At 40.2% G+C, this 72,089-nt stretch overlaps 2 protein-coding genes across 2 annotated transcripts; both read left to right on the top strand.

The window, feature by feature from the left end:
* Positions 1 to 23,584: 23,584 nt before the first annotated feature.
* On the top strand, positions 23,585 to 24,007 carry LOC138870216 (uncharacterized). The gene has a single exon (XM_070148008.1). It carries the CDS (start codon positions 23,585 to 23,587, stop codon positions 24,005 to 24,007), a length of 423 nt encoding a protein of 140 aa, XP_070004109.1.
* Positions 24,008 to 69,873: 45,866 nt separating this feature from the next.
* On the top strand, positions 69,874 to 70,374 carry LOC138870206 (uncharacterized). Its single transcript, XM_070147999.1, has one exon. The coding sequence runs from the start codon at positions 69,874 to 69,876 to the stop codon at positions 70,372 to 70,374; it is 501 nt and encodes a 166-aa protein (XP_070004100.1).
* Positions 70,375 to 72,089: the final 1,715 nt, after the last annotated feature.

Here is a 72,089-nt window from a genome sequence, read left to right as displayed (position 1 = left end):
CTGGGACCTCTGTCGATCAGGATTCTAGTGATAAAATAGTCCTCGCATTGCACAGTGATGTGCAGTGCCTTGTTGTTCGCCAAACCTTCAGGTGGGAGCTCGTCCTCGTGAAAGGTAATGATATGTCTCTCCAACACTTGTCCTACCATGTTGGCCATCTCCCCGCCAGTGATGTTGCTTGGTACGTATGCTTCACTTAGCACCTTTAGCAGAGCGTTCTTGTGTACCTCAGAATTTTTTAGCAAAGCAAGACTGGAGATTTACGCTAGTGTTTTGTTCAACTGGTTGATGAACCAGTATTCCTTAGCCTATATCTTTCTCCAAAGGTTGTCTGGACCTGTCTCAATGATGGGTGACTGGTTGGAGGCCTTCTTGCTTGACTCAACTAGATGTTCAGGGGTATAAACTCTACCAGTTCTTATCATCCCCTATGCTGGAGTAGTCTCTTCGAACCTGACCTTGTCTTTCCTCCTTGCCTCGGCTATATTGTCCCAAGGTACAACCTTTGTATGGAATGGTGTCATGGTCGACATCGCCACTGGGATCGGCGTGGCTACCCTTACTCCGAACAGATCATGTGCCTTGGGTGGTAAACTGCAACTTCAAACGGTGTGGGTGCATTTGATGGAGACATGAATTCGACCTCAATTGATGTTGGTGTCTTTGCAGACGATGTCGCTTCAAATTTAAGTGGCATAGACATATTTACTCCAGTGTCCCCAGATGGTTGAATCTGGACTATGATTGGATTAAGAGTAACTATTAGCTGCTTTGGGTCATCACCTTCTGCAATAAACCCGATTCATCCTTCGGGATCCCTGTCATCCTCTATTTAAATCATGTGGATACCTCCACCCTTATGGTCTGGCAGAGGGTTATTGCGAACATTTGGAGCGTGTTCCTTTTCCACGATAATCTTGTTATCAATTAAAGTCGGGATCTTGTTTTTCAAAGAACGACATTTATCGATGGTGTGCCCTTTCATGCCGGAGTGATATGCGCAAGATTTGTTTGGGTTAACCCACTGAGAAGGGTTCTCATGGGTTGCAGCAGGGATAGGGGTGACATAACCAGTAGCTTTGAGCCTCTTATACAACTGGTCAATAGGTTCAACAATGGTTGTATATTGTTTTGGAGGTCTGCGATCAAAATTTGGTCGTGGTCTAGTGAAGTTTTGGAATGCAGGAGGTGATTGATAGTGGGATGGTTGAGTATTATAGGTTTGGTAGACATGAGCGGGTTGGGAATATCTGGGTGAAGTAGGCTGATATATGGGAGGTGGAGGTGATTGATAAGTGGGTAGTGGAGCTTGATAGGAGGGTGATCGTGCTTGGTAGTTCGGAGTAGGTTGATATGTGAGTGGAGGTGTTGGGTAAGTTTGGTATTTGATAGGAGATTTGGTCCTTTGTGCAACCATCACGGCTCCTACGTCCCTTTTCATGGATACACCACCGGACTATAAAGCCTTATTTGTAGCTTGCAAAGCCTCAAAGTTTGTAACCATACGTCTTTTGATACCTTCTTCAATTCTTTCACCCAGTTTGATAATGTCGGAAAATTTGTGGCTTTCAATCATCATTAGTCGTTCATAGTATTGCGGGTCTTGGGCCCGGACAAAGAATTTGTTCATCTGTTCCTCCTCTAGGGCAGGCCTAACCTTAGCAGCTTCGGACCTCCAGCGAGTAGCATACTTGCGAAATGTTTCTGTAGGCTTTTTCTTTAGATTCTAAATATAGAACACATCCGGCGCATTCTCTATGTTAAACCTGAACTTGTCCATAAAGTCGGACGCCATGCCTACCCAGCTTGACCACTTCTTTGGATCTTGGCTGATGTTCAAAGACAATGCATCTCCTTTCAAACTCCTCATGAACAGTTTCATGTGGATTCTCTTGTCTTTCCCTACTCCAACCAGCTTGTCACAATACATCCTCAAATGGACCCTTGGATCACCTGTACCGTCAAACATTTTGAACTTCGGAGGTTTGTATCCCTCGGGTAGTTCTGCATCGGGTTGTATGCAAAGATCATCATAGTTCAACCCCTCAATTCCCTCGCTTCCTTCCACGCCTTGAATCCGTCTAGTCAATTTCTTAAGTTTCTTAGCCAGGATCCTGATGAGCAAATCTTTATCATCAGACTCGGGTGTGCTTGAGTTAAGTTGGGTGGAGTGTGGCATGGTCTCCACGTAGATGGGGGTGTTATGGTGGGTGTAAAAGTGGTCATTTGTGGAGTTTTGGAGTTGTGGTATGAGTAGTGGAGTGTTATTTGATGTATAGCAGGTGTTGCATTGGTTATTTGGTTGAATAGTGTGAGGATCAGGATGATTCTGTTGCTTTGGGATGTTTTGAGGTGGTGTAGGGTTTTGAGTATTGGGAAAGGTGATATCTGGGGTGTTGAGGGAAAATGACAGGCTTGCCAGATTACGAACATGATCGAGCTCTTCTTGGAATTTCAACAGCTTTTGTTCAAGTTGGGATACATTCTCCTTAGGAACCTAAGTACCATAGCCATTGGCGGCCTCTACCCATTCAGTTGAATTCTCCTTTCTGACGTTGTTCAAATCTTCCATTTTGCCTTTGTTCTTGTTTTTGACAGGACTAAGAGGAGGAGTGGGTGGAGGGGCCCTGGATCTCGTGGAATAGGATGATGTTGCCAGAGTGCACAAACTAACCTTTGGGGACGGGAATAATAAAAAAAAATAAAAACAAAAGGTAATCAAGTTAGTGAGGATTATAGGAAGTATTGCAATATTTAAACACATAGTGCGGGAATGTAAACTGTGTCCTAATTTGGGGACCTCTTTGTGCCCGATGTAGGCCTAGCGACAAATTGATTTGGAGAACTTAGGATGCTAAATGCCTCATTTTATTGATAAAATAGATGAATCCCAAATTGACACTAAATAAACAGGAAATAAAAATCACTAATGGCCATTGGCCTTATTTTATAAAGCGAAAAGATAAACTCCGATCTATTTGGTCCCAGAAGGACCTTCCCCAGATTTGGTATCCTTGGCTCCCTCGAACAACTTTCCCAACTCGCGAAGTCCCATCAATAGGTAGGCCTTGGATAGATGTCCGCCTTCGGTTCCTTCAGCATTTTGGCAGTTTTCGACCCTCTTGAGAAACTTTCTCTCCAACTCCACTATGCCTCGCTCCAAGTATCTCAGTCACTTGTTGGCACTGACAACCATGTCCGTTTATTCCTCAATTAGCTTCTGGTTGGACTCTTGTATCTCACGGTGCTCGCTTTCATACTCCCGAATCCTTTTGCGTAGTTGGTTGTATTTGATCTGTGTCTCGGCCCTTTCATCTATAATCGTGTGACCTCGAGCAAACCCTGGCTGGCCCAGACTATCATGATTGTCTTCCAACCAACTAGAGTAGAAAGGAGCGCAACCAGCATAATACCTGTCTGGCTCGATGGTATCTCTCCCCATTATGATCTTGCAATGCCACATCTGCTCAGTTTGGCACTTGTAAGGACTATCATCATTCTAGAAGTCTTCCCGGAAATGACTCATCTTGTCGACCCTTGGTATAACTTTCTTCCTACCAGATTGTCTCATAACTCGGAGACAAACGTAAGGATATTTTCCCCTCAGAACAATCAGTATCAGAAAAGGTGCATCTCTAGATCGGGCGATGAATTCCTCTGTTGGAAAATAGTCAAACATCCATTGAACTTGTTCTTTGGTTAGATTATCAAATAGCTCTACCCATCCTATGGCATCTTATGGTTGAGTGAGCATATTGGGCATGTAATTCATTCTCTTCGGATGATGGAAAACGATGTGATCATCCTACTCCCTTCGCTGAATCTCTTATCGGTATTCACCCCTTTGGAGATGCTCCATGAGCCAGAGTTGAAGTAGCAAATTGCAACCTTCGAAGTGTTTCTCTCCTTGTTGACACTTATCTAAGGCTCGGTATACATCCACAATGAACATGGGCACAATGCTGAATGGTTGCCCACTAATTCCTTCCATTAGCATCTTAGTTACCATAGTCAGCCTGGTATGGATTCTTCCTTTCTTCATTGGAAACACGATCAGCCCCAGGAAACAAAACATGAAGATGAAGACCCTTCGATGGATATGGCCCAAGGATGTGATGGAAAACTTGTCAGGGTAGGTACGGCAGGATTTGCTGTGATTGTACCTTTCATACAAATAGTCGAAAGGGATGTAGGATTCCTTTAGACATGTCAATTCTGGATTCTTCTTCAAACCCATCATTTTGAGGAAACCCCTGCCTTTACAGTTCTCAGGCATCAGTAGACCCAGAGTTTCCCATACTAGACTGGCCAATCCTCCTATCTTCTCTAGCAAGGGTGTAATTTCAATGTCCCCAAAGCGGAATAGAGCCCTTTCACAATCCCAAAACAGTGTGGCAGCTTCTATGATCTTGTTGTTAGGTTGGATCTCCAGAAGGGATGGTAGATTTCCCAGATATTTTGGATGAGAGTTTGATCACTAGAGTGAAGATCTTTCCACCAACTTAGCAGTCTTGGGTGGATGTTGGTGACCATATAGAATCTAGGGACTTCGTGCCTCATATTTCTACAAGACAAATAAGTTTAGGCCCTTAACCCCACCAGGCTCGACTATTAAATACCAACAATTAGCATGAAGCATTTAGTTCTCCAAATAAATGCACAGAACGTGATGATGTCTGTTTGGGTTTAGGAAACCAAGTGGACTTTGGACAAGGCTATCTTAAAGGATCATTATGTGGACAACATAACTGACCTGGCTAGGTTTGACCATGATGCATGCACAATTTGAATAGAGTAAAGTTTCTATGGGGTTTTAGACTAGTACTCTTGAGCGGACAACTCAATGGGGAAGGCACGGAACCGTTAACTGCACCGATGATCGACTGGTTTTACCACAAATATGTCTTTCTAAATTTAGGGGTAATAAAATAGGAAGAGCGCAACAACTCATTATAAGCATTGCTATGGTATTTGTTTGGCACGAGTAGAGTATGATGTTGAGCATGATTATGCAATAATTAAAACATGTTGGCACGTATTTGCACATTAAGAAAGCGATAAATTCAACAGTTTCATAATTTAAAGCTGTAATAAAGGAAAGAAACAAAAAGACATGCCAATATTTTTTACAGTTGAAAAAGATATTAAATTCTTAAATGAATTAAACAAGCAATTACACATAAAGAGGTGCAAATTCACAAGACAATCTGAAGTGGTAAAAGCCTAAGATTCTCCAGCAGAGTCGCCCTGCTGTCACGCCCCCTTTTTCCCTCTTTGCATTGTAAAATTGGGGTTATTACATTTTGGTATAGGACAACTCATTCCTTTTGGGAACTGAGTTTTGCATTTGAAGAGTCGCCACCTAATGATTTAAGGTGCATTAGGACACCCATAAGGTTCTCTTCTATGTTTGTTTGATAAATAGAGATAGAGTAAGGGCTTGAAATTATCCTAAGGGGAAGGTGTTAGGCACCCCTCAGGATCCACTAGTGTGGTTCCTGACCAGACAGTTTTTTTGTGAATTTGAGCAATTTATTAAATAGATGAGTATAGGCTCAAATAGTAGGGGATTTCAGTTTAAACACATAAGAGTTTGAAAGAACAATTATTAAAAGACGAATTTTGAAAAGAAGTTGCAAATGAAAAGGAAAGGGGTCCTAGGTTTATTTATAATATGGATCACATCAATGCGATACCCGGTATGATACTCCTCAGAAGAGGGGATACACGTGGTATTAGCACACCGGTCATCATATCCATATCTACCCTTCCCGCCCCGTTAAGGTATTAAAGTGCGGATTGGTATCGACCACTATTGTATGTTATTACCCGTCCCATTCCTATCAGTTTCGGAAGAAACTTAGGACTACTATTCCTAAAGGGGAGGTATATTAGGTTGACTTTTACGTTTCAAAAGGTGAAAAAAGCTAAGGCAACATAAAAAACATATAGGACTGCACATTAGAAGGAAACATGTAAACAACTAAGAGGCTCATGTATACCTCCTCAAGCAAAACACATAAATAGCATGACTTAAACAAAATCAGGGTATGAATTTAAAGTACTAAGGCAAAGGGAGTTTTAATTTTTGAGGCAGACAAGTTTATTACATAACTCAGATAAGAAGTCCGAATGAGGCCTGCCTGCTGTTTGTAGCAGTTACTAATTAACAAAGGCGGATTCAATTTTTCTTGTTGACACCTAAGGCTTGCCTAAGTGTGTTTGGTGAGATCCTATAAACATTGATGCCTATTACTGATTAGGAGTGTAGCAAAATAGTGACAGTTTTAAAACGAGCGATTTGAGATCCTATAGGCATGCTTTCTAAACCGTATTATTAAAAGGAGAGTAGGTTGTTTAAAACTAGTTCAGAAAAGTACGAGTTAAACTAATTTTAAATTAGACTAGTTTCAGATCCTATAGGCATGATATCTATTATTTCTAATTTATAATTCCTATAGACATGATATCTAGTTGAACGAGAAATTAAACAGGCAAGAATTGCTTGAAATTCCTATATGCATGATTTTTATGAAAAAAATACTGATTTTAACCTTATGGACATGGTGTCTGAATATAGCCGTTTAGATCCTAAAACATGGTGTCTAAGTGTGGTAATAAGACATGCAGAATTTAAAGCATGTCCTATAGGCATGTTATCTAAATGTGGAGTTAAACATGCAGAATTTAAAACAAGTCCTATAGACATGTTATCTAAATGCAGAGTAAAATATGCAGAATTTAAAACAGGTCCTATAGGCTTGTTTTCTGCCTTCTAATATCTAAGCATGCATAATTACCCATCCTCTTTTCACTAGCCAACCACGATGTTTATTACAAATTATTACAGACCAAATAATGGATTACATCAGAAAAGTGTAAAAGAAGAAGTTACAACCAGAGGAAGCCTGATTCTTGACTTCCTCTCTGAGTTATGGAATAAACCACCTCAAGCACCACTTGTTTCAAAGCCTTTCTCAGACCTGGGTGTGTCAAAGTTCCCTAAGGGTCTCGAGGGTCCCCGGGCAGCGCTTACACCCAGGTTTGCATAACCAGATAGAGATGAGTGCACTGTGGAAGGGCCAGCCCTTATGTGTCCAAGTTCAGAGGGAGCTTATGGGTCCCAAGGCAAGGCTCACACAAGAGGGGCAAAACCTAAGTTCTAAGAGTATAGTAGAAGTACAGAAATAGAGATTTCTTTAAAACTGGGTTGAGAATAGTAAGGGGTAAGAGTGATTTGAAAACAGTAGTAGTTAAGCAGAATTAACAGTTGCACAAAGGGGACAGAGGTTTGGGAATACATTGCATGGAGCATATGACCCTAGGAGGAGTCAAGTTTGGACATACATAGCAATAGATGATGGTGGCATGCCCATAAACCAGCCAGGGAATATAAACACATAAGGGGATATGGGGTTCGGGATTCATAAGTCAGTAAATCACATAATCAAGTGACTGATAAAGTACATACATAAGGGAACACATTAATTTAGAAGGGGGAGGGAGCAGATTACAACATGCTTAGTAATGAAACTTGATTGCATAAGTATAAGTAGAAACAGGCATGACTGAAGGAAACAGCTAAAGAAACAAGTTGTTTTTAATGCTCGAAGATTAATTAGGATATACCAGTAAGAAGCAAATGCAGAAAGCAAAAGTAAGCAAATTTCCACAGCCTAGCCTTGGCTTTAAGCCGGCTAGACAAAGCAGTAAGCACAAGTAGTAACATTGAAAAGAGAGAGAGTTTTGAATGAAGTGTGTGTTCTGAACTCAGATGGTTCGTGTGTTTGAAAGAAAAAGGATGCATGGTATTTATAGCTTCTGAAAACGAGTGAAAAGTAAGGTAATAAGTAAAGTGTTAATACAAATATGGAAACAATCAACAGTCAGAATCAATTATACAGGTGATTCCCTTTAAGTAAGGAATCATTGTTTAGCGGGTAGTAACAGGTTAAAATAAGGAAAGAAATCAGTTTGGGAGTAGATTGATTATTGTCATAAAAAGGGTAGTAAAAGTATGTAGTGATCAATCAAGTCTGAGTACGAAAATATCCTTATTTTTAGAAAGGATTCAGCAAGGTAAATATTGCAGTAAAGGGAAAAGAATCAATCAATTTTAAACAGGCGAGTGAAATTAGGGTTCATAAAAGAAAAAGCTTTGGAATCAGTCACAAGATCAAGATCAATCAAGGAAGAAACATGCTTCTGCACTTCAGTATATAAACAGAGTGAACAGAGACATCAGACATGCGAGGCCAAGCCCATTGGCAAAAGAAGCATCACACAATAGTAGCAGAAATACGCATAAGGTTCAATGGATAGTCAGGGCTCATACATATAGCCAAAGTGAAGAAGAGAGTCAAACAAGTAAAGGCCTCACACTAATAGGTGAGGAAACCTTTTGAAAAGGTAGGGATTTAAGTTGAGTTTAGAAGATAGTAAAACTCGAAATCAAATAGGTCACATAACGAAGAGGGAGTCAGAAACAAAGAGCTTTAATCGAATCAAGTGCATGCTCAAACAAACAGTTTCAGACCAAGAAGACTTAGGGTTTTCAACAATAATCGAGTTTAAAAGATGATAAACAAATAAGTCAAAAAAGAACTTAACCAAACAAGTATTCATCTAACAAACATCTTCAGAACTAGAATTACCCAAAAGAAATTAGGGTTTTCAACATGCTAACTCAGATAGAAGAACAACATAAAAAAAAATGAAGAGTCGTTTTGAAAGCAAACTTAAAGGACCTTCGAGAAACACTTAAGAAAGTCATAGTAAGTATAGATCTAAAGCAGATCTGAGAGAAATTTGAAAGATCTTAAAGATTAGGGTTTCGAAAAAACCAAAAAAGGTGAGAAAGGCCCTGAAAAGTTACTGATCTAACTAGGAGAGTCAAGGATCTGACTCGAACGACCATGGCTGGCCGGAGAAAGGTCATGGATGACCGGAGAAAAGCCACAAACTGAAATCGAAAAAGGACTGGACCAGATTCCCTCGAGGTCTGGCCATGAAACCACTGGAAAAAACACCCAGGAGCCATAGGAGGCCACTACACGTCTCCAATGGCCATGGGAGGCCATGGATTAGGCAAGGTTTAGGGTGGATTAAGGTGTAGTTTGATGGCGGCTACTAGGGTTTGTAAGCATTTTAGAGAGATTTGAGAGAGTAGAGGGATTTAAAGGCGGTGGTAGGTGAATAATGAAGTACGGTAATGGGTCGTTTGGAAATAAAAAAGGAAAGGGAAGCTGGTGGTCGTTGATCTAAATGATCAACGACTGGGATTAAAGATGTTAGGTGGGGATCCGGGTTGGGTTGTGTAAATTGGGTTAGGGGGTCGGGATTGAGTGGGAATTGGCCCGAGAGAATTGGGTTCAGATTGGGGCCAAATTAGGCTATAATTGAAATGAAATTAGGCCATCATTTGAATAGCCATTTTTCCCCTTTTAAAATAAATTAATTTCTGGAAATAAATTAAAAGTACTAAGATGATTTATGACATATAATTATCAATTTAAAAGTATTGGACTTAATTTTCATGAATACAAACGCAATTAAATCCTAAAAGAGGCTAATATTGCAATTATACAATTTAGCTTTAAAAAATACTAAATAAATTTGTAAAAGTATGAAAAAACTCCCATAACTATATTTTAGCATAAATATAAATGTCCAACAAGTGAATCACCAAAATGATAATTTTTGGAAATAATTATTGGGTTTTTATGGATAAAATAGAGAAATAAATTGGTTTAAAAACCTTTAAAAATTAATAAAAATAACCAAAAACTTGGACACGCTTATATATGCATACATATGCTATTTTGAAGGTATTTCGCATATTGAAAAATATATAGGAAAAATTAGGTATCAACAGTGCCCCAGCAGCAGGTCGTCATGGTAGGGGTTATATGAGTCGTCCTATTCATTCAGCTCTTCTAGCAGCTAGTAGTGCTCCAGCTCCTCCTAGACCTCAGGAGCCTTATTATGCACCACCGGTATCTAGCGCGCCTCCTACGTGGGGTGCTTTCTGAGGTCAGTCCAGCAGACCTGGCCCGAGCTAGTCACAGCCACCACGTCCTCCCAAAGCTTGTTTTGAGTGTAGTGACACACGTCATATGGTGATGAATTGTCCTAGACTTGGGAGGGGTGCACCTCCATGGAATTCTCATCCACAGCGTGCCCTACAGAGTTCTCAGGCTATGGTTATAGCTCCAGTTGCTACCCCACCTGCTCAGCCAGCCAGAGGTGGAGATCGGGGAGGTAGAGGTCGCCCTAGAGGGGTAGGCCAGGCCAGATACTATGCCCTTCCTGCCCGTACCGAGGTTTTTGCCTCCGATTTTGTCATCACAAGTATTATACTAGTTTGTCACAGAGATGCATCGGTTCTATTCGATCCATGCTCCACTTACTCTTATGTGTCTTCTTATTTTGCTCCGCATTTGTATGTACCTCGGGATTCTTTGAGTTCCCCTGTTTATGTTTCTACTCCTGTGGGAGATTCTCTTGTTGTTAACAGCGTTTATCGGACATGTTTTGTTGCTCTTAATGGTTTTGAGACCAGAGCCGATTTATTGTTACATAGCATGGTTGACTTTGATATTATCTTGGGCATGGTCTGGTTGTCGCCCCATTATGCTATTCTTGATTGTCACGCCAAAACCGTGACGATAGCTATGCAAGGTATACCGCGTTTGAGTGGAGGGGTACTTTAGATCACACTCCTAGTAGAGTTATTTCTTTTCTTAAAGCTCAGCGTATGGTTGAGAAGGGGTGTAATGCGTATTTAGCTTATGTGAGAGATGTCAGTATTGATACCCTTCAGTTGATTCAGTTCCAGTAGTATGGGATTTTCCTAATGTGTTTCCAGCTGATCTTCCAGCCATGCCACCTAATAGAGATATTGATTTTGGCATTGATTTGTTGTCGGGCACTCAGCCCATTTCTATTCCTCCGTATCATATGGCTTCTCCTGAGTTGAAGGATCAGTTACAGGAATTGCTTGATAAGGGTTTTATTCGGCCTAGTGTATCACCTTGGGGTGCTCCTATCTTGTTTGTGAAGAAAAAGGATGTTTCTATGCGTATGTGTATTGATTATCGCCAGTTAAACAAGGTTACAGTGAAGAACCGTTATCCTTTTCCTCGTATTGATGATCTATTTGACTAGCTTCAGGGCGCACAAGTGTTTTCTAAGATTGATTTGCACTCAGGTTACCATCAGTTGAAGATTCCGGAGCCAGATATCCTGAAAACTTCTTTCAAGACTCGATATTGTCATTACGAGTTCCTTATTATGTCATTTGGGCTGACCAATATCCCAGCAGCCTTTATGCATTTGATGCACAGTGTGTTCCAGCTGTATCTTGACTCATTCGTCATTGTCTTTATTGATGATATTTGGGTGTATTACGAGAGTCAGAAAGATCATGAGCAGCGCTTGAGGACTGTGCTTCAGACCTTAAGAGAGAAGAAGTTATATGCAAAGTTCTCAAAATGTGAGTTTTGGTTGAATTCAGTGGCATTCTAAGGCCACGTGGTATCGAGTGAGGGTATTCAGGTGGATCCGAAGAAGATAGAGGTCGTGCAGAGTTGGCCCGGACCATCCTCAGCTATCGAGATCTGTAGTTTCCTTGGCTTGGCGGGTTACTACCGTCATTTTGTGGAGGGGTTTTCATCGATTGCAACCCCTATGACCAGGTTGACCTAGAAGGGTGCTCTGTTCCAGTGGACAGAGGAGTCTGAGGCGAGCTTTCAGAAGCTCAAGACAGCTTTGACCACAACCCCAATTTTGATACTGCCTACAGGTTCGGGGTCTTATACGTTATATTGTGATGCCTCGAGGGTTGGCCTCGGAGTGGTGTTGATGCAGGACGTTAGGGTGATTTCCTACGCGTCCAGACTGTTGAAGATACATGAGAAGAACTACTTTTTTCACTACCTTGAGTTATCTGACATTATTCACGCCCTGAAGATTTGGCGCCATTATTTATACGGGGTTCCCTATGAGATTTATTGTCATGCCCCAAAATCGAGGAGCACGACCGGCGCTCAATCGAGTGAACCCAACTGAGCAAGCCTTATCAACCACTATCTACCCAACTCAATAAGAATAAGGAAGTCATGCTTACCTTTATTTAAACTAGGAGAGGTAGTACATTCAACATCTTAGTTCATTTCATATCACAACATTAAAACGTGGTTGACTTCCAAGGTTCCATACAAGTTATATTGTAGAATAAAGCAAGGGTACAAGGTTACAACATAGTCCATTGACCTATCCAATACCCATACATAACCCACACAAATGTCTACGGAGCCTCTAAGAATACAAAAGACGTGATAACAATACCGGCAACAAGGCCCCGGCTATACCTCAAAAGTGAAAGTCCAAAATAAGAAGATGTACAATATAATCCCTTAAAGGAGAAAGGGTCTCACCAAGACTTTGAGAAGAAGGTACTCCGCTATGCCCGATCGGCACTATCCGCAATGGAGCCACCTACATTCATAAAAAAAATGTAGCGCCCCCGGCAAAAGGGACGTTAGTGCCATCGAATAGCACTAGTATGTATAACTAAACACCATTTTACTAGAAAGAACTATCAAGTAAGTCACGTGAGTAAATCAAATATGCAATTCATGCAATCCTTCATATAATTTCCAAAACTCAGTTTGAGGCATCTCTTTCATATGTTCATCATTGTTCTCAATGCCACCGCTATCTTAAGCGGAGTCCGATCACGACCCGACCGGCTAGGTCACCTCATTGGAGGCATATATCTCGATCAATATTTCATTTCCCTTATTCGGAATTCAATATCAGCACATTACCACCATATGTGCGGCATGGTGTCCGATCTCGACCCGATCGGCTAGGTCGCCTTATCTAGGCATTATCCCTTTCTCATTAGTCATCACGTCAGAATCTTTATTTCACATATATCATATCAATCCCAGGGCACTCAGGGCCACCATTATCACCTCGTTTTCCATTTTCAATATTCATCTTTCAAGTTGTGATCATTAACATATAAAAAAAATATAAAATAAATTCAAGTTGCAATCACAGGTAAGTGAGCACATAGCTAGCATGAATAATTCTCCGTTTCGATCTTGGCTTGCAGCCTAAGCATTTCAACGCATAATTGTATTCTTCATACTTCTCTAATTATCAAGAATGGTACATTACTCACATTGAAGCACAACCTTCACGTATATGTCTAGATAATTGCAAATCAATTAATGCGTAATAACAATCAATATACTAACCAATTCAGCTCTTACCACACTTTCGTAAATGCCAACGGAGCTCAATTTCTAATAAAAGGGGGTTTTAGACATACATACCTTTCTTGATCTTTCATTTAATTACTACGATATTCCGGAAATTCTAGCAACTTCAATCTATTTTGAGACATAACAAAATTGAACACAAATTAGGAAGATATTCATAATTCTAGCTCATTTGAGAATTTTATCAATTACTAGTTGTGCATCTTGATTTCAAATCTCTTTTACAAGATTCCCTTCATTTCCCAACCCAATCTTTACTTGTTTATATTCAACAATCTTCCCACAAACCTAATTTGTACATGCATGAATAATGAATACTATCACATCCAAGAATCATCTTACTAATTACCAATTTCTAATTAGATTTCAAAATTGAAGAATTGGGAAAAAGAAATTCCTACATCTTTGAAGCCTTAGCAACCCTTTGATGCGATTTCAAGGTGTGATTCAAGGAAGAGTAGTGAAATCTTTAGTTTTCCCCTTTCCTCTCTCTAGAATCGCTCTCCCTTCTCTCTAGAATACCAGAAATTTCCCCAAAAGTAAACCTCAATCGAGTTAAATGAAATGGGGTTCGGGTCTTAAAAACCCATTTTTTGTACTATTGCGCCACGAGGCATGGGGCGTCTGTGCAAAATGTGTCTGGAAATGAAATTTCGGACCATACTGGAATTACTACTGGCGCGGCGCGCTGGACGCCGCGTGGGGCGCCGCGGTAGTGCAGATTTCTACGCTGCTTTGGTAATTTGGTCATACCTTTGTGTAGGAATGTCCGAATGACGAACGATTTGAAGTGTTAGAAACTAGACTCAAAGACCTTTTATTTGATAGGTTGTGCATTACATAATTCCTTATATAACTGGAGATATAATTGTCCAAAGTGAGGTCTTGTGCGCACTCATTTGCAACTTTCGTCTATTATGAAATTTTCCAACTTGGCTTAGACTTAGGCCTCTCCTTAGACCCCAATTCACTTCTAATATGACTTATACACTTATTAATATATCCAATTGATATCCATAATATCCTTAATCCTCATTTGTATTCAAGATAAAATATTTAGCCTACCTTGGCACCACGAAATCTTAATTTTCTAAGCAAAATTTTCTGGGGCTTTACATTTATACTGACCATCGGATCTTACAGCACCTGTTCAAACAAAAGGATCTAAATTTGTACCAGAGGAGGTGTTTATAGGACTATGATATTACTATTCTGTATCACCTGGGCTAGGCCAATGTGGTGGCCTATGCTTTTAGTCACCGGGCGGAGAGTTTGGGGAGTTTGGCTTATTTACCAGCATCGGAGAGGCCTATGGCGATGGATATTCAGGCCTTAGCCAGCCAGTTTGTGAGATTGGATATTTCAGAGCCAGTCAGGTTCTAGCTTGCGTGGTTTCTCGGTCTTCCTTATTTGATTGTATTAGGAAGCGGCAATACGATGACCCTCATTTGCTTGTCCTCGAGGACAAAGTTCAGCACGGTGATGCCAGAGATGTGACTATTGGTGATGATGAGGTATTAAGGATGCAGGGTCGTATTTGTGTACCCTATGTTGATGGGCTTCGAGAGTTGATTCTAGAGGAGGCCTGTAGTTCGCGGTATTCCATCTATCCAGCAGCCGCGAAGATGTATCAGGATATCAAACAGCACTATTGGTGGAGGCGGATGAAGAAATATATAGTTGATTCATAGCTCGGTGTCTCAACTCTTAGTAGGTGAAGTATCAGCACTAGAGACCGGGTGGGTTGCTTCAGCAAATAGAGATTCCGGAGTGGAAGTGGGAGCGGATCACCATGGACTTTGTAGTTGGGCTCCCACGGACTTTGAGAAAGTTCGATGCTATTTGGGTTATTGTGGATCAGCTGACCAAATCTGCTCATTTCATTCATATGTGTACTACTTATTCTTCGGAGTGGTTGGCAGATATTTATATCTGGGAGATTGTTCGTCTGCATGATATTCCAGTGTCCATCATTTCAGACAGAGATACTCAGTTCACATCACGGTTCTGGAGGGCTGTTCAGCATGAGTTGGGTACTCGGGTAGAGTTGAGTACAACATTTCACTGTCAGATGGATGGACAGTCCGAACATACTATTCAAATTCTTGAGGATATGCTCTGTGCGTGTGTGATCGAGTTTGGAGGGTCTTGGGATCAGTTCTTGCCGTTGGCGGAGTTTTCATACAACAACAGCTATCACTCCAGTATTCAAATGGCACCGTATGAGGCTTTATATGGGAGACGGTGTAGATCCCCGATGGGCTAGCTTGACCGGGTGAGGCTAGATTATTGGGCACGGACTTAGTTCAGGATGCTTTGGAGAAGGTTAAGGTGATTCAGGATAGGCTCCATAGAGCCCATTCTAGACAGAAGGGTTACCCGAACCGAAAGGTTCGTGATGTTTCCTATATGGTTGGAGAGTGGGTTCTGCTTTGGGTTTCGCCTATGAAGGGCATTATGAGATTTGGGAAGAAAAGAAAGTTGAGTTCGCGATTTATTGGCCCTTTTGAGATATTGAGGCATGTTGGGGAGGTTGATTATGAGCTTTCCCTACCTCCCAGCTTGACCGGAGTTCATCCGGTATTCCATGTTTCGATGCTCCGGAGGTATCACGGTGATCTGTCACACGTGTTGGATTTCAGTTCAATCCAGTTGGATAAGGATCTATCTTATGTTGAGGAGCCAGTGGCAATATTGGACAGGCACGTTAGAAAGCTGAGGTCAAAGAACATTGCATCAGTAAAGGTTCAGTAGCGGGGCCAGCCGGTCGAGGAGGCAACCTGGGAGACCGAGCAAGATATGCACAGCCGTTACTCTCATATTTTCACTACATTAGGTATGTCTTTATGCTCGTTCGAGGACGAACGAATGTTTAAGTATAGGAGGATGTGACGACCTGGCCGGTCGTCTTAAGAATTCACACCCCGATCCTCTATTAACTTCTTTCCCCAAGTTTATTTCTACTAATTTGATTTGTTGGGATGTTCGGTTTTAAGTTTCGGAGAGTGTTGGGACACTTAGTCTATAAATGAGAGCTTAAGTGTTGGAAAGTTGGTTGTAGTCGGAACAGTGTGAAGACGGCCTTGGAATATAAATATGATGATTCCGTTAGCTCCGTTGGGTGATTTCAGGTTAGGAGCGTGTTCGGATTGTGTTTCGGAGGTCCGTAGCTAATTTAAGCTTGAAATGCCGAAAGTTGAATTTGTGAAGTTTCCGGTCCTATAGTGAGAATTTGATCCGAGGGTCGGAATGGAATTTCGAAAGTTGGACTAGCTCCGTAGTGTTGAATGTGACGTGTGTACAAAATTTTCGGTCATTCGGACGAGGTTTGATAGACTTTTTGATCAAAAGCGTTTTTTTAGAGTTTTTGGAATTCTTAGGCTTGAATCCAATGAAAAATAGGTGTTTTGATGTGGTTTTGAGCGTTCCCAAGGTTGGTACAAGTTTGAATGATGTTTTAGGGTTGGTTGACAGGTTTGGTTGAGGTTCCAGGGGACTCGGGTGAGTTTCGAATGCTCAACGGATCATTTTAAGTTGTAAAAAAGTTGCAGATTTTGTTCAGCTATTGCAGAGGAATTTTACTCTTCGCGTTCGCGAGGGGGCCCTCGCATTCGCGAAGAGTCAGTTGAGGAAGGTCAAAATTAAGCCTTCACGTTCACGAGAAAGGCACCGCGTTCGCGAAGAAGGCACCGCATTCACGAAGGGCTAAGTATTTGTACATCGTGTTCGCGTGGGTGGTGTCGCGTTCGCATAGAAGAAAATGAGCGGCTGAGTTTAAGTAGATTTAATGAAACGCGTTCGTGATATGTGGAACATGATCGCGAAGACCTGTCTGTACAAAGCATCAAGTTCGTGAGGTATTGACCGCGATCGTGTAAGAGGAAAAATGGTCAAATTCATTTTGTGCTTCGCGAACGCGAGGGTTTGACCGCGTTCGCGAGAAGGAAACACCTCGGCAGATTTTTAAAACCCAAAATCAAGGGTTTGAGCCATAATTCATATTTTGAAGTTGGGAGCTTGGAAGATTGTGATTTTTGAAGAGATTTTCACCTGGGCGATTTGAGTAAGTGATTCCTACTCGGTTTAGACTAATTTCCATGAATCTACTCTTAAATCCATCCTTTAATTTCGAAATTTTGGTAGAAATTGGGGGAAAAGTTCTTAGACCAAGAAATTGAGTTTTGATTGGGAATTTGACATCGGATTGGGATAATTTTAATATGGTTAGACTGGTGAGAGTTTGAGAATTCTGAAAATATAAATTTCACCCGATTCCGAGATGTGGGCCCGAGGGGCATTTTGGTCATTTTACATAATTTTGTGTAGTAGCTTAGACTTTAATTGTAGAATAAGTTACTTGAAGTGTTATTCACATTATGAAATTGAATTGAATAGATTTGGGCCATTTGGAGTCGAGTACTCGTGGCAAGAGCCTGGTTTCGGATTGATTATTGAGCCGGTTCGAGGGTAAGTTGTTTGTCTAACCTTGTTAGGCGGACCTTCCCCTTAGGATTGGTATATTTGGTAATTGAAATTCCTTGTACGTGAGGTGACGAGTGCGTACTTGTGCTAATTATTGGAACATCGGTTTTCACTAAGTAATCACTAGTATGTTTCCTTTCCTATTTTTATTACTTGCACTATTAAGCATGTTGTTAGCTTAGGAAAACATGTCTAAGTGACTTAATTACTTTATTTGCTCAATCTGCCTTACTTAAATTCTGTGCAGCATGCTAGGATAGAATCACTTGTTGTCTTAATATGAATTTTGCTATTTTTGTATATTTTCCTATTGCTGCTGTGTATTTTTTTTGGGACTACGGATGTGGGATTCCGGTAGCTCCCCCTTGTCTGTTTATTTTGGGACTACGGATGTGGGATTCTGGTAACTCCCCCTTGTCTATTTATTTTGGGACTACGGATGTGGGATTCCGATAGATCCCCTTGCACGGTTATATGGAACTCCGGGAATGCACCCGGTAGATTCCCCCAATACTGGGTATTTACATTTGGCACTATGGAACGGGATTTCGGTAGATCCCCGAGCACTATGAGTTGGACTATGGGACAAAATCCCAGGAGATCCATTGGATATGCACATATGGGACTACAGGACGGTATCCTTGGAGATCCATGATTGTTATTATTGGTGCTGAGCTGTATTTCCTTTTCGTGTTTACCTTGCTTCGGTATAGTTGTTGTTGTCCTGTATATCCTGTGTTATCTTCACTAGTGTATTTATTTATACTGTTCTATTCTATACTGTTGAACTTATATTTTTGTTTAACCTCAGTAGTGCCCTGACCTTCCTCGTCACTACCCAACCAAGGTTAGGCTTCGCACTTACTGAGTACCGTTGGGGTGTACTCATGTCCCTTCTGAATATGTTTTTCATGTGTAGATCTAGGTACCGCTACTCAGGCCTACCATCCTTGAGGGAGGCGACTGCTCTAGAGACTTCGAGGTACATCTGTCGCGTCCACAGATCGAGAAGTCCCTTTCTAATCTAGCTGTTAAACATTTCCCTTCTGTATTTTCTTTCTTGTTAGATATTCTAGAGTTAGACTGTTAGATATTCCAAAGGCTTGTGTTTCCATGAGTTTCCGGGTTTTGGGATAGTGTACTTGATTCTGAGAATGTTGTGTTGTATATGCTGAGTGGCACTTTTAAACACTGTTTTTATCACTCTTCATTCTGTTTTAATTTATTTTTATTCTGCATTTTGGTTATCTTCTGCAATTTAGGCTTACCTAGTCGTAGAGGACTAGGTGCTATCACGATGGTTCACGGAGGGCGAACCGGGGTCGTGACACATGACTGGCACCCGGTGCCGAGCTGGCCCGAGGGAACCACTCTGTAACTGATAGTCATTCGATCAAAACAAGAACACACATAGCTCAAGTTAGCTGAGCTCATTCCTTTTGTAACTATAATGGGCCAATATGGCCACAACTCATAATGTACAACTGTAAGTGGGCAACACTGTATCAATAAATTATCATTCTTAAGATGTGAATACATATGGGCCGTTAAGGCCTCTGAAATGTTGTACAAACTGAACCTCGGTTTACAAAGCCTCTAAGATTATTTGACATCAAATGGGACAGGGTACAGGCCTATCCATAAGTCTGAAGCAAAACTTTGACATGATGGCTCATAGACTCGGCTGCACTCCGAATAAGGTGGAGTCTTACCAATTTTTCGTTGAATGCTAACCTTGTCTACTATAAGGGCTCATAAAATTGATTACTTATACCTGCAGGCATGAATGCAGCATCCACAACAAAAGGACGTCAGTACGATTAATGTACCGAGTATGTAAGGCATGTAAATCAATACATAAGGACATGAAAGAAACACGAAGTACATGACTCAACATGTAAGTCTGGATAACTATGTATATCATTTAATATTTATAGTGTCATGCATATGCGTATGAATGCCATGTCGTGCATAGGTACATGTGTTCATAACATCATCAAGCCTCTGAGGATATGCCATTATATCATCTTAGCCACTGTGGGCAAAATCATCAACGTATTCCAGCTAATCAGGTGGTGGTGCGTATATAACGCCATAACCTTTCCTATATATATATATATATATATATATATATATATATATATATATATATATATATATATATATATATATATATATATATATATATACATATATAACGCCATAACATCATCATGCCTCTGAGGGCATCCAATCATATCATCTCGGACACTGTGGGCAAATTATCAACGTATACCAATTCATTAGGTGGTGGTGCGTATATAACGCCATAACCTTTCCCATATCCCATATGCATATATATATATATATATACGTATATAATGTCATCCGGTCATGGGTCAATGTGCATGTATCAATGCATGAATTTTATATGAAATACGTTAATAACATAACTCGATACGTCATAAGACCATTATACCTCTGATTAATATCATGAAACAAACTTTATCAACTTACGTATTTTCTAAGACCCATGAACAGACGATAGAATAATAAGACATATGGAAATTCAAGAACATAAGCATCTCCAATACTTCTATGAATAGAGTCATTTATGGAAGTTGTGCATTTGCTCGTTTCGTTCATGTCATATCGATCATGCTAAAGAGAAAGAAGGGGTAGCTTTAATATACCTGGAGTCAGAGATGCATTACGGATGACAAAAGTACGTAATGTTTTTCTCTTTTTCTTCCTTCTTCGGATCATACAAAAGTACCTAAAGTAACTTGATATGTGTTGTACATAAATAAATATAAGAATCCTGAAAAGAAAGATAAATTGATGAGACTCTTGACACACTTGAAATATATGAAAATGAGGTCTATGAACAAGTATTTGGATGAGCGATCACATTTAGCAACTGAGGCACATGTATACAAGAATAGAAGTCAGCCTCCCTTGGCGTTGACATGAAAGGAAAAGCGAGAACTGTAATAGCAACAACAGACTTGACTATTTCTTTAGCTTGTGGACATGACCAATTGTAAAATTGTAGGTATGGGTAATCATAATAATTGATCTTGTAACAGAAACATATTGGTGCAAAAGCAATAAGAGATATGACCATAAAAAAAGCTCACTGATATAGCCATTTCTTGCCACAATTTTGGCTATGGTATTCTGTAAAGTGAGTCAACTTGTTATATAGAAGATATTTTAATATGTAAGAAGAATGGATTTTCTTTTTGATCCCCTATTTGAGACGGTGTTCATGAGTATCTATAGTATTCCCTGCAACTAGATGGAGTTGGTGTCACGACCCAAAATGCCAATATACGATAGAACATGATTTTCATCATAACTCCGGAACCACTAATAAATTAACGCTTCCACATATAAAAACATTTCACATAACTCACTTCAGGAGAACCATAGCAACACACAGGTGAATTCTCATATCTGTAGAATATACAAACCTCTAAGTAGTGGTCTAAGCGACCATAGCCCTTCTGGGACCCGCCTATAGATAACAGGCCATAACAGTAGAATACTCCTGAATAACATCAACTACGGCGGCCGACAAGCCTCACACGTACCATCACAAATCACTTGCATAACTTGATCGCGCTGCAGGAACTGATCACTACCACCAACATGCCAATCCAACTATGGCTAACCAATATATGTTCTTCCAATTTATCCTTGGTTGCCTTAGAAATAACTCCATTCGACACATAACACACTCCATTTGCACTCATCCCGAGTGACCTTGATTCACAAGACCATGATGTCTCAAATCCCATGAACTATTTCATACTTCCCAAATGCTACACTGCAATTCAAAACATCATAGAACATTCTGGACCTTTTCTCATAAATTGCTACAAAGCTTGATTCTTAACCGTACCTATAGGCTTGAAATCATTAGGCACCACACTTTTACCCCTTTCGAAAGGGCTACTACCAGGTTCGTATTGCGGAAGGGGATGAGCCAAAGACAGCATGCGTGACAAGATATGGAGCCTTTGAGTGGTTGGTGATGCCCTTCGGCTTAACCAATGCAACAGCCATATTTTGCACCCTTATGAACAAGATATTACATCCCTACAATTCGTGGTAGTCTACCTAGATGACATAGTCATCTACAACAACACCTTGGAGGAGAACATGGAGCACTTAAGGAAGGTTTTTCAAGTCTTGCGAGAGAACGAGCTATACATCAAAAGGGAGAAATGTGAGTTCGCACAATCAAAGGTGCACTTCTTGGGCCATGTTGCTAATGGAGAGCTACGCATGGACGAGGCTAAGGTACGTGCTATCCAGAAGTGGGAGGCACCTATAAAGGTAACTGAGTTGAGATCCTTCCTTAGCCTTGTTAACTATTATCGTTGGTTCATCAGTGGATACTCAACAAAGGCCGCACCATTGACTGAGTTGCTAAAGAATAACAAGCCATGGGTTTTGACGGAGCATTGTCAAAAGGCATTTGAATGCCTTAAGACAATTGTAACAAAGGAGCCAGTCTTGGTGTTACCTGACTTTGCCAAGACATTTGAGGTGCGCACAGATGCATCAGACTTCACCATTGGGGGTGTCTTGATGCAGGATAAGCATCCATAGCATTTGATCGCCGAAAGTTAAATGAGACGGAGCGGCGTTACACGGTGCAAGAGAAGGAAATGACTACCATTGTGCATTGACTTCGTACATGGAGACATTATCTGCTCGGGTCGAGGTTCGTGGTCAAGACTGATAATGTGGCTACTAGCTACTTTCGGACACAAAAAAAGCTCACACCAAAGTTGGCTAGGTGGCAGGATTTCTTGGCCGAGTTTGATTATTCGCTAGAGTATAAGCTGGGAAAAGGTAATGTTGTAGCCGATGACTTGAGCCGGAAAGCCGAGCTTTCTTCAATTACTTCAGCGAGATGGGACATTGGGGAGGCTATAAAAGAAGGCATGCAGCATGATCTATTAGCCAAACAGCTTATCGACTTAGCCAACAAAGGCAAGACGAGACAGTTTTGGATAGAAGATAGCGTACTACTTACCACAGGTCGGCGGGTCTACGTGCCTAAATTTGGAGACATTAGACGACGGATCATAAGGGATAGTCATGACACAATATGGGCTGGTCATCCAGGTCAACGTCGCACTAGGGACCTGGTTGAGTCAGTCTACTATTGGACACGCATGTGTGATGACATAGAGTGCTATGTGCAAACTTGTCTTGTCTGTCAACAGGACAAGGTTGAACAACAACAACCCGGAGGACTTTTGGAGCCACTACCAGTTGCAGAGCGTCCATGGGAGAGCGTGACTATGGACTTTATTACTTTCCTATCGAAGTCCGATGGTTATGGTATTATTATGGTGGATGTGGATAGATTTTCCAAATATGCCACCTTCATGTCTGCCTCACCGGGTTGCACAACTAAGGAAGCCGCCAATCTATTCTTTAAGAACGTGGTAAAGTATTGGGGCTTACCAAGGCATATCATCAGTGATCGAGACCCCCACTTCATTGGGAACTTTTGGAGATAGTTGTTCGACATACTTGGCACGGAACTGCACTTTTTTACTAGTTTCCACCGACAGATGGATGGATAAACGGTATGGGTCAATGCCTTACTAGAATGCTACTTGAGGCATTATGTAACCGCACATCAGAAAGATTGGGCAAGGCTCCTAGACATTGCCCAATTCTCTTATAACTTGCACCGGAATGAGTCCACGGGGCGGACACTATTTGGGCTAGCCACATGCCAACAACCACAAACTCCACATTCATTACCAGCCGCGTTCGAGGGAAAGAGTTTGGGGGCTTATCATATGGCCAAAGGATTGGAGGAGCAGCTCGACACTGCTAAGTCTTACTTGGATAAGGAAGCTAAGAAGATGAAGAATTTTGTAGACCGTAAGCGACATCCCACGGACTACAGAGTTGGGGACATGGTCATGGTGAAGTTTAATCCAAGACAGTTTAAGGCACTACGGGGCATGCATCAGAATCTGATTCGCAAGTGTGAAGGGCCATTTAAGATCGTCGCCAAGGTAGGCAAGATCTCATACAAGCTTGACGTGACATCGTATCTTAAGATCTACCCTGTCTTCCATGCCAACATGCTTAAGCCATATCATGAAGATAATGATGATCCGAGTAGGGGCCAATCAAGTCGAGCGCCAATGACTATCACCGTCTCGCCTGATCGGGAGAGTGAGGCTATCATATATTACCAGGCAAGGCGAAAATAAGGGCAAAAAGCCACCGCTATGTTCCTCGTCCATTAGAAAGGGCAATCAACAGAGGAGGCCACGTGGGAACGATATGAAGACTTGTGGCAATTCAAAGATAAGATCCGAGAGTTTATGCTGTAGCATTGCACCTTGATCGTCGCAATATTGTGTGGGGGAGAGTGTGATGACCTGCCATGTCATCATGCTACATAGGCACCATTTGGCATATATTAATGCCATGTGGAAGCTTACATAAGAAGAAGACTAGCATTTGTGAGAACATTCTAGAGAGGTATGGACATTTCCTTAGGAAGAACCTAGATCCTTATGGATTTGCTAAGAAAGTCCTTGGAATCTTTTAGGCTTGTAGAGAATTCTAGAGAAAGCCCTTATCTTGTAAATATCAAGGACTTGTATAATAATTAATATTTATACACTAACCCCTAGGAGACTACTATATAAAGGGGGCCACTCATTTGTAATTCACCAAGCAAACAATTCAAGTTCTCTCTAATCCACTAGAACCGTTGTTAAGAGCCACCCACTCTAACTTGGCCCCGAATATAATCAACTCCATGAATCTTCTAGCACATGTATACCCTCTAGACGAAGCACCCGGTAGAATCACTTCCCTTGAAGCCCGCATCTATACAAGGCATAAATCTGAATCCTTCCCCAAGTCTGAACATGAGCCAATATGGCCAACCAAAGAACACCTTTAACAATCCCCTTGATCAAATTACCGCTTATGTGCTTTTCTCGTGGCTGAAATAACCCACCAATATGCTAATAACCAGCAACCTTGCAAGTACTTAACCATGCAACCCAATCATAGGCGGTGGGACTCTCCCACTTAGCTTAAAGCCACTATGACACACCTCTAGAATTTACCAAGATTCTTTATCTCTTATTAACATGACCTCGTGCAATTAAACTGCCAGATTCCTTGAAATACTTCCATTAGCGCTTTATGAACACCCTAAATTTCCATCAACATTCATATATTCGACCTTCTACCGAAATGGCCAATAAAATCCTCCGCAGAAGCTTCGCCAACCACGTGACTTCTAACCTACTCACATGGAATAACCCACCTGTGGAAATCACTTTCTGACAACTTCCAACGTTGTTGCACGGGGTACAATCACTACGACATCGATAACCCATCTTGAGTCCAAGCTCACTCTTTAGCTGCACAAGTCCATTCACCCCTCAAGGACATCAATTAGATGTGCGGCAACATCCATACATTTCAAAGTTATGTTGTATACTTCTTCATTTCAAGAAGATCCTTTCCATTATCTCAAATCTCTTGCCGCATAATATCCCATGCTTTAGATTAAATCCGTAGACCCAATCATCGACCACTAAAATCCCCAAATCATTCAAAACTTCCTTAAGGTGTGTTACCTAATGAATTTATTTTAATAACATATATGAATTAAGGTGCGTATATAATAACATAACCGTTCCCATATCTCATATACATATATATACATACATATATATATATATATACATACATATATATACATACATACATATATATATATATATACATACATATATATATATATATATATATATATATATGCGTATATAACGCCATCTAGTCAAGGTCAATGTGCATGTATAAATGCGTGAATTGTATATGAAATACGCTAATAAATTCTCTTGGTACATCATAAGACCATTATACCTCTGATTAATATCATGAAACAAACTTTATCAACTTACGTATTTTCTGAGATCAATGAACAAATGATAGAATAATAAGCATATGAAAATTCAAGAACATAGGCATCTCCAATACTTCTATGAATAGAGTCATTTATGAAAGTTGTGCATTTGCTCGTTTCGTTCATATCATATAGATCATGCCAAAAAGAAAGAAGGGGTAGCTTTAACATACGTGGAGTCAGAGATGCAGTACCGATGACAAAAGTACGTAATGTTTTTCTCTTTTTTTTCCTTCTTCAGATCATACAAAAGTACCTAAAGTAACTTGATATGTGTTGTACATAAATAAATATAAGAATCCTGAAAAGAAAGATAAATTACTGAGACTCTTGACGCACTTGAAATATATGAAAATGAGGTATATGAACAAGTATTTTGATGAGCGATCACATTTAGCAACTAAGGCACATGTATACAAGAATAGAAGTCAGCCTCCCTCGGCATTGACATGAAAGGAAAAGTGAGAACTCTAATAGCAATAATAGACTTGACTATTTCTTTAGCTTGTGGACATGACAAATTGTAAAATTGTGGGTATAGGTAATCATAATAATTGATCTTGCAACAAAAACATATTGGTGCAAAAGCAATAAGAGATATGACCATAAAAAAAAGCTCACTGATTTAGCCATTTCTTGCCACAATTTTGGCTATGGTATTATGTAAATGAGTCAAATTCTTGTTATGTAGAAGAAATTTTAATATGTAAGAAGAATGGATTTTGTTTTTGATCCCCTATTTGAGACGGTGTTCATGAGTATCTATAGTGTTCCCTGCAACTAGATGGAGTTGGTAGCTTTTTAATTAGGATTATAATAAATATTAATATTTTCACCTTTTTTTTGGTCTAGTGAAGTAGAACTTGTAAATGTTCTAATGAAATAAGCGAAAAATATATTTTGCGAAATTGATTCAATCCATAAAGAGGTTGATGCAAACTTCAACCACATTCTCCAAACGACATTAAATAACTTTCATTTGTCTTAATTTTTATTTTGGTACTTCCATTATATATGTTAAGAATGAAATATCTTATCTAATATAAAAAAGCTTTTAAAAAATTATCTAAAAGTGACACTCATCGACCAATGGTTAGGGAATCCATTGAACTTTAGAAAATAAAAATAAAAAAAAGAAAGAAAATTTACTAGCCATTAAAAGAAAAGAAAAACGGTAAACTCAATCCAGTATTCTGTCAAATGATACAATAAGCGACAAAAATATTTCTGCGCATGTGACATGAAAATTATAGCGATAAAGCAAGCAACAACTTCAACTCTCTGCCAACCTCTAGGCAGCTAAAGGAACTTGCACACATGAAATAAATATCTCTATACGGGTGCCGCACGTTAAGCAAACTCTGCCATATTTATTTCGAGAGTAGCAATCTATTGCTTTTCATCATTTTTTTTTAAAAGAAACAAGCGATGTCAAGTTTTATACACACCAGAGGAGGATGTGCTTTCAAAATAATCTTTCACTTGTATTATTATATTATGACACCTTTTCAAATATTTTATGAGTCACTATATTAGATAGTGGGCTGCCACGTTTTCCTTGTTGGGAGATTTGAACTTTATTCAATAATTAATTAATTAATTAATTAATTAGGCAATATCCCGCTACCTAGTAATTAATTAATTACTCGTACAATTAAGAATTATTTTTAATTACTTAATATATTATTCACATTTAATACACTTTAATATACCTTACTATCATGGTCATGTGGTATCATATAAAATAAATATATACACTATTATTTCATTAAAATATCCATATAAAAATACATATGTATTTTTTGCAACTTGTAGTTTCCCCTACTCTCATAAAAATTTTCGAACGCTTAATTCTTAAAATGGTGAAAAGATAACCTTCTTTTATTGTGAGAAAATAATTTCTATCTTCACAATAAAGAAAATCCCATAAACTTTCTCATATTATATGTATAATTTACCATATTCAAAAATAGTAATAATGGTAACAATCTAAAATTATACTTATAAAACTTTTACTAAAATACTTCGCTTAAAAGAAAATACCACTCTAACATAATATCTAATGATATCAAGATTGTAAACTTATTGGGTCTTATAATAATAATGTCTTAAACCCTCTATAACCTCCTAATAGACATAATCCCTTCGAACTCATATGGATTACTACGACTCACCCTAATATTAAAGTACGGGATGTAACAATATATGCCACACTTGGAGTCACACAGCGGTCTATTATAAATTTTGAAAGTCAAAAGTAAGAGCTTACTGGAGAACCTACTGGCAATAATAAGGCTGTGCTGAGGTATCCCACCTTGAGCCATATCTTCTATTTGAAATAGGTGGGGGTATTTAGACTTCATTTCTTCCTCCAATTGCCACGTCATCTCCTCTACATTCTTGCTTTTCCATAAGACTTTTACATAGGCTACCTCCTTATTCCGTAGTTTGCGGATTTGTCGGTCTAGGATGGCAACCGGAATTACCTCGTATGACAAGTCCTCTGTAATTTGTACATCATCTGTAGGCACTACTCCAGTAGCATCGCCAATGCATTTTTGTAACATAGATATGTGGAAAATCGGATGGACAAACTCCAATTCCGAGGGAAATTCTAACTCATAAGCTACTTGTCCCACCCTCTGAATGATCATATATGGCCCAATATAACGTGGGCTAAGTTTTCCGTTCTTGCCAAACCTTATCACACCCTTCATAGGTAACACCTTTAACAATACCCAATCATTAACCCTGAACTCTAAATTTCGTTGTCACGCGTCAGAATATGACTTATGATGTCTCTGATCTGTCAACAGTCGCTCCCGAATAAGCTTTACTTTTTCTATGACTTGCTGAACCAGATCTGGCCCATGTAACTCGGATTCTCCAACATCAAACCACCCTATATGAGATCTGCACTTACTCCCATACAAAGACTTTTTTGGAGCCATCTGGATATTGGAGTGGTAATTGTTATTATATGCAAACTCGATAAGAGGTAGATGTTCGTCCCTACTTCTTTTAAAATCCAGCACAGATGCTTGTAACATATCCTCGAGCGTTTGAATTGTGCACTCGGCTTGTCCATTAGTTTGTGGATGAAAAGTTGTGCTGGGATTCACCTGAGTCACTAGACTTTTCTAAAATGACCTCCAAAAATGTGTTGTAAACTGGGCCCCACGGTCAGATATAACTGATATTGGCACTCCGTGTAATCACACTATCTCTTTAATATATAACTTTGCATAACCTCCTGATGTATATGTAGGCTTTGAACAAGTTGCACATATATAGAGAAAAGTAAAGTTTAAACATCGAGAATTAGGAAAGAGGGGTCCTAGGTTGGTTAGCCTACAGGATCACACAACACAATGCCCGATAAACACCCCTTAATGAGGGTCTACACGTGACATTAGCGCGTAGTCATCATATCTTTACTACCCAATTCCCTCCCCTTGGTCATAGCCTAAAGCGTTCTAGTAGCTTTGAAAAATGTCCTATGCATGCACTACCCGTCCCTTCCTTGTGGCCTTGGAGGTATTTTAGGACCTCTACATTTGGACAGTTCAAGACCATCCTAAGGTATTTTAAAGGAGAAAAGTACAAGCGTCCACCAAAACAATTAGGACTACACATAAAGATGGAGCAAGTAATGGCTCACATTTTTAAATCGACAAGCAGAACAAATAAATGCACATCTCAAACAATTATTTCAGGTATTTAATAAAACTTAGAACATGATGTCTAGGTGAGCAGGAAGTATACAGTATGAATTAGGACCAAGTGGCAAAGACCTATTAGCTTGCTTACTGATTTTAGACCTGTTAAATCAGGCCAGTCTCAAATAACAAAGCGCGGTTTTATAGTTGCAGAATTTTAATTGCCCTATAGGCTTGCCTAAGCACATAAAAGTGAGGTCCTAAAGCATGATATCTATATTGATTAGGAATGCAGTAAAATAGTGAACAGTTTATAAATAGGTGACTTGTGATCCTATAGACATGTTTTCTAGTGGTACTAATTTAAAGAAGTCTTTGAAAACTTATTAAAAAAAACAGATAGATTAATTAATTAAACCAATTCAGAATGAACAAACATGAATTAAACTGATTTATTTAACTAAACTGGTTTTAAGTTTTATAGGCATGTTTTTTACTAGAGCTGATTATAATTCCTATAGACATGGTATCTAATTATTAAAAACTAACTTTTGAACTTATAGGCATGATTTTTAAGGAGACGAATTTGAATACATGCTATAACGAAAACCGAACTTCAATTACTTTACACTCTATAGGCATGATATCTAATTATAAAGCTGATTTTAATTCTCATAGGCATGGTATTTAATTATTAAAAGCCATTTAGATCCTATAGGCATTGTTTCTAATATTGTGGAAGTAAAGCAAACATGGCAGGCACATTTGAATTAACACAACCCTATAGGCATGATATCTACCCAATTTACCCAACATATATATATATATATATATATATATAACCACCCACCCTTTTTCACTAATTACCCTAATGTTGTTTACAGTAATTATTACAAACAAATGAATTAAATACATAAATAAACAAAAGTTAATCTATAGGGAGCCTGCAGTAGGCCCAAATTACTTCCAAGCCTCCAATAGCCTCAAATGCCAAAGTTCCATAAACAATTTCGTGTCCAGGTGTGTCAGAGTTCCCTTAGGATCTCAAGGATCCCGAGCAGTGCTCACACCTAGACCTTTTCATCAAATAATAACTGATTTAGGTGCAGTGTGGAAAAGCCACTCTGACATGCCAGAGTTCAGAGAGACCTCAAGTGGTCTCAAGGCAGTACACATATCAGAACCTAGTATTCTAAGATTAAAGTGAGAGTGCTTGACATAGTTTTGTTTTGAAAATAGTACAGAGATGACTTTAGAAGTAGAAAACAATTTTTCAGAAATAGAAAATAATTTGGTGGTAAAAGATAGTTTGAGAAGAGTGCCAAAACAGTAGATAATCAATTGATCATAAGAGACATCCAGATTCATAAAAGAACACTTAACAAACAGATCTCACATGGGGATAAAGGGATTGGGGCACATAAGAGTCACATTGGGGTACATGGGTAGGGTATAGAGGAAATATATGGTCAACAAACTGCATACAACACTTAGGATCTTAAAGACTCAGTAGTCTAATCATGGACAGTAAGTAGTTAAGACATAGATAATTGTTGGCATGTCTTGAACAGGATTAAACATACAGTTGGGACATGCTATGTGAAGAAGTAAGCAGGAAAGAGTGCAGAATATAGAGCATGCATTGAACAAGATAGAGTTTTAGACATGCTAGGCAAAGTAGTAAGCGGGAAAGAGTGCAAAATATAAGGCATGCATTGAACATGACAGAGTTTAGACGTGCTGAGCAAAGAAGTAAACATGAATACAAGTTGAGTTCATAACTGATGAACTAGTGCAGGAATGAAACACATAGGGTTTGGATTTCAAACTTAACTAGAGACATACCAATTGAAGAAAAGAGTGCAGAATGTAAAGCAAATAAAGTTTCAATATCTAGCCTTGGCTATCAGCCGGCTAGATCAATGAGTATCACAAGTAGTAGAAGAAAGAGAACTTTAGAGTGTAAGGAGTAGTGATTTTTTGAACTCTGTCTGTTGTCCAGAACTTAAAATAAGATGGGGTTTATATAGTAATCAAGAGCTTAACAAATAAGGTAAGAGATCAATTAAGTAGCAAATCAGGAAAGTTTGTGGAATCAATCAGCAAATCCTTCCCTTAATCAAAGGATAATCAAATCAACGGTAAAAGCATGCTAAGTATTTAAGGAAAGGAATCAAGTAAGGTTTGGGTATAGAGTAGGTAATTAGGGGTAAATGAACAGAAGTTTCAATTAAGAAAACAATCAGTAAGAATCAGCAAAATACAAACAAGGCAATGAAAAATTAATTAAGGCAAGTAATTCAATCAAATCGAGTAGAGAGGTAAGAATCTGAAGTTTAAGGTAAAATGTTCAAATCAAACTAGAAAATAAGAAATTCGGAATAATCAAAGGTCCAATCAAAGAGAACGTCATGAAAGAGTTAGCAAGTTTAGCATATAAAATAAGGCAAGACATGAATAGTCAGGAACCGACACATAACTTCAAAAAAACAAAAAGTTAAACGACACTGATTCAATGAGAAAGATATAGGTCTTGACATTAATAGTCAGGATGAACACAAGCATATAGAATCAATGAAAGGGTTGAACTAAGAAATTTAGTAGAAGCATATTAGAACAAGAAAATCATGAGAAATCACAAGAACCCAAAGCAAGAACACAATTAGATGTACCAGTAATCAGAAACCAAACGAAGAACCCCAAAAAATTAGGGCTTTTAGTACAAACGAGCTAAGGTTGTAGCAGACTTACAAAATCTGTCAAAACATATGAGAAGCAGAAGATTAAACACAAAAAATTATCAAACATTTTGTAAAAAGAAATTCCGGAAACCCTAGTTTAGGAAAAGATGAAAATCACTTGAAAATCACACGATTCTTGTAAAGAATTTCAAGGTTGTTGTAAAACTTACATGAAACAAACCCAAACCATCTTAGATCTATACAGACTTAAGAGGTTTAGAAAAGAAATCAGGGTTTCGAAGGGAACAATACAGAGGTGAAGAAACACGCTAAGAAACCTATAGATTATAGTCAATATAGGATGATCTTACTCGGAATCACACTGGAACGACCTGAAATAGGCGAGTAGGAACCATAGATGCAAGCCAACTATCCCTGGTCCCTTGAGGACCCTGGAGATGGCAAGACTAATGTGAGGGAGACCATTGGAGGCCTGGGGGTGGTGAGAGATCATCGTAGACAGCCATGGACAAGGGCTAGTAAGGTTTGATTAGGGTTAGGTTTGAGAGCAGAGAGGGTTTCAGGGCGACGGGTAGTGTAGAATAATAGGGTTTGGGGGGTCTTTTGGGTTTATTTTAGGAAGGCTCGTTTGTGGCAGTTGATCTTTGTGATCAATGACCGAGATTAAAGGGTATTGGGGCCAGATAGGGTCTTTAGGGTTTGGGCTGGTAATTGGGTTAAATTGGGGCTGAAATTAAAAATGAAATAAGCTAGATTTTAAATAGCCACTTTTAATGGTTATATAATTTATAAAATAATAAATGATTTATATAATATACTTTCCTGAACTAAAATTATTTAAAATAGTTGTTTCATATTTTAAAAATATAAAAGACCATTTTATGCATCAATAATGTAATTATACCTTAGTAGGGCTATTATTGCAAAGATGTGCAATTTAGCCTAAAAATGTAAATATAATTACAAAAATGCACTAAAATTGTTTAAGCACTATTGTGGTATAAATAAAGAATTTAGATGATTAAATTACCACAAAAATAATTTGAAAGATAATTATTAGAAATTTTATAGATAAAAAGAGAAGGAATAAATAAATTTGGAGTTTTTAAAAATTATAGAAAAATTATAAAAATGCTTATGCATGCTTATAACTGCATATGTGCTATTTTGAAAGTATATATATATATTCAAAAAACAATATGAGGAAAAATTGGTTATTAACACCTGCTACATCTGGAACATACAGATGACCCCTGTATCTAAGAACCCCATCTCCCTTGAGCTCTAACAACGGCTTCTTCTGTTGCGGAACTCGCCCTCTCAACTTGATCAACTCTAGGTCCTCGTACTGCCTCTCCTTTACTTCAGTTATGAGAGATGACTTTGCAGTATTGTGGAGTACAATTCCACCATTGCTAAAGTCTACTAACCGAACCCCCAAAACAAGCCAATTGATGAATCTCTGTAGTTAACTGTCTTTTCTCGGCCTCTACATGAGCTAAGCTACCCATGGATTGATGACTTAAGACATTCACTACCACATTAGCTTTCCCTGGATAGTAGAGAATGTTAACATCGTAATCTTTTAGTAACTCAAGCCATCGCATCTGTCGCAAATTCAACTCTTTTTGCTTGAAGATATATTGCAGGCTTTTCTGATCTGTGAATACATTAAAATGAACACCATAGAAATAATACCGCCATATCTTAAGTGCATGGATAACCGTAGCTAACTCGAGGTCGTGGGTTGGATAATTCTGTTCGTGCTTCCTTAACTGCCTTGAACCATACATAATCCCATGTTGCATTTGGACACATCCTAACCTGACACCTGAGGAATACATGGCATAACCATCTGGACCCTATGGAATGCTAGAACTGGTGCTGAGGTCAACCTGTGCTTAAGTTATTGGAAGCTCTGCTCGCATGCCTCCGTCCACTAGAACTTAGTTGCTTTCTGCGTCAGCTTTGTTAATGGTGCTGAAAGAGAAGAAAAACCCTCTACGAACCTCTGGTAGTATCTTGCTAAGCCTAGAATGCTATGAATCTCTGTCGGAGTGGTAGGTCTAGGCCAGGATTTCACAGCATCAATCTTCTGATTGTCTACCTTTATTCCTCCATCGGATACAATGTACCCCAAGAATGCTACCGACTTCAACCAGAACTCACATTTAGAAAGCATAGAATACAATTTATTATCACGAAGGGTTTGTAGTTTCGCTCGCAGGTGGTCCACATGCTCATCTTCTATATGTGAATAAACCAGAATATCATCAGTAAAGACTATCACGAACAGATCTAAATATGGCTGGAATAGGTTGTTCATCAAGTCCATAAATATGGCAGGTGCATTCGTCAACCCAAAGGATATGACAAGAAACTCGAAGTGGCCATATCGGGTTTTGAAAGCTGTTTTGGAAATATCTTTCTCCCGAACTCTGACCTGGTGGTACCCTGACCTTATATCTATTTTTTAAAAGCAACTAGCTCCCTGTAACTGATCAAACAAGTCATCTATGCTTGGAATTGGATACTTACTCTTAATTGTTACCTTGTTTAGTTGCCTATAATAGATACACATGCACAGTGAGCCCTCTTTCTTCCACATAAACAGTACCAGTGCACCCCAAGGTGAGGTACCGGGCCTGATGAAACTTTTCTCCAGTAAATCTTTTAACTGCTCCTTCAACTCCTTCAATTTGGCATGTGCCATCCTACACGGAGGGATGGATATTGGTTGTGTTCCCGGAAACAAATCAATGCAAAAAGCAATCTCTCGCTCTGGAGGAATACCTGGAATTCATTTTGAAATACATCTGCGTAATCTTTGACTACTCGAATATACTCAAGTGTATTATCTCAGCATCTGCATCTTTAACTCGCATAATATGATAAATACACCCTTTGCACTCATTTTCCTCCCTTTCAAATAGGAAATAAACCTACCTCTGGGTGTCATTGTATTACTTACCCATTCAAGAACTGGCCTACCCGGAAAATGAAATCTGGATGTCTTTACTCGTCAATCAACTGAGGCATAAGAAGCTGCCAACCAGTCCATGCCCACGATAGCATAAAAATCCAACATCTCTAGCTCAACTAGGTCAGTGAGGTCTGAAGACCACAAACTGTCACCGTGCAACCTCGGTAAATCCATCTAGCGATAATCGATCCTCCGACCAGTGTAGATACCCCAAAAGGAACGCTTAGTATTTTAGGGACTATACCAAATTTCCTCGCGACAAATGGGGTAATACATGATAAAGTAGATCCTGGGTCTCTCAAGGCATAAACATCGAGAACAAATGGTCAACATACCTGTCACAACGTCTGGTGAGGACTCTTGGTCCTGTCGACCCGTTAGCGCATAGCTACGATTCTGGTTACCACTTGAACTGGAACGTCTACCTTTGTCTCGACCTCTACCAGCCGAAGACTGAGACTAACGCCCTAAAGGATGCATGGACATAAATGATCGTGTTGCTGAATTCGTTGATTACGCCATACCACCAAAATATCTATTTGGGAAATCTCGCATCATATGCCCCGGATGTCCACATGTATAGCAAGCATCAGAACCAGCTCGACATGGGCCCAAGTGTCCTCTACCGTAGATGGCACACCACAGCGGAAATGGCCATGTCTGCCCTGAACCTCGTTGTCGCTGCAAACTTGACGCCTGGGAGCTCTCACCTAGTTGAGACTGAGTATAACGGTCATACCTGTAACCCTATGACTGAGGTAGCAGAGGTCTAGGTGGTCGTTCGAAGTACTGGGGCCTATAACTTACCTGAGACTACTCCTGAGATCTGGTAAATCTCATCCTCTTCCGCTGCCCTGACTCAGTCCTGTCCGTACCCTGCTGTCGACGCCTACTCCTTTCTATATTCTGGGCAAATGTCTGAATCCGGGAGATATCCATACTATCTTGTAATGCAGCGGTGGCACAAGCCTCGGTCAACTCTGGCCAACCCTGCTATAAACCTGTGGATCCTTTCCCTCATAGTGTCAACTATGGATGGTGCATATGTAGACATGTAATTTTTGACCCTCCCCAAGATTTTACACATTTTAGCATTTAAATATTTAGTTTATGGTTAATATCATTATTTTAAATAGTTTTGACTCTTTTACTTTATTTTATCATAAAAATAAAAATTACAAAAAATATTTTTTTATCTTTAGCTTAAAGTCAATTAGTATATTTATATTTATAGTATATAACATTTGAAAATACAAAAATTCGTTTCACTTTTAGTATTTAGTTTTATATTAGTTTATTTTAATTAAGAGTGATTTTTACACGTTATAGATACATTGTATTATTTGGTCTTCTTGACCTAAATTTAAACCTAAAAAAAGACATGGTCCAACCCAATTTCCTAGATCCAAGCCCATACCCATTCCCCATTTGACCTAACCTAATTCTTACCCCTATAAAATAATGTCTAATCCCTAAATCCAAAAAGATGGAGAGAGAAGCTTCAGCCGTTTTCTAATAAAAATCAGGACCTCTCTTCTTCTCCTTCAGATTTCAAGACCTAGCTAAGACCTAAGATTCCAACCTCGCCCCACAGCAGCAGTCATCACTTGCTTGCTCTCTGTCCATATCCATATGATTTTCTTGGACTTTGATGTTGTAATTGCACATATTTTTAGCCACTCTATGAACACGTGATATTGTTCCTTTTTATTGGAGAAATCAGCGTATATTACATGATATGTGTCTGGTTTTATAAGTATAAACCTTTGGAGGAGTTGACTTAAAGTATCAAGGAAACTGACGTGGAGTTAGCTAGCAACAAAAATTCTTCAAGCACAACAAATTAACTGGTTCTAAAGGCGATAGAGGAGTAGAACAATAACAAGGGAAATGGGATTATTATTACTGGCCTGTGACTATAATCCAATAACAACACGCGGAGTGAAGGTCATTGAGCTTCCGCGTGGTTCATTGAGGTTCCGGTTCACAATTTTAGTTTATCAATTTGAGGTTTCGCTCTAAGGATTGTTGTTTTGTTTAGCCCGATCTATTTGCAATCTTCAGATTCATTCATTAATAGAAGGTCCATTTCTCAATTTTTATTCTCATTTCATTGTGTTATGATAGCTCGGTGCGCGTGTTGGTTGACTTTTATTTCTATGTTGTTTGAGTGGCATGTCTTAGTTTGCAATTAAATTGTTTTAATTAGTTTTTATTTCGATTGTGATGTACGTAGTCTTGGTTCTTGAATAAATGCTTTTAATTTGGTAGATGAAAAAATTTGGAGTTGTTTCTTTCTTGGCAAGGAATAAGAATAGGTCATGAGTGGTGCTAAGTCAGAAGAATATATAACTCTTAAGCCTTACGATAATTCAAAACTTAGGAGAACCATCATGAACACCTAGTATAATTTTAGGCTTTATCGTGAATGTGTATACGTTCGCGTAACATGATTATGATTTTTCTAAACTTAAAACCAAGGTACACGTTCGCGTGACTTTGGCCAAACAATCTTAATAATAATAATTTGTCATTAATTGTGTACATGTACGCGTGACATGATTTTTGACGCACCAAACGAAATGAGTACACTTACGCGTGACTTGTTTTAGGATAATTCTTTAAATACGCGTCACCAAGTGATTAAAAGCGGTAAAGGGTAAATACACATAGGTTCTAATACGTAATTAAATAATTAATTAAGTCAAGTATGATTAAAGTGACCGTGCTAAAACCACGAAATACGGGAATGCCCAACACCTTCTCCCGGGTTAATAGAATTCCTTACCCAGATTTCTGTGTTCGCAGACCATAGATAAGAGTCAACTTTCCTCGATTCGGAATTTTAAATCGGTGACTTGGGACATCATAAATTATCCCAAGTAGCGACTCTGAATTTGAATAAATAATCCTGTTTCGAGTATTATCACTTTAATTGGAAAAACTCCCTTATATCCTTTTCAGGTAAAAAAGGAGGTGTGACAGCATATCTGGCCAATGAGTCAAAACGGAGACTATACTCTCGAACACTCATGTTGCCCTGCTTGAGGGCTAGACATTGATCGCCTCGGGCCTGTCAGATCTCCTGCGGTAAGTACTGGTCAAGAAAGGCATCTGAAAATTTTTCCCAACTAGATGGAGGTGCATCACGTCCCCTCGATCATTCCCATCCCTGCTACCAAAGGATGACTATATCTCGGAGTCGAAAAGCTGTTAGCTCAACTGCCTCTTTCTCTATGGCATGCATGACCCGAAATATCTTGTGAAGCTGATCTATAAAAACCTGCGGATCCTCCCTCTAATCTGACCCCTTGAACTCTAGGGGACTCAAAGCAATAAACTCTCGGACCCTTGAACTCCCAGATCCCTCAGAAGGTCCTGCACTAGAAGATGCCCTAGCCTATTGCTGGGTAGCTACCAATTGTGCCAACAAACACACCGCACTCCTTAAGTCCTGATCTGTTGGAAGCGGAGGGGGAACTGTATGTGCGGTTTCGCTAGGAATCTCTGAGATGGCATAGGAGTCGGTAATTACTGGGTAGGGATCTTTTCTTGGGACTCGATTGGCCCCCATCTACTAGGGGTACACTGTTAGTCCCCTTACCTACTACGGCTTCTCTCCTCTGGCTAGTCGTAGTCTTCCTAGTTACCGTCATCTGTGCATGGAAACGTCAACACGTAAGTTTAACTCAAATTTCCTATAACTCAGTTCTACCGCACGATTTAGATTTGAAAGAAGGGTAACCACTCCTAAATGCCTTGTAGTCCCCTGCTTATATAATGTGGTGCACCGCACAAATATAAACAATACCTTACTAGACACGGCATGTACAATCCCTAGCAAATAACTATGCTAATACCACTTTTGTCACGCCACGAGCCTGTGGGCGAGACCGGCACCCAGTGCATCACATATCCTCGCATACCACTTGCGACTAAGAGACTCTGAACATGTAATATCAAACTTTGGTCATGGGCCACAGTACAAGATAATGTGCGATGCAAAATATAAAACTGAATAGAGGCTAACATTGAGTAAATGTCAACATAAAGCTGGAGCGGCAAGGCCGTCATAATTACTACTACTAACAAGCCAACAAAATATACGTACAGGGCCTACAAGCCCAACATAATGCACTAAGTGATAGGATGTGTCTACAAGCCTCTACTAATAGATGTATTGTGATCGGAACAGGGCCCAACCTACCCATTACCTATCTACATATATACACAAAATGTACACCAACTTCTAGACTCTCGACAACTCCGAAAGACATGGAGCTTACTGATAAAGCTGAACTCGGGCAACACCTACTGAGGAGGTCTACCCGTCTGTCTATCTGAACCTGCACGTATGAAATGCAGTGCCCACAGAAAGGGACGTCAGTACCTAATAATGTACCGAGTATGTAAGGCAATATGTTGAAAGCTAAAAGTGAACTGATAATATAATAACTGAAAACAACTGGGGGTCAAAGATAATCTAAAGATATGCTCACCTGCTGATACTGACTTTATTTTCTCACTAAAATAAGTAAAATAGATGTCCGGCCTTATAAGGCTCGATAAATATATATATATATATATATATATATATATATATATATATATATATATATATATATATATATAACTACTCTTCTGTAGTAGGCTCGCTCATAGGCTTTCAGCCATACTAGGCTCTGTATCTTGACCAACTGGGCTCGCTCATAGGCGCTCCGCCACAATAGGCTCAATATATAACATAGCATCTGATCAGAGATTGCCCAATAGGGGCCTGCCCATCGATTATAGCTCGATGGTAATGAAAATGCTTTAACACTGTATATATAAACTCTCCGCTCTCTTGACTGGAAGAATGAAATATTCAATTGAATATAAAGTCCCGATAAAGATAATATGGTAACTTACAAGACTAGGAAAATATACGTAAATGCCGGGATATGAATTTTTTTTATGCCTCGTTATCACATTTGTGTAATTACGAGATCATGGAAAATGAAGGAAGAGTTTAGCCTCAACATACCTGGAGTAGGAAATATCTCTATAATATTCTTGAAAAAGGGTACACCGTACTCTCTTAGAACTGCAAAATTTTACGTTGCTAAATTTGGTTGAAATCGTTGAAACTTGTAGGAATCATGTTGCTTAATGAAAGATGCAGGATCTGATTTCAATGTCTTTGAGAATGAAGATTTTGGAAAAACATAAGTTCGATTAGGTTAGGTGTAGTAATATCCTTCCGTATACTTTTATGAGAATATGCAGTGGATATTCTTGACCCCAGCTCATGTATGACTTTCACCTTAGGCATATAAAGTTCAGATGTTAAAAAGTAAAAAGGAAAGAGTTTTCAGCGTTTTCCCACTTCTATTTGAATTAATTTTTATATGGAAAATCTTGGAAATGTAATAATTTGTAAGTATAAGACACATAATCCAAATGACTAAGCCATGTAGTATTAATTAGATATGCCATCTCTTTCATTCAATTGAAAGAGTCATAATTTCCTATGGCATATGCTACCACCTTTTGCCCTCATAAACTTATCCAAATGGTTGATAATTTCTTAATCTCTCACCAACTAATAATTACCTAATTATTCACATAATTAAAAATTATCTCAAATTACTTAAAATTCTACTTATTTTTGATACACTTTATATATCCTACTAACATGGTCATATGATACCTTGTATGGTACTAGTCCATAAATATCAGGTATTATCGCTCGACCCGTAGTTTATCCCAAACCGACAATCTTCAACGAAACTCATTTTCTTTAATTCGTGTACTCTTTATTCTTCATGGCACTTACTTATTGTTTGTTATAAATAGCATAAATATGTTAATCTCGAGATAATCTTATCCCTGAATTTATGTTGATGAACTGAAGACAAAACTTTAACGTACGAAAAAAATACTAGATGTAACAAGGAACGTGTTGCGTAGTGTGATTTTCTCCTTGATGGGATCAAATAGAAGGTTTCTGACTGACTAGATATGTATTCTACTGGTGCCTCGTCCTTTTAATATGATGGCATGATAGATGTAGTGTGTTGTGTGGGATTGAGATTTACATATGCAAGGTCACAATTCAGTTTTGAAGGGAAGGTCATGAATTCTTAGACACATGGACGGTTTCAGATGACTATACGAATGCTATTACTACTTGGTATCACCAGAGAAGGGTGCGCATTTCAGAAGGCGTACCGTGTTTTGACTAACAGATGCTTCATTGGTATTGTGGTACTCTCCTCGTTGATCGACTGCTGATGTTCAGATTTTGCTATGTAGCACGGAAGAATTATTGATGTATTTTTCATAGGACGATTGTGTATGGGAGATATATTATCCATTCAAGTGGTGGAGAAAGAATCGGCTATGGTGATCCATGTGTTCTGCGTATTTGGATACTGGGAGTTCTTGAAAGCAGATTGTTTGGTGGTTGTGGACTGTAAAGATGTGGCCAAGGTTAGCCAACTGGTAGTATGTGTTATGGTTCGATCATTATGGAGTTTTGGTGGGCCATATATCTATTTGGGAATGACCGGAGTTGATTTGGGGGCCCATTAGTAGGCCCAATAAAGATGTGTAATCTACATTTGGTCAAATTTGTTGACTCAACACTATTAGTGTTGAGGGGTGTGACATTCTATTAGAGTTGAGCTTGTTATTGTTCTAATATGTTCTATGTGTTACTCTTCTATGCTACAAGGGGTTGTGATTTATGGTTATATGCACACATAATGCGTTTCCGTTTAGACCTTGTAGTGAAATTCGTGCGAGATGGTTGTTGGGGTGTTGAATGGTTAATTGCACCTTAGTTATGGTCTTTTTGAGACGTGGTATATTCTGTTATTCGCTTCTCTATGGTTATGGTCATGCACTTTGTGTACTTGATGTCGAATTGCGTGTGGTTGTTGATTTTGAGCATTGTAGCTTGAGATATTTCATAGGACCGGTCATTGGATAGGGTCACGTGTCGTAGTAGAGTTATGATGAAATATGATCTTTGGATCTAGATTAGTCTATTTCGGTTCTACTATGTGTGATAGGTTCGTAGCATTGCCTCTGTGGTGGCACTTGTTGAGCTGCAGGACGGTTCTCTCATTTGAGTCATTTTCCATATTTGAGTACATTTGAATTGTTGCTTATTGGTGTACAAATTGCACGGTTGTGACTTTAGGTTGTACTGGCATGGAATGTCAATAGAAATAGAATAGTTGTGTTTGATAAGATAAGGTCATCGGACATAGAATGGAATCTTTCAGATTTGATTACGGTATGTTTGGAAGGATAATATTATAAGTCAGCTAAGAATTTGGCTTTGGTTTTGTCGGACAAGAGAGAGCTCCATGATTTGTTGATCTGGTGAGTGGCTTTGAGTTTCTGTGTGCTTCTTTCATCATCGGCAGTCTATGTAGGTTTTGAATGAGGTTTTATTTGATATGAGGTTTATTACCGGTATTGGGTTTGTCTTGAGCAACTACAGTGATCGGGAATTATTGCTACAAGTATGTGAATTATGTGCTATATCATGTGAATACATCTTGGGTTATGAATATAACTTGCTACAGCTTGTTTAGACTTACTGTCACGACCCCGGTTCGCCCATCGTGATGGCACCTAGTCCTCGATGGCTAGGTAAGCCTAAATTGCGGAAGATAACCAAAATACAGAATAAAAACAAATTAAAACAAAATGAAGAGTGATAAAAATAGTGTTTAAAAGTGCCGCTCGGCATATACAACCCAACGTTCTCATAATCAAGTACACTATCCCAAAACCCGAAAACTAACGGAAACACAAGCCTTTGGAATATCTAACAGTCTAACTCCAGAATATCTAACAAGAAAGAAAAAAATAGAAGGGCAATATTTAACAGCTAGAATAGATAGGGACTCCTCGGTCTGCGGACGCAACATATGTACCTCGAAGTCTCTAGAACAGTCACCTCCCTCAAGGATGGTAGGCTTGAGAAGCGGTACCTGGATCTGCACATGAAAAACATGCGTAGAAAGGGCATGACTACACCACAACGGTACTCAGTAACTGCCAAGCCTAACCTCGGTTGGGTAGTGACGAGGAAGGTCAGGGCCCTACTGAGGTTGAATAAAATATAAAGATCAATAGTATAGAACAGAACAATATAAATAAGTACGACAATATATAATAACACAGGATGTACAAGATAGCAACAACTATACAGAAACAAGGTAAACACGGAAAGGAAATACATGTCAGCACCAATAATAACAAATATGGATCTCCCAGGATACCGTCCTGTAGTCCCATATGTTCAAATCCAATGGATCTCCCGGGATCCCGTCCCGTAGTCCAACTCATAGTGCGCGGGGATCTACCAGAATCCCGTTCTGTAGTCCCAAATGTAAATACCAGTGCTAGGAGAATCTACCGGGAGCATTCCTGTAGTTCCATATAACTCTGTAGGGGGATATACCGGAATCCCACATCCGTAGTCCCAAAATAAATAGACAAGGGGGAGCTACCGGAATCTCACATCCGTAGTCCCAAAATAAATACACAGCAACAATAGGAAAAATATACGGAAATGACAAAATTTCATGTGAAGGCAACAAATGATTCTAGTGTAGCATGCTGCACAGAATTCAGGTAAGGCAGGTCGAGCAAATAAAATAATTAAGTCACTTAGGCATGCTTTCCTAAGTTAACAACATGCTTAATAGTGCAAGTAATAGAAACAGGAAAGGAAACATACTAGTAATTACTTAAAGAAAATCGGATTTCCAACAATTAGCACAAGTATGCACTCATCACCTCACTTACAAGGAATTTTAATTACCAAATATATCAATCCTAAGGGGAAGGTCCCCCACACAAGGTTAGACAAGCCACTTACCTCGAACCGGCTCAAAAATCAATCCGACTCGACTCCAAATTGCCCAAATCTGATCAATTCAATTTCATAATGTAAATAACACTTCAAGTAACTGATTCTACAATTAAATTCTATGCTAATATGCAAAATTAGGTAAAATAACCAAAATGCCCCTCCGGCCCACGTCTCGGAATCGGGTAAAATTTATATTTCCAGAACCCTCGCACTCTCACAAGCTTATCATATCAAAAGTACCAAAATCGAACCTCAATTTGTCCATCAAATCATCTCTCAAAGGTCTCCAATTTGAGAAGCCCTAACCCCCCAATTACCAGTGATTTTTCTTAAATTTTCATGCTTAATTTAATAAAAGTCATTCCAATAACGAGTTTAGGGACGAACGACCTTACCCCAATGAACTCCTCTGTAAATCCCTCTTGAAAAGTGCTCCCCAAGCTTCTTCTCGTTTTGAAAAAGATGAAAAAATGGATAAATTTGGCGAAGGCAAGAATTTATATGTTCTGCCCAGCGATTTCCGCATTGCTGTCAAAGGACCGCATCTGCGGTCCGGCTTTTGCGGACCAAAGGTCGCACCTGTGAGTTTTCACTTAATGGCCAGGTTCCGCATCTGCGACTTCCAATCCGCAGATGCGGTACCGCTTCTGTGGAATTACAACCGCTTCTACAGTTTATGAAGAAATTCCAAAATTCTACGGCCACTAAGCCGCTTCTGCAGCACCGCACCTGCGGAACCCAAACCGCATGTGCGGTTATGACAGAACCAGCAGCTGAAGCTGCAACTCTAACTCCAAAAATATTTCCGTCAAGCATCCGAATTCATCCCGAGTCCCCGGGACCTCAACCAAACATGCCAATCAATCCTAAAACATCATTCAAACTTGTTCCAACCTTCAGAATGCTCAAAACAACATCAAAACACCTATTTTTCATTGGATTCTAGCCTAAGATTTCCAAAAACTCTAAAGATACGCTTTCGATCAAAAAGTCTATCAAACCTCGTCCGAATGATCTGAAATTTTCCACACACGTCACATTCAACACTACGGAGCTACTCCAACTTCCGGAATTCAATTCCGACCCTTGGATCAAAACCTCACTATTGAACCGGAAACTTCAAAATTCGACCTTTCGGCATTTCAAGCCTAAATTAGCTACGGACCTCCAAAACACAATCCGAACATGCCCCAAAGCCCGAAATCACTCAACAGAGCTAATAGAACCATCAGATTTCCATTTCGAGGCCGTCTTCACATTGTTTCGACTACGGCCAACTTTCCATCACTTAAGCTCTCATTTAAGGACTAAGTGTCCCAAAACTTTCCGATACTCAAAACCGAACATCCCGACAAATCGAAATAGCAGAAATAACCTTCGGGAAAACAGTTAATAGGGGATCGGGGCATTAATTCTTAAAACGACTGACCGGGTCGTCACACCCTCCTAAACGTAAATGTTTGTTCGTCATTGAACGAGCATAAATACATACTTGAAGTAGTGAAAAGATGAGGGTAACGGCTGCGCATATCTTGATCGGTCTCCCAGGCCGCCTCCTCAAATAGCTAGCCCCACCACTGAACCTTTACTGAAGCAATGTTCTTTGACCTCAGCTTTCTAACCTTCCTGTTCAATATTACCACTGGCTCCTCAACATAAGATAGATCCTTGTCCAACTGGACTGAACTGAAATCCAACATGTGTGATGGATCGCCGTGATACATCCGGAGCATCAAAACATGGAATACCGGATGAACTCCGACCAAGCTGGGAGGTAAGGCAAGCTCATAAGCAACCACCCCAACACGCCTCAATATCTCAAAAATGGCCAATAAATCTCGGACTCAACTTTCCTTTCTTCCCGAATCTCATAACGCCCTTCATAGGCGAAACCCGAAGCAGGACCCACTCTCCAACCATATATGAAACATCACGAACCTTCCGGTCCGCATAACTCTTATGTCTGGATTGGGGTGTACGGAGTCTATACCGAATCACCTTAACCTTCTCCAAAACATTTTAAACCAAGTTTGTGCCCAACAATCTGGCCTAACCCGGCTCAAAGCAACCCATTGGGGATCTACACCGTCTCCCATATAAAGCCTCATACGGTGCCATCTAAATGATGGACTGATAGTTGTTGTTATAAGAATACTCCGCCAATGACAAGAACTAATCCCAAGATCCTCCAAACTCAATCACACACGTACAAAGCATATCCTCGAGAATCTGAATAGTACGCTCGGACTGTCCGTCCGTCTGAAGGTGAAATGTTGTACTCAACTCCACCCGAGTACCCAACTCATGCTGAACGACCCTCCAGAATCGTGATGTGAACTGAGTACCCCTATTTGAGATGATGGACAGTGGAATACCGTGTAGACGAACAATCTTCCGAATATAAATATCCGCCAACTTCTTCGAAGAATAAGCAGTACACACAGGAATAAAATGAGCGGACTTGGTCAGTCGATCCACAATCACCCAAATAGCATCGAACTTTCTCAAAGTCCGTGGGAGCCCAACTACAAAGTCTATAGTGATCTTCTCCCACGTCCACTCTGGAATCTCTATCTGCTGAAGCAACCCACCTGGTCTCTGGTGCTCATACTTCACCTATTGACAGTTGAGGCACCGAGCTACAAATCCAACTATATCCTTCTTCATCCGCCTCCATCAGTAGTGCTGCCTCAAATCCTGATACATCTTCGCGGTACCCGAATGAATGGAATACCGCGAGCTATGGGCCTCCTCTAGAATCAACTCTCGAAGCCCATCAACATTGGGTACACAAATCTGACCCTGCATCCTCAATACCCCATCATCACCAATAGTCACATCTCTGGCATCACCGTGTTGAACCTTATCCTTGAGGACAAGCAAGTGAGGGTCATCATACTATCGCTCTCTGATATGGTCAAATAAGGAAGACCGAGAAACCACGCAAGATAGAACCCGACTGGGCACCGAAAGATCCAATCTTACAAACTGACTGGCTAAGGCCTCAACATCCATAGCCATAGGACTCTCTAATACTGGTAAATAAGCAAAACTCCGCAAACTCTTTGCCCGACGACTCAAATCATCGGCCACCACATTGGCCTTGCCCAGGTGATACAAAATAGTGATATCATAGTCCTTCAGCAACTCTAACCACATCCTCTAGGGGAAATTTAGATCCTTTTGCTTGAACAGGTGTTGTAAGCTCCGATGGTCAGTATAAATCTCACAGGGAACCCCATATAAATAATGGAACCAAATCTTTATGGAGTGAACAATGGCAGCTAACTCAAGGTCGTGAACAGGGTAGTTCTTCTCATATATCTTCAAATGTCTGGACGCGTAGGCAATCACCCTACCATCCTGCATCAACACCGCTCCGAGGCCAATCCTCGAGGCATCACAATAGACTGTATAAGACCCCGAACCTGTAGGAAATATCAAAACAGGGGCTGTAGTCAAAACTGTCTTGAGCTTCTGAAAGCTCGCCTCACACTCCTCTATCCACTGGAACGGAGCACCCTTCTGGGTCATTATGGTCATAGAGGCTGCAATCGATGAAAACCCCTCAACAAAACGACAGTAGTAGCCCGCCATGCTAAGAAAACTGTGGATCTCAATAGCTGAGGATGGTCTGGTCCAACTCTACACGACCTCTATCTTCTTCGGATCCACCTGAATTCCCTCACTCGACACCACGTGGCCTAAGAATGCCACTGAATCCAACCAGAACTCACATTTCGAGAACTTAGCATATAACTTCTTCTCTCTTAGAGTCTGAAGCACAGTCCTCGGGTGATGCTCATGATCTTCCTGACTTCGGGAATACACCAGAATATCATCAATGAAGACAATAACGAACGAGTCAAGATACGGTCGAACACACTGTGCATCAAATGCATAAAGGCTGCTGGGGCATTGGTAAGCCCAAATGACATAACAAGGAACTCGTAATGACCATACCGAGTCCTAAAAGTAGTCTTCGGGATATCTGGCTCCCGAATTTTCAACTGATGGAAACTTGAGCGCAAATTAATCTTAGAAAATGCACGTGCGCCCTGAAGCTGGTCTAATAGATCATCAATATAAGGCAAAGGATAATGGTTCTTCACTGTAACCTTGTTTAATTGGCGATAATCAATACACATACGCATAGAACCATCCTTTTTCTTCACAAACAAGACTGGAGCACCCCAAGGTGATACACTGGGCCGAATAAAACCCTTGTCAAACAATTCCTGTAATTGATCCTTCAACTCCTTCAACTCAGGAGGAGCCATATGATATAGAGGAATAGAAATGGGTTGAGTGCCCGACAATAGATCAATGCCAAAATCAATATCTCTATCAGGTGGCATGCTTGGAAGGTCAGCTGGAAACACATCAGGAAAATCCCGTACTACTAGAATTGAATCAACTGAAGGGGTATCAATACTAACATCTCTCACATATGCGAAATAGGCGTCACACCCCTTCTGCACCATACGATGAGCTTTAAGAAAAGAAATAACTCTACCGGGAGTGTGATTTAAAGTACCCCTCTACTCAACACACGGTACACCTGGCAAAGCCAGCGTCACGATTTTGGCGTGACAATTAAGAATAGCATAATGGTACGACAACTAGTTCATGCCCAAGATAATGTCAAAATCTACCATACTGAGCAGCAATAGATCGGCTCTAGTCTCAAAACTACTAAGAGCAACCAAACTCGACCGATAGATGCGGTCCACAACAAGAGAATCTCCTACAAGAGTAGAAACATAAATAGGGGAACTCAAAGAATCCTGAGATACACCCAAATGCGGAGCAAAATAAGAAGACACGTAAGAATAAGTGGATCCTGGATTGAATAGAACCGATGCATCTCTGTGACAAACCAGTATAATACCTGTGATGACAGAATCGGAGGTAACACCCTTGGTACGGGCAGGAAGGGCATAGTATCTGGCCTGACCTCCTCCTCTAAGGTGACTTCTACCTCCTCGACCTCACCTCTAGATGGCTGAGTAGGTGGGGTAGCAACTGGAGCTGTAACCATAGACTGAGAACTCTGCGGGGTACGCTGTGGCTGAGAAGTCTGTGGAGGTGCACCCCTCATAAGTCTGGGGCAATCCCTCATCATATGGCATGTTTCACCACACTTAAAATAAGCTTTGGGAGGATGTGGTGGCTATTACTAGTTCGGACCAGGTCTGCTGGATCGATCTCTGAAAGCATTTCGTGTGGGAGGCGCGCTGGATACCAAAGGTGCATAATAAGGCTCTTGAGGTCTAGGAGGAGCTGGAATACCACAGGCTGCTAGAAGAGCTGGATGAATAGGGTGACTCATATAACCCTTACCATGATGACCTGTTGTTGGGGCATGGGCACTAGAGAAATGGCCCAACTCTCGAGACCTCTTGGCCTACATCTCCTCTCTCTCCCTAGCATGCATACCCTCAATCCTCCTGGCAATGCTCAACAACTACTGATAAGAAATATCCATCTCCAACTCACAAGCCATGCTAGACCTGATGCTGGGAATAAGGCCCTCCATAAACTAGTGAACCCTCTTGCGAACAGTAGAAACCAAGGCTGGTGCATGCCTAGCCAAACTGGTGTAACAAACAGCATACTCTGAGACAGTCATAGCACCCTGGTGCAAATGCTCAAACTCTGCGCGCCATGCGTCCCTCAAGCTCTGAGGAACATACTCTTTCAGGAACAGATTTGAAAACTGAGTCCAAGTCAGTAAAGCAGCCTCATCCGGACTGTCTAACTCATAGGTGCGCCACCACTCATAGACGACTCCTCGAAGCTGGAAGGTAGTGAAAGAAACCCCGATCAGCGAGACTCTAATAAACCGGATTGTCATCCATGAATCCTATGAACCTAGAGCTTCGATACCAACTTTTCACGACCCCGGTTCGCACTCCGTGAACCATCATGACGACACCTAGTCCTCTACGACTAGGTAAGCCTAAATTGCGGAAGATAACCAAAATGCGGAATAAAAACAAATTAAAACAAAATGAAGAGTTATAAAAACAGTGTTTAAAAGTGCCGCTTGACATATACAACCCAACATTCTCAGAATCAAGTACACTATCCCAAAACTCGGAAATTCACAGAAACACAAGCCTTTGGAATATCTAACAGTCTAACTCCAGAATATCTAACAAGAAAGAAAAATAAATAAGGGCAATGTTTAACATCTAGAATAGAAAGGGACTCCTCGCTCTGCGGACGCGACAAATGTACCTCGAAGTCTCTAGAGCAGTCACCTCCCTCAAGGATGGTAGGCCTGAGAAGCGGTACCTGGATCTGCATATGAAAAACATGCGCAGAAAGGGCATAAGTACAGCACATCGGTACTCAGTAAGTACCAAGCCTAACCTCGGTTGGATAGTGACAAAGAAGGTCAGGTCCCTACTGGGGTTGAATAAAATATAAATATCAATAGTATAGAACAGAACAATATAAATAAGTACAACAATAAAATAACACAGGATGTACAAGATAGCAACAACTATACAGAAACAAGGTAAACACCAAAAAGAAATACCGCTCAGCACCAATAATAACAATCGGGGATCTCCTAGGATACCATCCTGTAGTCCCATATGTACACATCCAATGGATCTCCCGGGATCTCATCCCGTAGTCCAACTCATAGTGCACGGGGATCTACTGGAATCCCGTTCGGTAGTCCCAAATCTAAATACTCAATACTGGGGGAATCTACCGTGTGCATTGCCATAGTTCCATATAACTGTGCAGGGGGATCTACCGGAATCCCACATTTGTAGTCCCAAAATAAATAAACAGCAGCAACAGGAAAAATATACGGAAATGGCAAAATTTCATGTTAAGGCAACAAGTGATTTTAGCCTAGCATGCTACACAGAATTCAAGTAAGGCATGTTGAGCAAATAAAGCAATTAGGTCACTTAGACATGCTTTCCTAAGTTAACAACATACTTAATAGTGCAAGTAATAGAAACAGGAAAGGAAACATACTAGTAATTACTTAAAGAAAATCAGATTTCCAACAATTAGCACAAGTACGCACTCGTCACCTCACGTACAAGACATTTCAATTACCAAATATACCAATCCTAAGAGGAAGGTTCCCTACACAAGGTTAGACAAGCCACTTACCTCGAACCGACTCAAAAATCAATCTGAAACCATGTTCTTGCCACGAGTACTCAACTCCAAATGGCCCAAATCTATTCAATTCAATTTCATAATGTAAATAACACTTCAAGTAACTGATTCTACTATTAAATTCTAAGTTAATACGCGAAATTAGGTAAAATGACCAAAACACCCCTCGCGCCCACGTCTCGGAATCGGGCAAAATTTATATTTCCAGAACCCTCGCACTCTTACGAGTTCAGTCGTATCAAAAGTACCAAAATCGGATCTCAATTTATCCCTCAAATCATCACTCAAAGGTCTCCAATTAGACAAACCCTAACCCCCCAATTACCACTGATTTTCCTTAATTTTCATGTTTAAATTGATAAAAGTCATTCCAATAATGAGTTTAGGGACCAAAGACCTTACCCCAATGAACTCCTCTGAAAATCCCTCTTGAAAAGTGCTCCCCAAGCTTCTTCCCGTTTTGAAAAAGATGAAAAAATGGCTAAATTTCACGAAGGCAAGAATTCATATGTTCTGCCCAGCGATTTCCGCAACTGCGGTCAAGGGACCACATCTACGGTCCCGCTTTTGAGGACCAAAGGTCGCACCTGCGACTTTTCACTTAATGGCCAGGTTCCGCATCTACGACTTCCAATCCGCAGATGCGGTACCGCTTCTGGAGAATTACAATCGCTTCTGCGGTTCCTGAAGAAATTCCCAAATTCCGCTTCTGCGGCCACTGAGCCGCTTTTGCGGTGCCGCACCTGTGGAACCCAAACCGTAGGTGCCATTTTGATAGAACCAACAACTGATGCTGTAACTCTAACTCCGAAAAATCTTTCCGTCAACCATCTGAATTCATCCCGAGGACCCCGAGACCTCAACCAAACATGCCAACCAATCCTAAAACATCATTAAAACTTGTTCCAACCTTCGGAGTGCTCAAAATAACATCAAAACACCTATTTTTCATCAGATTCAAGCCTAAGAATTCCAAAAACTCTAAATATACGCTTTCGATCAAACAGTCTATCAAACCTCGTCCGAATGACCTGAAATTTTGCACACACATCACATTCAACACTACGGAGCTATTCCAACTTTTGGAATTCAATTCCGACCCTCGGATCAAAATCTCATTATCGAACCAAAAACTTGAAAATTTGACCTTTCGTCATTTCAAGTCTAAATTAGCTACGGACCTCCAAAACATAATCCGAACACGCCCCTAAGCCCTAAATCACCCAACGGAGCTAACAAAATTATCAAATTTCAATTCCAAGGCTGTCTTCACACTGTTCCGACTACGACTAACTTTCTAACACTTAAGCTCTTATTTAGGGACTAAGTGTCCCAAAACATTCCGAAACTCAAAACTGGACATCCCTGCAAATCAAAATAGCAGAAATAAACTTGGGGAAAATTGTTAATGGGATATCGGGGCATTAATTATTAAGATAACCGGCCGGGTCGTCACACTTACATAATGTGTAGGTGCAGAAATGGGTCTTGTAAGGATTTTTGGATGTTAGAAATTGGGCTCTAAGGCTTACAGACTAAGGTTAAAGTTATGATCTTCAGTTATGTTGTGTTGTCAAGTTTACATGGATTAGGGTGACGTGGGATCACCCCCTGGTATGTCTAAGGTAAGGTTACACAGTGATTTGACGGATTTGGAACGACTTTTGGCTTGTTTGAGGACGAACGTATTTTATATGTGGGAGAATGTAATGACCTAGTTGGTCGTTTTGAGCATTCGCATTTAATTCCGCCATTTGACGTATTGAGTAGCTTTGTATGATGCTTTATGACTTATGTGAATTATCTGTTTTGGTTTTCAGGAGATTCAGGATTGATTTGCAAGAATGATTCTCAACGAGGAAGTTTTCAATTGGAAGAGTTGACCAAGTTTGACTTTTAAGTATTTGACCTCGGATCAGAGTTTTGATAGTTTCGTTATGTCTGGACGGTTATTTTGGGCTTGGGCCAATGCCAGAATTTGTATTTATAAATTTCTAGAAGGCCTCGGCAATATTTGGTGAAAATGCGAAATTTGAAGGTTCTGAATGTTTATAAGTTTGACCGGAAGTTGACTTTTATGATATCAGGTTCGGATTGTGGTTCTGGGGATTGGAATAGCTTCATTATGTCATTTGGGGCTTTTGTGCAAAATTTGAATTCATTCCGATTTGATTTGATATGGTTCGGCATGAGTTTTGAAAGTTGAAAGTTCAAAAGTTCTTCAAGTTCGATTTGATGTGCGATTCATGGTTTTTATGTTGTTATGCATGATTTGAGGCCTCGAGTAGGTGTGTGTTATGTTATGTGAGTTGTTTGTATTTTCAGACGGGGTCCCAAGGGGCTTGGATGAGTTTCGCACATGGTTATGACCATTTCGGATGGTTTTGTGTTGTTGGTTTTCTACTGTTACTTGTTACTTCTAGTGTTCTTCGCGATTGTGAAGGTCAAGTTGCGATTGCAAAGGGTGTTTTGGTATGCTGTTAATTTGTTCTTCGCATTAGCATAAGGATGATTGCGTTTGCGTAGAGTTAGGGATGGTCTTCATCGCATTCGCATAGTGATTGGGCTGAGCTGGGCATGATGCGTGTTTTCTCTTCGCATTCGTGACATTGATCCTGTGTTCACATTGTTCTGCTAGCTTTGTGTGTTTCATTCCCAAGGCATGTGACGCAGTCGCGTAGAGTATTTCAGGGGAAGTGCATCTTTCTTCTTCACGATTGTGATGGTATTTCCGCAATCACGATTCATTTATTCGTCCAGTGATTATAAGTACTCTATTTTGGAGGTTTCGGCCATTCTCGCATATTTTGAGGTATGGAGCTCGTCAATGATTATATGTACTCAGTTTTGATTTTATTTGATGAATCTATCTTCGTTTTGGTCATTTGAATTATAAATTTCAAAGAGAAATTTAGGGGTTTTGTCTAAAATTTCATAAAGAGAATTTTTGAGTTTTGAACATCGATTCAGAGTCGGATTTGAGTAAAACTAATATGGTTGGGCTCGTAATTGATTGAGTTATCAATTTTTTTGTGTTTTGTCTGGTTCCGAGGTGCGGCCTCGGGTTTGAATTTTTGGTTGACTTTGTGCTTTTGATTAAAGATTCAAACTTTATCGATTGGATTTGTTTCCTTAGGCATTATTTGATGTATTTGAGTTGCTTTTGACTACTTTCAAGCCGTTTGGATGTCGATGCACCCGGGATGGTGTTTCTAGAGTATTGTTCGGCTTGTTTGGTGTTGTATTTGGCTTGTTTGAGGTAAGTAACACTTTTAAACTTTATTGCTGAGGTATGAATCCTTGAATATATGTGTTATGTGTTGGTGTTGAGATGACGCACATGCTAGGTGACAAGCGTGTGGGCATGAACCGTGTGAATTATGACTCGATTGTTTCCGTGGTACTGTGCAGTCACCAAATCTTGTTGCTATCCATGAAATTTCTACGTGCTAGAGTAATTGAGTCTTCATCCATGCTAGAAACCATATTTAGGTTATATGCTTATTCTATTGGGACCCACTGAGGTCTTTTTTGTTATTGAGTCATTTGCTTAAATTTCAATTACATACTCAGTCATATTCATTCATTTGCATATCATATCTCAGTAATTGTTATTGTTTATTGTTACATCATTTATTATTGTTTGGGCTGATGGCATGAGATGTGTGAGCCGAGAGACTGGAGAGATTGATGACCGAGTGATGCCGAGGTCATAATTTTGAGTGATGATTATGGGATCCGGCTGCAGGCCGCAATAGGCTTTATTCATTCATGTTGGGATCCAACTGCACGCCACTGCATGCCATGTTAGCTTATATAAGCGCTTGGGCAGGATCCACCCCTCCGGAGTCTGACATACCAATAGTTAGCGCATGTATCAAGTTCCGAGTGCCGAGTGATTGAGAATGTTGAATGAGTGGGAGTGCTGAGTGATTAAGCATGTTGAATGAGGTTGAATACTCCGAGAGCATGAGTATCTGAGTTCATCACTGTGATACATTACATTTGACATAAATTTCCTCATCATATACGGTATTGTGACATTCATGACTTCACATGCACATTGACATGTAGGCATAGAGACGTACTTTCCTCATGCTATCTGATAATGAAACATCGTATATGTTGTTGAAAGATTTTGGGAAAATCACAGTTTTCTAGGGAGTGTTTAGTATGAAAGAAAATATTTTTCGGATAATATTTTCTAATTTTCTCATGTTTGGTTGACTTAAACGGCTTGGAAAATATTTTCCTCATGAACTCATTTTTCCTCAATTGGAGAAAAATATTTTCCTTATCAAAAGAAGGGAAAATAATTTTCAAAACTCTTTTTTACACTTCCCACTCTATTTCTCATCCCCACAAACCCACCCCTCCAGCATACCCCACCGCTTATCCACCCCACCAACCCCAACCCCCAACCCACTCTCGCCCCACCCCCCATCCCAACCCCCAACCCACTCTTTCCCCAAACCCGGTCCCAACCCTCAATCCCCACTCTAAATAGAAATATATTCCTAAAAAATATTTTCTACTCTTTAACTAAACAGTAAGAAATATTTTCTGGAAATTTTTTTTCCCCTCACCATCCAAACAAAGGAAAATAAGTCATAAAACCACTCCTTTTTTCATAAAAATATTTTCAATGGAAAACATTTTCCTTCATACCAAACACATCCATGATATACTCATATTATGGTTATTTCAGTAAAAGATTTGGGTTTTATTGTTATATTTGAGAAGCATGCCTATTGTCCATAACTGTGAACGAGTTGAGCATCACATCTTGAAGTTTTTACTTGTATTGTTTTTATTATATTTTTACGAGTTGCACTTGGTTATTGGTGTTGGACTCTGACCGTTTCACCAAGCTCGTCATTAGTTTCAACCTAAGGTTAGGTTTGTTGCTTATTGAGTACATGGGTCGGTTGTACTTGTAAGCATTTAAATTTTATTGGATTTAAATTCAATAAAATTATTTGGACTATATGTTAAATATGTTAGTTTCAATAAATATTATGGGCTAATATAATTGGATTAATTATATAAGTCCAATATATATGAATTAAATAAATAAGTCTTAATCCATTGGGCTAGCCCATTTAATTGGGCTAAGGTGATGAGCCTACCTCATTAAGCCCAAGATGTCATCTTCCTAGTGGCCCAGTTTGGTACTACATGTTAATTGACGTGGCGCACCAAGTCAAATAGAAGAGCCAATAGGATCGCGCCAAGTGTCAAAATGACAAGCTGGCCAAGTCAAATTAAAATACCAATAAAACAGTGTCACGTGTGCAAGTGACATGTTCTGGCCAATCAAATGTGGCCTTGTCACACTTAAATTTGATTGGTCAGAAAGAGTTTGTTCCTATCATAATTCTTCCCTCCCACAACTATAAATAGGGTTTTCATAACTCAGAAAGATACCAGAAGTGATAACAAGAATCAAGAGAGAGCTCGTGGATCAAACACTGCAGATTTCTCTAAAAGCTACAAGCATTCAAGTGTTCTAAGGATTAAGAGGTCAAGACGAAGATTCAAGAACAAGCTGCAAGCCCTTGGATTAAAAATACATCAAGATCAAGATCAAGCCTCAATCACTTGGATTAAAATAAAATAAAATTCAAGATTAGGCTCAAAAGCTCTTTTATTTACTGTTGAATAGTAGAATCAAAGGATTCATAGAGATTGTAACACTCATATATTTGAAATAAAATACTACGTTGTTGCAATATTTTTCAATCTTGATTTTATTTTCTCGACCAAATTTATTGTCTACAAAGCCCAGTGGGACGATCTCTACCTCTTATCTCAACTTTTCAATCAACAAAGTTCAAGAATATTGAAATGGCTTCAAAGAAAATTAACTCCAGTTCAAGTTCCAGCAAGGCTGCTAATTCTGGGTTCTATGCTGATGTGGATAACATACTCTAAGTTACCTTTGGAAGCTTTAGACCAGTTACAAGTAGCAAAGCAAGCTCGTTAGGACAACAAGTACCCCAAGTGTCGTTTGCATCTGCCCCTATTTTCGAATCTTCATCCTCAAAAGGAGCAAGATCTTTCACAAATGCACCCGAAGAATGAGGCGATGTTGCTGAAAAGATCAAGAAAACTCTTGCTCTACTTGACCTCTCCTGATCCAACCATTCTGCTATTAAGGAAGATGAAGATGCTTCATGTGATGGATGCTCCCCACTTACACCATATAGCATGAGCAAATAAAGGATCAATCTGTGTGATAATCCATGCTACTCTCCATCGTCCACAACAATCATGCAAGCCACGGTGACAAACAATTCATCTGCGGAGGAGCAATTCGAAAACTTGACGAAAGCAATCACTTTCTTGTCCAAATGCTTGCAAAATTAAGATGCTAGAATTGACAAGCTAATAGACAAGGTGGGAATCATGATGGAAGAAGAATCCACCAATGCACTTGGCAAACTCCCAGAAGTTCAACAGATTGATCCTCCCCCACGGAAAGTTGCATCCACTAAGGAAATTTCAGTCTCTTCGGAACGGATGATTCCAATCAATTAGCTAAATGAGTTCATTGAAGGGACTATAAAAAACAAATATGAAGTCGCTTCCAAGTCCTCCTTTACCTACGCAAAGCCGTACACTTCAAGGATCGATATTGTATACGGTAAAATAGGAGGGTCCAATTTTCCATCGTTACAACGCCTCGAACGCACATCTCGGAGGGTCAAGACCACGGTCGAGTTTCATCCCTCGAGGGCCATCGACGCTCGACCTCAGAGTAGTATGGACCGATGGTTATGGAGAGAAAGTGGGACAAGTCTGTCAGGCTAGTCTAAGCCCGCATCATGGCATTAACTAGCTGTCCCATCTCCATATCTTTGTAATAAATGTATTTGTACTATGTTGGGATTTTTCCTCATATATAAAGGGGATCCTTGTCATGTTGTAAACATCTATTGCTCAATACTAAATAAACAAGAACATTCTCTCTTCTCTCTAACATATTCTCTTGATATTACTGCTTCCATTTATTGCCTATATTTATTGTGTTCTATTTATTGTTCTTCATGCATTGCTTATATTAACCATAAAGAGCTGCCATTGATTATATTATAACTGTTAGTCTCCATCGACCGCCCTTGGCGAACGTCGAACTCGACCTCGAGGAACTGAATAAGCAAGCTCGAGGCCCCAATTGACAAAGAATCGGTTTGGTTAATATCTCGTTTTTAAGCTCTTATCTTGATTCTATGTCTTTCACATAGCATCCATTGCTTTACAACAAGCGTAAAAGTAGATCACATATTTTTAGAACCACAAAATTAAATTTAATTGTTATTACCATTTTCACAGTAAACAGTTTGGCACCCACCGTGAGGCTAAAAATAATAGTGATTATTTTCTTGCTGGTTTTACTACACAACGCAAGTTATTTTTCACACGTTTTCTTGTCCAAGATCTTCGATTTCAGGTCAAAATGTCTGACTCAATAAATGGAGGCGGAAACAACAATCTGGAGGACCACAGAGAAAATGGTGTGGATGTTCCAGGTGTCGGTGTACCACAGCTTCAGCCCGGGCATCCACAACCTCAGCCTTTATCTTCAAAAGCTCAGACTCGAGCTTCGTAATCCTGTCTGCTCGAACCAAGCTATTATCACGAGCTACGCAAAGTTGAACCTCAAAGGTGGAGGCTTTAGCTGGAACACCCTTCTCCGCCGAAGCTTGAGCATCCGCCTGAGCCTTTAACCTATCATACCCGTGCTTGGCTTAGCCAACTTCGTTCCTAAGGCACTCCAGGTCTTCCATCTTTTTCTGCAACTAAAATAAACGAAACATGAGCCTTAGGATCTAGAAGAAAGAACATACACTCCCTTGGAACAAAAACTACCTGCCCCTTCAGGTAGCTCTCATAATTCAAGCTACGACTCGCCTAATACCGTAAGCATGCCAAATCGACTTCCCTTTCGTCGCAAAGGAGCCCAAGGGATTTCTCCCCATCCAAAGTTTTCCACAGTCTATCCTCACGGCGAAGCAACTCGGACTTAAACTTGTCAAAGGTATGAAAAAGAAAACTCAATAAGAAAGGGAAAACTCAAAGGGCCTGTGCCAAAACTCACCATAGAGTGAAGCCGCTGAGCTTCCCCGAAGGTCGAGCGCACATCTGCTAGTATGGCTCTCTTAGACCTAGAAGATCCGACCACAGTTGGGATACGGTCGCTTGGTGTATACGATCCCAAGTTTTGAGTATCCCTCAAAGTACCTTTAACAAAAAAAGAAGACGGCAGCAGCGGAGAAACCGCCTTTCCAAAACCAGAAATCACGGGCGAAGCAAGCTCAGTCAATACATCCTCTCTAAGCCCCCAGTCTAGGTTCGTCTTGCTTTGAGCACCATCGCCATGCAAAGGCATTTCTTGCGTATTCTTATTATTATCATCCCTCGGTCCTAAAGCCAGCGGTCTTTATCCCTCTCGTAAAAGGCACGACCTTGCTTTAAGGGGATCCCCAATGCCTATGATGACAGGGTTAGTATAGAGAAAGAAAAAATGCCCTTCCGAGAAAGGCGGGGGAGCAAATCACATAACATGTACCGTGGTGTTTTGCCTCCCACCTATCCTTAGATAAAGCTCGTCACTTATGCTCATTACAAGCTGAGTGGGTCGCCAACTTCCGAACCCAATTCGGTAAATCAGGAACCTCGCCCGGCATCCACGAAATCACTGCAGAAAAGTAAAAGAAGGTGCATTTATGGAGTACGCCTTCGCCATTAACAAAACTATGAAGGCACGAGTGCACTACTTATGTGTAAAATTCCATTCCTCAAGAAATGGCAGGAACTCCACTGGAATTATATTGACAGTTTGTACCCGAACAAATCAGCTCATCCATCCCCGATCTCCGTCTTCTTCGTAGTCAACAACGAAAGGCGTGGTGGATCAGCATCGTAGGGTTAGCTGGCCTCGATGTTGAAAGGGCCGATACAGCCTGATGAGATGACTTAGAGTGAATTCAAGACCTGCTTCTTCCGCAACGAACCTCATCATCAATACTCTCCGCCAAAATGACGGGTGAATCTACACCAAGGTAACCTAGTACTTTTTACAGAAGTCAAACACAACCCCATCAAGGGGGCCCAATATAAAGGGGTACGTGTATACATTCAAAAATCCCTCGGCATGGTCCATAATGCTCTCCTCCGGGGAATGTACTCGTAATGCCACCTTTTATCCCCATCCACAGTACTTCCTCACCAACTCAAGGTGCTCCTCTCCTATTAAAGAAATAAACTTCGAGGCATATTCCCGATAACCTCGAACGTTGGGAGTCTCTTCTGACGGGAGATTCCCTCCCGAAGCAAAGTGCCCAGAGGCGGAGCACCCTCCTCCTTGCCAAGAGGATTCGGGCATAACAGCCATGGCTATAGTAAAATGAAGAAAGGGAGATGAAGACTTGGGTGAAAGCTTTGAGTTAAAGGAAAATTGGCGCAAGAAAGGAGAACTCTATGAAAGTGGATAACTACTCAGAATAACGGAATCTCCAAAAGGGTGAAGACAACCCTATATATGGGAAAAGCGGCGAACACCTGCCTACCTCAAAGGTCGATTAAAAATACTGGCTAAAGGTTTTATCGCTTTGGAAAGATATGCCGGAGAAATCGTCTCGGTTACATCGTAATTGTATCATACACTCGACGCTGCCATATGACATTTTGGGGTTGAAGACCCCGTATCAACCAAGTATCTAGATGGTACCCGATCTCGAGAACCTTTACCAAGAAGGAGATAGGCTCCAGAAAGTCATTGGCATCATCGCAAGTCCCGAGATAGTACCAGATCTCGAGGACCTCCACCAAAAAGAAGATAGTCTCCAGAAAGTCATTGGCATCATTGCAAGTCCCGAGATGGTACCTGATCTCGAGGACATCCACCAAAAGAAGATAGGCTCCAGAAAGCCATTGGCATCATTGCAAGTCCCGAGATGGTACCCGATCTCGACGGCTTCTTTTAAGGAGAAAAGAAGTGCTAAAATCTACTCGTATGGGCTTAGCCTTGAGGTACCATCTAAACTCGGGTAAGCCCTCGTTCGAGATCTATCTGAAACGCCTTAAGACTATCTACACTGAGTTCAAAACAAGTCTCCACGTAGCCCGAGCTTGAGCGAAACCCCACTCAGGGACTGCTCCCGAAAGCCTAAAGGCTACCTTTATTCTGGGGTGTCCGAGAAAATCCCCCCCATCAAAGACTATCACGAGGTCTAAAAGGCTAAGTCTCGTATTGCAATTTCGAAACCCTACTCTCATTCAACTCGAAGTCGGGGATCTTGATGACTCGAGTTTATCAAACTAACCTGGTTTCAATGTTCACTCCCATCGGTGGAGTCATGCATTCAGATTCCTCACAAATGAAGGTACGAAGAAATATAGCATAAATCAAAAACAGATTGAAGAGACATCTTTATATTCATAAGCAGATGATACAAAAGCCCACAGAGGGTTATTACAAATGATTACACAAGCCCGCAAGGGGTCCTTACACAAAAACAAAGAAGAAAAAGGTACATCTATCAGAAAAGCCTAGAATCTAATCTATTCTCGGGGGTACATCCTCAGCGGTAGTATCTTCGAGCACCACCTCCACGGGGGTCTCATCTCGGTCCTCCAAAATGGTATCTCCAAGGGAAAATATGAAGAAGAGGAATGTGAGAAGATGGAGAAGATGAAAGTGAAGAAACGAAAAAAGATGAAGAAAAAAACATAGCCCGCCAAAGAGCAAAAGCTCTACCAGGCCAAGAAGACTACGGCCCGATAGAAGACTTGGCAAGTATCGGCCTTACCTGCATGGCTACTTTGAGTCCACTTATTGGGACATTGTGCCGCGCAAGTTACTGGCCAGAGGTGCCACTTCACCCCACGGAAAGCAAAAGGGATAAAGTGTCACACCAGGCCGGGGTAGGAAGGTAAGAAGAGGTGTAGAGTCCAAATATCTTCCCAAGTCAGAAGAAATCGTCCCCCCTATATCATCATCTCGAGCCAAAAATGACAGTAGTAACAACAAAAACAACAACAACGACAAGTCAGTATAACCTTACTCGGTAAGAGAGAGCCCAGGAAAAAGGCCATGGCGTGGCTGAAGAGAATGCCGCCATGTAACCTTAAGGCTGCGGGCCTCAAACATAAGGGATAATGACGGATGAGGATGAGGGAAAGAGAAGGGTGAAAGGCTAATTGGAGAACACTTGAATAAAGAACTGGTTCCAGAAAGCTCCCACTTATAGACAAAGGGAAGAGTAACCAACAAGCACAATCAATAGTCTTTGAAAAATGTAACCAACGGCGCATTCAATGTCTTTGAAAGAAATATCGGCATGCGCAATCAATGAATTTTTGGAACTGAATCGGAGTAGATATTATCTCTTAGAAGGACGAGAATTGGTAGTACATTGAATGGCGCAAAAAAGATGAGTCAGCGGGATGCCTCGGTTATCACAAAGGCTTATGTCATAAGTATGACATCGTTAGTATAACATTATCGCAGGAAATTTGGAAAGATGGTTATCAAGGTTTTTTCTTATAGTTCTACTCTAAGAAATGCGGGGACTATATGTATACAGTAAAATAGGAGGGTCCAATTTTCCATCGTTACTATGCCTCGAAGACATGTCTCGGAGGCTCAAGACCATGATTGAGTTTCATCTCTCGAGGGCCATCGATGCTCGACCTCGGAGCAGTACGGATCGACGGTTACGGAGAGAAAGTGGGGAGTTCCAGAGGCGTGTAGCTAGAGCCAAAAAAGTCTATCAGGCTAGTCTGAGCCCGCATCATGGCCTTAACTAGCTATCCCATCTCCATATCTTTGTAATAAATGTATTTGTACAATGTTGGGATTTCCCATCATATATAAAGGGGATCCTTGACGTTTTGTAAACATCTGTTGCTCAATACTAAATACACAAGAACATTCTCTCTGCTCTCTAACATATTCTCTTAATATTATTACTTCCATTTATTGCCTATATTTAATGTGTTCTATTTTTTGTTCTTCATGTATTGCTTATTATTGGCCATAAAGAGCCGACATTGATTATATTATAATTGTTGGTCTCCATCAACCACCCTTGATGAACATCGAAATCGACACCGAGGCCCTGAATAATCAAGCTCGAGGCCCCGATTGACAGTGATTTGGTTTGGTTAATATCTCATTTTTAAGATCTTATCGTTATTCTAAGTATTTCACATAGCATCCATTGCTTTACAACTAGCATAAAAGTATATCACGTATTTTTAGAACCACAAAATCAAATTTAATTGTTATTACCATTTTCACGGTAAACAGATATGTTGAAGATGCTAACTGGCTATCAACTTCTAAAATTTCAACAGTTTGATGGCAAAGGCAATCCAAAGAAACATGTGGCGCACTTCGTTGAGACATGCAACAATGCTGGGACTTATGGAGATTACCTCGTCAAGCAGTTTCTCCGCTCATTAAAAGGAAATGCTTTTGATTGGTACACACACCTCGAGGCTGGATCTGTTGATAGTTGGGATCAACTCAAGCAAGAATTACTCAATCGCTTTTATAGCACTAGACGTACTGTGAGTATGATAGAACTTACAAATACTCGTCAACGAAAGGGTGAACCAATTATCGACTTTATCAATCATTGGAGGAATTCAAGCCTCAACTGCAAAGACAGGCTTAGTGAAGCTTCAGGCATAAAGATGTGCATCCAAGGCATGTATTGGGGAGTACGCTACATTTTGCAAGGTATAAAGCCTGGCACATTTGAAGAACTTGCGACTCGTGCCCATGACATAGAGTTGAGCATGGCCTCCGCTGTAAATGAAATATTGCCTATATATGAGCCTCGCAAAGGGAACGACATGCAAGAAGTCAAGAAATGGGGCAAGTTCGTACCAAATCTGAAAACAAAGAAGCTATGAATGTCAACACATCACCTGTGAAGTTCACAACGAAGGTGAGCAAGAGGCAGAGTATGAAATCCACTTATTTTCAAGATAAGCCAAGTGGAAAGTTGAATTTAAAAGAAATGCAAGAGAATGAGTACCCATTTATGGATTCTGATGTGCTAGCTATTTTTGAAGAACACGTCAAGTTAAATCACATTGAGCATCCGGAGATGAAGAGACCAAATTAAGGTGGAAAAATAAATGACCCAAATTACTGCAAATATCATCGACTTGTGAGTCACCCTCTTGAGAAATTCTTTGTCTTCGAGGAAAAGTTATGGACTTGCCTTGCAAAAAGAAGATCTTGCTTGAAGATGAGAAAGCAAGCGCAAACCAAGTCTTTATCACCTTTGGCTCATTTAGTACAAATGAATTATGTGGTTATAAAGAAAGTAAAGATGATGAATTACTGGAGAACGACAAAGGTGAAGTCAATCAACTTGATGATTATGAAGGTTGGACGTCGGTAACTCATCGTAGGCACCACTGAAGGAAGGAGCCCACGAAAAGAATCAGTAGAACAACCAACAAGGAAAATGATGGTAAAAATACCAAGGAGATGGAATCCAGTTAAGCACTAGAAGAGAGCAAAAGTGGAGGTACATCACTCTTAAAAGCCACAAAATCCAGTGACCGTGGAAGAGTTTTTGCCAAGTTGGTTCTGCACGAAGATTTCCCATGAGGGTATCGATGCCTCTTGTTCCCACGATGACAAAAGGGAAGAAAAGAGTGATGACCTATCGTTGGCACCATCTTCGAAAAAGCTTATCGAGTCCACTCCACAAGAAGTTAATGCTTGTGAGGAAAAAGTCACGTTCACAAATGACGATCTTCTGCTAGGTGACACTCTTCATAGCCGCCCATTGTACCTAGTTGGCTATATGTGTGATGAAAGGGTAAATCAAATTTTGGTTGATGGAGTATCCTCAGTGACCATTTTGCCAATTCGCACTGTGAAAGAACTTGGTGTTCCCATGAACGAACTCTCAGAAAGTTGTGTGATGATCCAAGGATTCAACCAACAGGGGCAAAGAGCCATAGGCGCGATCAGGCTAGATATCACCATTGAAGATATGCAATCAAGTGCATGGCTACATGTGATCGATGCAAAGACTTCATATGACATATTGCTTGGAAGGCCTTGGATACATGAGAATAAAGTAGTTCCATCTACCTACTATCAATGTTTAAAATACTACGAGGGTGAAGTCGAGAAGAAGATAGTTGCTGATGATGAGCCATTCACCGAGGCGGAGTCACACTTTGCCAATGCAAAGTTCTACTTGAAGAACCGCATTGTGAAGGATCTAAAAGCTGATGATGGCATGAAAAACAAGAATAATGAGCTCACAACTAAAAGAGAAGAGGTGACTATTGGTGAAGCCAAAGCTGTTACTGAGGAGGTACAACCCAACGCAAATAAATCTTATAGAGGGTGTACGCGGTGAAATCACAGGACTTAATTTCTCGCTGGCAAGTCATTTCGGAAGAATGCCTCAGACCTCGAGGATGGGGAGCCAACGCCGAGTCCCCTCCCTCAGGGCCCATCAATGCTCGACTCAGAGAAGATGGAAATCGAAGCCAGAACAGAGGGGGAAGCTCCCAAGGCACGCGGCTAAGTCTGACAAAGGCGGTCTATCCAGGGCCTACACCGAAGAGTCGCGTTTAGCCGTCCCATCTCCATACTTAACCAATTAATGCATGGTGTACTATAGCCGAGTTCCCCTCCTATATAAAGGGAACTCACGCTACCTTGTAAAGGGCTGATGTTGCTCCATTTCTCCACAAATGCAATAATATCTCTCTCTCTCTTTTCTTTCTAACTTGCTCGTTCTCGCTGGCCCGAGGCCACTTTAATATTTATCGTTTCTTACTTGTTCTTCATTCTATCGCTTCGTATTGGCCATATTGAGCTTTATTTGATCATAATTTAGCTGTTATCCCATTCCCGACTATCCCCGATAGCTCAAGCTCGACTCGGACATCGACCCCGAGCTCCCTATTGACCAGTCCTATATCCAGGCAGCAGGCCCCTCGATTTGATTACTGCTTCGTTTATCTTGCATTTTATCGCTAAACTTCGTATTCTTAGCATCAACTGCTCTAAACAACTAACTCGAGAATAGATCACGTATTTTTAGAATCTCATTTACAAATTTAGTTGTTGTTACCATTTTCACGGTAAACAGAGGGAATATTTCGTCTTATGGCAAGAAAGTAAGTCCAGTGTTCCAATATGTCCCTAAAAGGAAGAAAGATGAAGGTGAATCATCTAATCTCCAAACTAACATGCTAAAGGAGTTAACTCTCCCGGTCAAACGAATTGACGCAGTAAAGTCATCCTCAATGCCGCTTGTAGGGTTTGTGGCCAAAAACTGTTTGCAGAATGTGGCACTCCCTAAAAAGCGAACATATGAAGATTTTGATCCTAACGCTTACAGACTATTTGCAAAGGCTGGATACAATCCTAATGAGCCATCAAAGATAGGGAAGCTACCATCATAGGCTGCAACGAGACAACCATGTAAAGGTTTGGGATACAAGCAACCGTCACCAGTGCGCATCTCCATAAGAAAGGAGAGCGGCAATTATATCACCGTAGAAGATGAATCGACCGCTTCTAACAAGCCTTCTATCTTTGATCGACTTGGAAAATCAACTGTGAGAACTTCTGTATTTGAGATATTGGGTCCATTAAAGAAGGGGAATAACTTCCAGAGAAATTATTGAAATACAAGAACACCCGCTTCGCACAAAATTCAGAAGATCTCCAAGGATTTCCAAAGTTTGGTTCCTTCTAGAATGAAGCAACAAACAAAAGTCATGGTTTCGTGTGATGAGGTGCTGAAGGTGAAGCCATACACTGCTGTCTACACTAAAGAACGTAATGAAGACAAAAAAGTGTGAGTTCTTCGTATCCTATTACTGCACAAGGTAAGCATGGTATTTTATCTCTAATGGAGGATGGAGATAAATTGGATGATGTTTCATCATCTTATCATATATCCTTCAACGATGGGGACCCTCAAGAAGATGAAGACGCAAATGATGCTCCGCTAGAACTTGAAGAAGAGGTGAAGGCAATGATTTGTGCCTTAAGAGAAGTTAACCTTGACACTAATGAAGAACCAAGACCCACCTACCTAAGTGTTTTACTTGAAGCTGATGAAGAAAGCACTTATATTGAGTTACTCAAAGAGTTTAGGGATGTCTCTACTTAGAGTTACAAAAAATGACTGGCTTGAACCCTAAAGTAGCAATCCATCACCTTGCAGTTAAGAATGGCGCTCGTCTTGTTAAGCAAGCTCAAAGGCGCTTTAGGCCGGACTTGGTTCCCCTGATCAAAACCGAAATTAACAAACACATTGAAGCTGGATTTATTCGGGAAGTTAAATACCCAACAAGGGTTTCAAGTATTGTCCTCGTAAGGAAGAAGAATGGTCAGATTTGAGTAAGCGCTGACTTCAGGGATCTCAACAATGCGTGTCCCAAAGATGAATTCCCGCTCCTTATTCTAGAGCTAATGATTAATGCTACTACTGGTTACGAGGCAATGTCTTTCATGGATGGCTCGTTGGGTTATAACCAAATTTGTATGGCACCAAAAGATGAAAAACTTACTGCATTCCGCACCCCCAATGGTATTTATTGATACATGGTAATGCCTTTTGGCTTGAAGAACACTGGTGCTACTTACCAAAGGGCTATGCAGAATATTTTTGACGATCTTCTCCACATGAATGTTGAATGCTATATTGAAGACTTGGTGCTAAAATCAAGAGAGAAGGGAGACCACTTGAAAGACTTGAGAATGGTGTTTGATTTGCTCCGGAGGTACCAACTTATGATGAATCCATTCAAATGCGCCTTAGGATTTACTTCCGAAAAGTTGCTTGGTTTCATTATTCGACACCGAGGGATTGAAATTGATCAAGCCAAAGTAGATGTGATCTTGAAAATACCTGAGCCTCGAGATATTCAAAAATTGAAAAGTCTGCAAGGAAGGTTAGTGTACCTTAGGAGATTCATCTCAAACCTAGCTGGGAGGTGCCAACCATTCAGTCGCCTTATAAATAAAGGTGTCCCTTTCAAATGGGACCAAGCGTGTACTTGATGGAGCCTTTGAGAACATTACATCCTACTTGATGAAGCCTCCAATTTTGGCTGCCCCTATACTTGCAAAGCCGCTGATACTATACATTTCAGCACAAGAAATGTCTGTTGGAGCGGTGTTGGCCCAAGAAAATAGTGAAGGGAAAGAAAAATCCCTTTACTACTTGAGCAGGATGATGACACCAAACGAGATGAATTATTCGTCAATTGAAAAGTTATGTTTGGCGCTAGTCTTCTCAATTCAAAAGTTAAAGCATTACTTTCAAGCTCATGTTGTCCGTCTTGTTTCTAAAGCAAATCCCATCAAGTTCGTGATGTCAAAATCTGTTGTTAGTGATTGACTAGAGAGATGTTACCTCCCATTCAATTCGAGATTTTGTACATCCCCCAAAATGTTGTAAAAGGACAAGTATTGGTAGACTTCTTGGTAGATTACCCTATACCTGGTGATTGGGAGCTAACTGACGAACAACCTGATAAGGACGCAATGGTCATTGAAGTTTAAAGTTTAGCCTCCATGGAAGATGTACTTTGATGGTGCTGCACATCGCGGAGGAGCTGGTGCTGGTGTAGTATTTGTCACTTCTCAAGGTGAAGATTTGCCCTACTCTTTTGCGTTGATGCAACTCTGCTCTTACAACGTTGCTGAGTATCAAGCACTAATACTTGCGCTTGAAATGGCTGTCAAAATGAAGCAGTTACAAGTGCAAGTCTTTGGCGACTCTCAGTAAGTTGTCAATCAGCTTCTAGGTATTTATGGGGTCAAGAAACCTGAACTGCGCCCATATCATGATTACGCTAAAAAATTAATAGGGTGGCTCGGTGATGTGACTATTCAGCATGTGCTAAGGAAAGAAAATAAGAAGGCTGATACATTAGCTGCCCTAGCTTCATCGTTAACCCTGCCTAATCAAATGCAAGTTACTGTCTGCAAAATATGGGTAGTACCATCGCCAAATGAGGCTGAAGGTGAAGAAAATGAACTCAAGCATCTTGTCGCTGTTTCTGAAGTTGTGAACGAAGAATGGGGGAAACTCATTATCGACTACTTATGTTATGGGATACTTCCAGAAAATCTGAGGAGAAGGACTGAAATCTGTTGTCGGGCACCTCACTTCTATTACTACAAAGATACTCTATATAGAAGGTAATTCTAGGGAGTACTCTTGCGGTGCTTAGGGGAAGAAGAAGAACTCTAGGCTTTGCAAGAGGCACATTCTGGTTATGTGGGTCACACCATTCTAGACCAGAGCTCCACTTCCATATAAAAAGGATGAGATATTATTGGCCAATGATGGTAAAAGATTGCTTGGACTATGCTCGAAGATGCAAGGTTTGTCAATTCCATGCGAATTTTATTCATCAACCTCTTAAAGTATTGCACCCGACTATTGCATCCTGGCCGTTTGATGCTTGGGGATTTTATGTTGTTGCTCTTAAGGAGGTAAAGAAGGAAAATGTTACAAGTTTCATCCGAGTAAACATAATCTATCGCTTTGGAATTCCTCATTACAAAATAACGGATAATGGAAAGCCATTTGATAATAGGTTGATGAACAAGATTTGTGATCTCTTTTGCTTCAAGCAACATAACTCGTCTATGTACAATGCTACCGCCAATGGTCTAGCTGGGCATTCAACAAGACTCTATGCAACTTGTTAAAGAAAGTCATCTCCAAATCTAAATGGGATTGGCATGACTGTATGGAAGAAGCTCTATGGGCATATAGGACAACTCACCGCACACTAACACAAGCAACCCCTTATGCACTCGTTTATGTAGTCGAAGCCATCTTGACACTCCAGCATCAAATACCTTCATTACAATTAGCGATTCATGAAGGGATCACTTCTGAAGAAAATGCTCGACTTCGATTAGTAGAGTTGGAGGCTCTTGATGAGAAGAGGTTGGAAGCTCAACAGAGTCTTGAATGTTGTCAACCTCGACTATCTTGCGCCTTCAATAAAAGAGTTCGCCAAAGATCCTTTCAAGTAGGAGATCAAGTCTTTGCCGTACAAAGACCCATAATTACCTCCCATAAACCCGTACGAAAGTTCACTTCAAAATGGAATGGGCCATATGTTGTACAAGATGCTTACTCAATTGGGGCTTACAAGCTACTAGATGCAGATGACATGAGTATCGCCCCCATCAATGGCAAATTATTAAAGAAGTATTATCCTTTAAGATGCAACACACCTTGATGCATGAGCCTAAATTGCATGTTCCTACACTCCTGGCCCACATTAGTCTAAATAGTGTACGGCCCACAAAAAAAGCCCACCCATTCTAAACTACGATATGACTTGATCCTCTTCATCGAGGTACGTAGGCAGCTTAGAGTTTCATTTTGAGTTCAGTCGCATGATTTCAAAAAATACATAGTGCCACAATTGTTATCCGAGTGACGTATGAAAGGAATGTAAAATCGAGCTGAAACACCATCCTCCTATTGAACTTTGGATCCCATTTGATTTAATGGGGGCAAGTTGCGATGGTAAAATAGTTTCTTCACTGAAATAACGACAATATTTGCATCAAAGTCTGGGGAGTTCGATGCCCTTAGGGTCACTCATGTTAATGCCCTAGACAGTGCCTTGCACTGTCTATGGCTGTGAGTTTTTATGGCTTTGCACTATCTGGCTATAAGACGTACCTCTCATAAACTTAGTCGATTCTATTAAATTTTATGCACCACACTATCGGTCTTGATTCCAACATAATGATTTCCACCCATACTCATTAAGATAGGACTTCACATGTCTAAAAGGTCACATTAATACTCATTTTACGCATCCACAACTAATCGGGATTTATGGGGTGTTACATTATCTCCTCCTTTGGATCATTCATCCTCGAATGATTGTCCTGGTTGTAACTAAGGCTTACTCTATACCTTAAAGGGGACTGATGGATACATGTGAACACTGCAGTGTCATGAACTCGTCCGCACTAAACTGAATGAATACATAATTATTGATGTGATGAGATATTGAACTAAATAGCTACTGAACTAAATGGCTGCTGAACAAGCTGAACACTGAGCTAACTGGATACTGAAAAACGTGGAGATTATAATATACCTTCGACATTTTTCCAAAATACCTGTAAGCTAACAGAGCATAACACTAGCTTTATAGGGCATCGTAATACGCATAACATTAAACATATACAGGAATCTTGGTCTGTTATGGATACATGAATTATGAACTAATGTGGATATATGAATATAGAACTGGCACGAATATTTGAGTATTGAACTGACGTGAATACTTGATCACTGAACTGACATCAATATTTGAGTACTAAGCTAGCATGAATATCTGAGTACTAAGCTGACATGAATATCTGAGTACTAGAGTGACATGAGTATCTGAGTACTAAACTGACATGAATGTTCTAACATGATATCTGAATATTGGAAACATAAATGTCGTGACATGAGATATGAATACTAGAAACTTGAATGTTATAACATGACACGTGAAATACTAGGTGCATAACCATTAATTTTGATGGAAACTCTAACTCATAAGCTACTTGCCTGATCCTTCATAGGATCCTATATGGCCCGATGTATCTGTGACTGAGCTTTCCTTTCTTCCTAAATCATATAACACCTTCCATGGGTAAAACTTTTAGAAACACCCAATCATCAACTTGAAACTCTAAATCTCTATGATGCATATCCGAATAGGACTTTTGGCAACTCTGAGTCGTCTTCAAATGCTCTTGAATCAACTTCACTTTCTTCATAGCCTGATAGACCAAATCTAGAATCAACAACTCTACCTCGCCAACTTCGAAGAAACCAATTGGCGGTCTACACCTTCTCCCATATAGAGCTTCGTGGGGTGACATTTTGATACTACAATGTTCATTGTTATTTTTAGCAAACTCAATGAGAGGTATGTGATCA

This window comes from Nicotiana sylvestris, chromosome 1 (genome assembly GCF_000393655.2).
Source record: "Nicotiana sylvestris chromosome 1, ASM39365v2, whole genome shotgun sequence".
Classification (NCBI taxonomy): Eukaryota; Viridiplantae; Streptophyta; class Magnoliopsida; order Solanales; family Solanaceae; genus Nicotiana; species Nicotiana sylvestris.
The sequence above is the reverse complement of the archived record's forward strand: the minus strand, read 5'-3'. Positions and strand labels throughout refer to the sequence as shown.

Coding starts and splice junctions, on each gene's coding strand:
- LOC138870216 (XM_070148008.1), top strand. CDS start 23,585: ATGGCCAAAGGATTGGAGGAGCAGCTCGACACTGCTAAGTCTTACTTG.
- LOC138870206 (XM_070147999.1), top strand. CDS start 69,874: ATGGAAGAAGCTCTATGGGCATATAGGACAACTCACCGCACACTAACA.